This window comes from Ictalurus furcatus, chromosome 16, assembly GCF_023375685.1.
Source record: "Ictalurus furcatus strain D&B chromosome 16, Billie_1.0, whole genome shotgun sequence".
Classification (NCBI taxonomy): Eukaryota; Metazoa; Chordata; class Actinopteri; order Siluriformes; family Ictaluridae; genus Ictalurus; species Ictalurus furcatus.
Window position 1 is genome coordinate 2,678,652 of NC_071270.1, and position 71,587 is coordinate 2,750,238.

Sequence of the window (71,587 nt, forward strand, 5' to 3'; positions counted from 1 at the left end):
CGCATGTCTCGCTGCGGTTAATAATATATTTGTCAGATGCTGTGTATTAGGGTGGCGCGCAGCTCTCTCTGCCACTTGATTAGCGGCGACCAATAAGCGCTGCCAGAGATGATAAAGTACACATTGGCTTAAGAAGATGTGTGAAATGTCCCTTGCCATCTTTCTCTCTCTCTGACACAAACACACACATATACACACACACACACCGGTCTTGTTGTACTGTTCAGAGATGAAGGTTAAAGCGTCCGCTAAACAAACAGATCCGAGCAGGCCAGGATCGGGCATCAGGCCGGGCACGGCTCGGTGCGGAGGTGTCAGAGAGGTGGCACGGGCCGCTTGGCGTGTCACAGCGGGGTTAATTCCTGACCAAGCTGTCACAGATAATCATCGAGCCTTATTAAAACTGCTGTTTTAGCACAACAGAAAACAAAACCCGGATAAATGATGGACCTGGAGGACAAAAAAAAAAAAAAAAAAAAAAACCCAAACAAACGACAGTTGGCAAACTGGGTAGTGTAATAATTAGGTTGGTGCAAAGTGAGAGGATATGAGGTGGCGTAAATCTTTAAGCCCGTTCCAGAGCAAAGTGCTACATTATTGATTTCATTACATTAAACACGTCGATGATGGGAAATCCGTGCAGGGTGTGCCGAGAGACTCTCTGACAGCAGGTCACTTTCAGTTCATTTTCAGACGCTTTGCATGCCGAGGTCACGGCAAAATGATATTTAACAGCCCATGAGACACTGTGGCACACTGTCACACACGCTCACTCTGGGTATGACAACATCACGCCGGAGGCGAACCTAAACACGGAAATCAATCCCGATGAAGTTTTAGACCATCTCTGTGCTCAGGTGACGAGAAACAAAACAAACGGATAACGTGTAGCGTCTGCGGTTTATCTTCACGCTCGACGATTCTGATAAACATCTGATACATCGGTCGGGTATTGTCCGACAACAAACGAGATCAAAGGCTTCTAAAAATAGATTCTCGCTCAAAATATTTAGGATATAAAGTGCGCTGACGTCACGCTTGGCCTTGTAGACAGGGTGCAGCTGGAGAGAAGACGGTTTCCAGGGTCGGGGGTTTGTTTTGTCTTTCTCCAGTTTCTCACACAAGATGCGAGGCTTTAACACACACACACACACACACACATGAACATGTCCCACAACACTACACAAACACATTGGCGCTGTTGAATCTTTTGACAGACCTCACAGCTCTGCAGTGTGTAAGGACCTCTGTGGAGGTGATTGATCCGGTCGCAATGAAGCCTGAATGGAAAAGGTCAGGAGCCCCATGGATGTGTGTGCGTGTGTGCGTGTGCGTGTGTGTGTGTGTGTGTGGTTGGTGCTGGGCTGGTTCTGAGTGTAGATTTTATGGTAATTTCCTGACAAGTAAAATGTTTTAAACGGCAAATCTGTACTGTAATTTCACAGTTTAATAATACTACAACAATAACGTAAAAAAAAATAAAAAAAATTCAGTATTCAGTAATGTATAATATAATGTATAATTCCGTTATTACCGTAAACGCGCTGTAATCAATTTTACAGTAATAATCTTTCGAACAACTTTTCGCTGCATGTAAAAAAAAAAAAAAAAAAAAAATCCAGAAAACAAAACATTCATTTCATTTAGATTGAAACATTATTACCAAAAAAACCCCAAAACATCATTCAGCCATCATTAAATCAAACAAATGAAAACACGATTCTGTATTATTTAAATTAAGTCTGAAAATACGAGCATCCCCAGGGGAAAATACACAGACCTGGCAACCCTGCTTTCTACCTAAAATGAGCTCGTGTAGTAATTTCCATGCATGCAGTAAAGAACAACACCAACGCGTGAGATTTCGGTCAAACTATTTCACCACATCGTGCAGAAGATGAACTAAATGAACCTTCAAAACATGAGGTTTTTAATGATATTTTCTAGTTACTGTAGCATACAAGCTCCTATAGAAGGAGCGTTTAGGTTAAACACGCAGCTCTTCAGTTCTCTGAGGATTAATAGAGCATAAAGTATAGAGTAGTTCGTAATTGTTAGAGTGGTGGAAATCCCAACCAATCAAAAGTCTGGTAGTTAATAAAAACAAAGTTATTATGGTTATAAGCTTGAATCGATTGGGTTAATCCAAACCTCAATAACTCAAAAACCTGTAAAGCTGTCTTTCTGGAGTTTCACATGTTTTTTTCGTGTGTCAGAGTGGGTTTCGTAGTAGGGTTCTCTAGCTTCCTCAACAAAAAAAAGAAAAAGAAAAAAAGAAGCACTTACTGCACTTAATGATAAAGCACTTACTGATGAAGATGAATGAATGGATTTAAAAAAAGAAAAAAATTGTACTGAGAGGTTGTGTGTATTTGTGTGGTTTTTTTTTTGGTTTGTTTGTTTTTACAGATAAAGTTTACAGCAAAAAGATTAAACTCGTCCGACTTAGCCAATCAGATCCACCTTTAAGGTGAAATTTGGTATCATTCCTTCTCGGCTCTTCAAGTCTGAATCCGAATTTTATCGCAAAGCCGTAAAGGAAATCCTGAGGATGAAGATATGATTCAGTCTTGAACGTCAGTGTATAACTATGGAATATCTCACCGTGCTGTTTCACTCGATATTTTTCTATTCTATAATGATACACATACAAGAGACCTCTATGTTCAACAATGTTGGTTCGAACAAGTACCTGAGGATTCGAAAAAAGAGTCGCTTTTAAGTCACTTCATTTCTTTGTTAGCGAACGCGGACGCTAAAACGTGTCTTACAAGTCAGGTGTACATTTGTTTTTTTTCCAAACAAACAACAACAACAAAAAAACCGGGCGTGTATGTAAGCCGCATTTACTGTCCGAATCCGAGTGTCCTCTTGCCCTAACGCCATCCAAAGTAGGCAGCAAAATCAGACCAGGTAAACAAAGGTGCAAGGAGATTTAATCTCCTTGAGGTGTAGGCATAGTCAAAGCATTGCAAACATATGCATATAGGCAAAGTACACAAACAAGGTCAAAAAACAAGGAGACGCTATGGACAGTAATGAGATAAACACGGGGGAAAAAACAGCCCCGTTTGGAAAGCTACAGCGTTAAAAAAATGTGACGCCAAAATCAAATCAGTGCTCGTGTGGTTGAAAGATAAGAGCACGTACCGGTTGGCAGCTACAGACCCCGTGATTAAATCTGACTCCAGGCGGCCCACGGTGGTAAGACTTCCAAACCAACTCGGCTCCCGCACTCATTTGCAACGAGACACCCTGTTGTATTAGCAAATAAAACAATATTGATTTTGCCACTAACAGTTTGGTGGCCCGGCCATTGATCACGCTCGAGCATCGATCATTCCGAGGCTTCTGCTGCTAGGTCTTACTTATTAGAGACACTTTTATGGTACTCATGCCCCGATAACGCCGTCTGCTCTGACCTCTCGGAGGAGGGAGGTGAGAGAACAACAACGCCCAGGGTGCTAGCGCTTCATAAAAACAGCATGGAAATGAAGTGGCCTCGAAAGCATTGTTGTTCAGAGAGCGTAATGAGAGCTGTAGATTTGCCAGGGATGATGGTGTGGATCTGGTTTGTGGCACGATGGGCGTGTGATCTTCCAGCAAGTGTTTCTGGAATGTTTTGGTGTCAGGAGTTGGCTTTTTTTTTTTTTTTTAAAGGTTTGCAGAGAAGACTAGGGGTGGGTGAGATGACCGGAATATAAGCTCAAAACAGTGTCAGTCTGACAGACTGCATAAAACAGAGTGATTATTATTATTATTATTATTATTAACAGACAGGAAATAAAGTGCGATTCATTTTCCCTGTGATTCTCATACGTCGTGTCCAATCAGAACGACCGTGGGGTGTTTAATAAGGACCTTTCCATTTTGAGTGTTGGTTTGTTTCAGTGTGTTAATGGTGTATAAATGTGTTTCGAACACATCGAGACGTGCCTTCATCGTTCCCTTGTATGTCCGTTTCCCAAATCTCCAGGTTTTGTGTAGTATTTCCTGACTTAGCCCTGCCTGAATGATTTAGTATTTGTAATCGTCTGCGCTTTGCTTCGCTGTGAGAGATGGATTACGACGTTGTCTTTCGGAAATGGTTAAATAAAGACTCTTCCCATTGACACGGAGCCTGAATAAGGCTCCCTGTACCACCCGGCTCGTACTGGAGCGAAGCAGAACGTGGTTTTGGAGTTGTTCGGTTTCTTTTTTTTTTTTCTTTTCTCCGTAGCATATGCTGCCTGCAAAGGTTGAGCTGTGAGCCACTGAACTCCGGCAGCAGGTCAATCAAATGATCCCGTGTGTGTATATATTTATGTGTGTGTGTGGAGAAGTGAAGAGAGGAATGAAATCGATGTGGTGAAGTAATCACTGGGTGGAAGACGCAGGAGAGCCTCAGGCCAGCGCTCTTACCTGAGTTCTATTTCATGCATCAGCAGACGCAACACAAACAACGCGTGCCTATACACACACACACACACACACACACACGCATATGCAAACACATACTGAAAAGCTCACGAATTGTCTGTACATCTCAGCGGCGCTCGCAATGTTTGCTGCTCTTGTGACCTGTGCTTTTACCTGAGGAATCTCCCAGAACATTCTGCATCAGTGTGAAGCTACTGCTGCATTGATCTGCTACTAACACACACACACACACACACACACACACACACACATCTCTCACTCTCAATGACCAGGCCTGACCTCTCTAAATTCACCCCCACTCTAAACACCGCAGCAACTTCCTCGATGATGATGACATCACGGACAATCCATACATCACATTTACAGTATGGCGTGCAGAGACGAGACAGGAAGTCAAGGAGACGGCCGCGATAAACCTGTCAGAATAACGAGAGCCATTGAGAGAACCGGGCTGACATTAACCCCCACATATTCACCCCCACTTCCTCCCCGTGGACGTGCACAACCTCCATAATGTCCTCCTCATGAAATCAAAACGCAACGCTTTTATCCTTATCCGTCCCGTCGTTATGAAGCGTTTAAAGGCCTTTGGCTTGATTAGATAAATACAACAAAACACTACGTTTCACAATGACTCATCACGGCAGCAAATAAAACATTTCCTGAATAGACAATCTGTAGAGATTACTGCTCGATGCATGACCCTTCCATATTGTTAAATGTCTTGCTCTCACATGCTCGGGTTGAGGTATAGAATCTCAGGGCTTGGTGTCAGGCGGTGATCATGCCTCTCAAATGGGTTATTAACCCAAAGGAAAAAACTTTTCCTTGCAATAGGTTTGCTTAGAAAGGTTAAAAATCTGAGAAATCAGACTTTTCTCCTTTCAGGTGAGTGAAGAGGAACGAGGAAATAAAAAAAAAAACAAACAAAAAAAAAAACAGAACATGGAAAGTTGTCAGTGCTCAGGAAGTACATGAAAACTCAATGTCGTGCCAATGCTAGTTTCGTTGTTAGACTTCAAATCGGAAAAAAGACAGCACCGATTGTGATAATTGGACGATTTTACTTGTCGTAGATCGCTCTTCCATGAGACTCTGAGTGCCCTTCCAATAAATTTGTACTGACGCCAGCTCCGAGCTTTGCCTCCTATTATCATTCAACCATACAGTGCATGTCGATGGTCGACTTTACATAAACAGCTCATTATTCAAATCATCTGATTCTCCATGTACGAGTGACCCTGGCTGACAGTAGCTAGAGTGTGTCTCCAGCAGATGAGAGCTAATCCCCCTCCGTGTGCCTCACGGGACGTGAAGGAGGAGCACCCCAGTGGGTGGGGATGGTTCTCTGTGGGTGGCTATTTGTTAAACAATTGTAAAATGCAAATGCGTGCGGCGCTGTGCTAACAAAAGTCCGCAGAGGTCAAGTATCCTCATGGAAGGAAGCGGAGGCGGCTGAGAAATTGCGGGGAAAAAAAAAAAGTAGGCAAAAATCATCAACTGCTCTGCGTCGTCATCCGACAAGGTCTATGAGGGTTTTAAGTCTAATAACAAGCAGTGAGTACAGGAACTGTGGTTTGTGACCTTGTTAACAACATGCCGGACGAGTGTGTTGATGGACGGACGAGCGAAAACACTCCAAAATGGCCAGATCACTCTCGCCGAGGTCTTGCTTTGCTTCCTCCGTCGGAGTCTCCATTAGCGTGGCCTTGGGTATTGGTGGTTTAGGACTGGCGGCACTCAGAAAGTAGCAAAAGTGCTACAGCGAGTGTGTGGTGAATCAATCACATCAACGACACTGACAGGGATAAAAAAACCCCCCCGAAAACTCTGCACTCTGAAAGCCTGGAATGTTCTCCGAAAGCCATTAGAGACGCTCTTACAGCCATTTCTGAGAAAGTGTATGTTTGTGGATTCACAAACATCGCGATTTTATTAAAATACTTTCCATTAGATGTCTTAGGGCCCGTCATAACATTTACTCAAAAAATATGGCCGCTAGGTACTTTTGCATCCATTAGTGCTGGTGGTAACGTGGTGTGATTGTAACAATAACGTTGCGCATTCCAACCTAACAATTCTGTATTTATTAAAGAACGATGTTGTGCTTGATTCAAAATCGATATGTAGTTTTACTTACTGTTGTGGAACGTCTGCAGAACAAGTCCCTGTTATCGCTCACATTCGCCCACCAGTCTCCCGCTTTTTTTAAAAGGCAAAAAAACAAAAACGAAAAACTCAGCTTGTCATGTGACCAAGAAACCGGCACGTGAACGTTATAGCTACCTCTGATTATTACAAAAACGCTGAAACTGGAGACTCCTTTCATGAATGTTTTCCTCACAGAAAACTGTATACGTTGTAGACCAATCAGGATCGAGCATTCAGTAGTACTGTGGAATAAATCCATGTAGTGCTCTAAACACCGAGCCTCAGTGGCTAATTATGACAGGACATCCAGCTCAACTTCGAGAACACTGATCTTTTTAAAGAAAAAAAGAAATAGAAAAAACGAAGAAAGGCTTGAGCACCACTTCTTTAACGATTAAATGGATTGGCGAGCTCAAGCAAAGCCATGGTTTAGTCTTTCCGTTAACTTTAGCAGGTGTTCCTAGCTTTAGCTCAGGGTCACCCCGACCTGTGGCAACTCGCTCTTCATCCTCCTGTTCGTCTTATCCCTTCCTTTCCGAGTGTTTGCTGTGTTTGTGTTGTATTATCTTATCTCATCTCCCCACCGCTCCCTGAAGCACTGCTTGACTGAACCCTGCCATTGTTTTGTCCTTGCGACAGCACAAGAAAAGCCAACGGGAAAGAAAAGACAAGACTGTTCACGAAAAGACCTGTAGCGGAAAGTAGGACTCCAGTAAACTTGATTTGATAACCCTGCCAATCGTTCTGCCAATCATAGTCCTTGTTTGATCATTGCTTTGTGACAGGAAGTGAGAAAACCTGGGTGAAATGATCCAAACGGGCTGTGCGATAATAACTCGAACGACCCTTATTCTCACTTATTGATGATCTGTGACTCTCACCCTCTCTCATACGGATCTATGAATACCTCTTTCTTAATACAAGGATAAAGGAAGAGTTTCTGGTGTGGTGGCTCGGGGCGGGCGGGGGGAGTGGGGGCGGGGGATTTTTCTTTATAAAAGTCCAAGAAATTGTTTTCCCGCAGCGGTCGTGTGGACACACAAACCGACGTTTTGAGAAACAACGAAAGTCAACTCTCGACAGGAGGCAAAGTGATCAGGGGGTGGGGGCCTGTGGGGATGCTGGGGGGGGGGGGGGGGGCGTGGCAGTCGTCGGGAGAGCTCTAAAAATTGATGCGCCCTTTTGGCTTTGCTGCAGATGACCTTCAGACACTGAAAAAGAGAGAGAAATAGAACGAGAGAGACAGAGTGTCTCTCAGCCCAGCAGAGCCAAGGCCTTGACCTCCCGAAAAACCGCAGAGTTTAAACAGCTATTAGCTATTCCGCAGAGGACGGTACAAGTTGGCTGTTTACCAGGAACCCATGCTAGGACATTAAATCTAAAAGATGTCTTATGATTTTTAGGCCGTGCAGGTAGACACACAGCAGAATAAAGCACAATTAGCACATAGAATGGAACAAACAAAGAGGTATTTGGGGAAATCTAATCCTTTTTACACTGTTCCTCTCCGGATGTTGGAAATGAGTCCCTTTATCTAATACATGAGCTGGAATAATTAGTCCGTCCCCCCCCCCACCCCACACACACACACTCTCCACCGTGGCTTAGCTAGACGATAATTACCGCGGTCCTGGGTGAATTCTCATTAGGGTACATTGACCTTGAGGAAGAGCACGCACCATTGACATCTTAACTAAAGAGCGGAACCGGCTCTCTGATCCTGCAGACCGCCCAGAGCCAACTGGAGTGGAAAAGTTGGGGGAAGTTCAGGAAGCGTGGCGAGTTCTCTCCGACCCCCTTCGTCCTTCCACCATCCCTCCTTTCCTCCATCTCCCATCTTATCCATATCTTTCCTATCGCTCAACGCCAGCACGCATTAAAGTGGAAAATGCTTTTGAAACTGTCACTCCGTATCCAACCCGATGTCCCTCCTGTACAAATCTCAACCAAATCCCGTGCAGAATTCGGGACAAGCTTCAGTGGATTTAATGGACGCTGCGTCGTAAGAAAGACAAGCTATGCGCTCTAATCCCGCCTCTGATCCTGAAACTTTTAAACCAATTTGTTTGTCAAAATATTTACAAATTTACACTCCTCCAGTTCCAGCTGTTTAGCATTGCACCAGGGTTGCCAGGTCTGCATCAAAATGGGCAGAAAAACAAACCCAGAGCTAGCTGAAATTTAAAAATAAACCCTATATCAAGCGTAAAATTTCACGACTATTATTATAAAATGTAGTGAAAACGTTTCCAAAACACTCCAACACCATATATATATATATTTTTTAAACAGTTTAGCTAAATGTTAAACATCTGACAGTTCTGGGTATTAAGAAGAAAACAATAGCAAATTTGGAATTTGTACCACACATTTACCTTAGTTAATATATACATACACTCCTTAAAAAAAAAAAGGGTTCTTCTAGGGTTGATTGGATAATAGCTTCCAAAAATTGTTTTATTCGGGATGTGAAAGGGAAACATTTGTTGTCGGGCTCTACATAGAAGCTTTAAAAGTTCCCCCAGAGAGTCAGCCGACGAACCCTGTAAATTCTTGTACTAGCCGGGTAAGTGTGGTGCGACCTGTTCAAAGTCCAGAGTAATCAATTTTTGGATTATGAAACGGAGACGAGACGACGAAAGCAAGGCAGTTTAAGTAAATTGAAATAAAATGGCCGACAGGCTTGTAAGTATTAAGAAGAACGGGATCTGCAAAAATTTGGGACATTTTTCCTTTTGTAAATAAATTAGATTCATTTCCACTGGTTATATGGACTAGCAGAGTTTAACTCAAAAATATGTGGACACTAATTACCCCAACATATTTAACTTAAAGATAAACCGATTTCTTTAAGCCGAATACACTTAAATATAACAAAAAACTGAACTCAAACTTGTTATATTTGAGCGTATTTGGCTTCAAAATTTTGAGGTAACTAGTTTCCTCAAATCTTTTTGAGTTAAATGGACTCTCCGGTTTTACAGCGTACTTTAATACAGACAGTGTAACATGAACAGTTACCGTGTACTATAAAACTTACTGTGTTTCACCTACTCCTTATTTATTTACAGAAGAATACCGATTGCAGTGATTACTATTACAGTGAAATTGAACTGAAATCATATTTCAGTTTCCCACCATGTCACTCCTGATCGTTCCCATGTTTACAGACGAATGATTTCCTGTCCGTTTATTTTTAAAATCCTCCAACCTCTCAGACGTTCCAGTGAATACCTTTATACTTACCAAACCAAAACTTTAAACAGTATCGTGGATTTGGAGTTCACTTTCCTTGAATTTCGACTTGCCGATACAAATCCCTATCCACATAATGCTTCCAGTTTTCATTTTTGGACTCTTTGGGGGTATTTTTCCCATATTTTGTCCATTTAGCACGATCATGATGACTCGTTTAACCTAGCTAACAGAGCCGATACTGAGACTGCGATCACGAGGCACGGCCGCTAGTACATGCTGATCATGGGGTGAGTTTAGTAGAAGATTTGATTATAAGTAAATCATGTCTATTAATCTAATGTATGCAAAGCACCAAACTCCCAACCTGCAATAAAATTAGGAGGTCAAAAGTCTACACGGATTCCTGTGTATTTGCAGTGGTGAAGGGCTTCTCGGCAAACATGCAGGAGGACTACTTGTAGAGAGCAAAGGTCAAAGCTCTGCGCTGCCTCGTCTTTTAAGTAGCGGACTGAAATGACAGCACGGATAAACAAAGCCTCTTGTTATTCCAGTTATTTTAACGACACCCTTACCAAACACACATACAGTACCATCAGCTCTCTGAAAGATCCCATTCTCACATGCAGCAGGTTTTGTGAAAAGGAAAAAAAAGAAGAAGAAGAAGAAGAAAAAAACACCTCGTCTTGGTTAGACTGGTGCGTGTGAGCTTGGCGTCTCACGTCGGGCCGACAGAGCAGTGAGTCATACACAGCTGCGAACAAGCATCGCTCACGTTAGGGGAGTCGGAAGCTACAGAGCCAAGGCCACAAGCGTCAGAGGATTAAGAGTGAGCATAACTCTTTATTTGCCTGTTTGGGTTCTGTTTTCCTGCAGAAGAATGGCGTAATAGCTGACCAGAAAACAGGTTTACTGCTCTATCCTGTTAACGCATACATGGCGATCATTTACGCTGAGCAGTCAGGGAATGGCCCGTGGAGGAATAACAAGAAGCGGCGGTACATTGTGTGCAAACAGGGTGGGAATTAAAGTGGAGGATTGCACTCGAGGGAGGGTGTGTGTTTTGGGGAGTGGGGGGGGGAGGGGGGGTGATGAGAGAAACAAATGCAGCTTAGTTTTGCTGAGGAATCGAATGTCCTATTGAACAGTCCCGCAGGTAACCGCTGCTCAGAGGTGAATGGCGCTCTAAAGATATTTAAAAACTCTGGGGAAATTTCCTTTCTGTTTTCTGTTTTTTTTTTTTTTTTTTAACGTTTCTACCCAATGGAACTCCCGCTGAACCCGAACTAGGTCGCGAAAAGGATTTTCCTCAAAAATAATATATTCTATTTTAAGTACGTCGGCTATTTTAAGCAGGCACTTTATAGGAATGGTGAAAAGATGTAAATGATGCAATTTCATTCAAATCTAAAGCAAGTAATGGAAATCTACATACGTCCGGTTTTATATTTGCATTCGACTATGCGTGCACAAGATGGCGGACATGCATATGCTTCGATGATGTGGCTCGGTGATATAGAAGAATAAAATGTGCACGATTCATGTATGTGGCGCAGTATGAGTGTAAATAGTGAAAGGACAACGGTGCGATGTGAGATGATGTCTGCAGACTAGGGCGGTGTCTCAAATTGCACACTTACGCACCATTGTACTGTTTTGTGAGTATTCACACTAACTCTTTTCCTATTTCCTATTAGTGTTTGAATTAATAAATACTATAATACTGTACTTAATAAAGAAATAATCCTCTGGAATTAAACCTCTAATAAACATTTTTAGACATCCAAGTCTTTAGTGAGACATCTACTGTATAAACATGATGTTGCATGAAGACCTTTGTCATGGTGGCGGCGGCCATCTTGGACAATCACTGAACACAGGTGAGTATTTAACCAGAGGCGTTTACAGAACTGTTAAATCAGCACGTTCGGTACAACTTCAACGCGGCGGAAACTCCGCTAAACTTTGGTCAAAAAGGCAAGGCAAGGCTCAGAATAGCGAGAAGCGGATCGCAGCGAGAGCCCGGAGGCACTCGCGTTGCCGCCGTCTTGTAAAAAAAAGAGCAGCAACACGCAAAAGCTGGCCCAATTAAAAGTTAACAAGCACCACGAGTGCTTTGTCATCATTAAGCATGAGCAGTTTTACAGCACCTGCTCACGCCTGGCGTGTAATTATGCCCACTGTCTCCCGCCCAACGGCAATGAAAGGCCGGCTCGTGATGTAAGGTCACCGGAGGTCAGAGATCACCAAGGGGGGCAGTGGGAAAAAGCTGGTGGGTGTACGTGTGTGCATGCATGAAACACTCACTCACACATTCACACACACACACACACACATGAATAAGCCTGAGCAAACACAAACCAGCACTTAGGGTTAAATAAGCAGCAAATATGTACTTTAGACAAGGCTTTACATTATCATGACAGTGAGTTAACTTCTTCTTATGGTTAGTATATAAGCCAATTTTATTGTTAAAATAATGTTATTTTCATTTGTCGACGCAACAATATAGTAAATCAGTAAATCTGCTTTTAGAAATGCATTCCTCTGTTGGACTGCCATGTTTTGTTTTGGGGTTTTTTTTCAGATCGTCTTATAAAAAAAGAAAAAAAAAAAGAAAAAAAAAAAGAAAAAAAAGAATCCACTCCACATTTGTTGTCCTTACGTTTCATCTTAATTTGTACAATCTTCATCACCGGTCCACAAATGCTGACCAAACGTGCTGCCTACTAGAAATGGATTATCCGCAAGACGGATTCGTTTTTGAATGAATCGTGAATCGATTCATTCTTTTGGTTCAGTTGCTGAGACAAACCAAGGGCTTCGTTTAACGTTCACGTCAAACATCAGAACGGTGAAAAAATGTGATCTCGGTGACTTTATGGTTGTTTCTGCCAGTCTGGCTGGTTTGATCTCACGGGATTTTCGCACACAGCGTCCTGTGGGCGTCTTATCGATGAGAGGAGGTCGGAAAAGAATGGCCAGACTGCTTCGAGCTGACGGGAAGGCTACGGTAACTCAAATAAGCACTCTTTACAACAGTCGTGAGCAGAAAAGCATCTCGGAAAACACACAACACGTCGAACCTTGAGGTGGATGGGCTACGACAGAAGAAGATCACATCAGCTTGCATGCCTGTCAAACAAGAACAAGAATCCGAAGCTACAGTGGGCGCAGGATCACCGAAAGTGGACAGTCGAAGATTGGAAAAAAGACCTGGTGACGTAGCTTCCCATTGTAGCTTCAGATTTCTGTTCTCGGACACATCCGGGTTTAAAAAAAAAGACACACCTATGATAATAACAACACTGTACGGTGTTGTAATATATCATAAATCACTCAGAGACCCAGGATGAACTGTAAAACAGTTAAACAACCGACCGGAGCACATAACCGACCAGTTGAACCAGCTAAAGGTGATAATTAAACATTGGTGACACTCAGCTACCTGTTAGACAAGCTTCGTTATTCCATGAATATAAGAAACACAACAAGGGCTTAGAACAAATACCTCAAAACTAAAGCAAATCTTTGAAAAATGCATGAATGAGATGTAGCGTTTGGCCCCCGGTGTGCTCAGGTGTGTCTGACGTGTGTGTATGTGTCTCTACGTATTACACAACTGGCCCAGGCAATTACGGGAAGGCTCAGTACATTTAAATAAAAGCATCTGCTAATGAAATGAAAATAAACCTTATGCAGGATATCACCTCGTGCAGGATGGATGTGTTTCCAAAAACCACAGAGTCTCGAGTGTAAGATAAACGCCGAGGATAAGGGACAGGGAAGTCCGACAAAACAAAACAGCAAAAAAGTTTGAAGCAAAGCAAGAGGGTGTTTGCTCAAGCCCACATCTCTCCCGCTCTGCCTCGCTGTGATGTGCTGACGAGGCAGCTGGTTGCAGGAGGCACGGCGATAAAAGGAAGCGCTAATGAAAGGTCACGCCGGGTCAGCACGCTCGCATACCTTCGCTGGACCGGCCAAGAAGAGGTCGGCCAAACTGTTTCACTTTTTGACTGAAGGGCATCGAGGGTTCAGGGGGTCGTCTCAGAAGTCACGAGGTCGCGACCTTCCAGGTTCAGATTCCGAGCACAGCTAGGGGTCAGAGGTCAACACAGGCATGTGAGCAGCCTGGAGAAGGGGAGAGAACGGGGATGGAGCCGGAGGAGAGAAGAAAAAAAAAATCACTCCGTACCTCCTTTCGCTCACTTCTCTGCTTCTTCTTTGTCTTAAGGTTATCAGGTTGCTGGCCTTCTTCACACCCTAAATCGTCTCCTGGAAAAGAAATGGCCACTTCCCGATTCCTCTCGAGTTATGATGTATGAGGTTGTTTCTCTGAGATATCGGTGACGGATTGATGTTTTCGCTTTCTCTCCGGGAGCCTGGCTCATAAACGACAGCTCAAATCATCTCTGGTTGTGCATCTTTTCACGACACGAGGGCAGATCAAAAGCCGGACGCTATCTGTGTGTGCAACCTGAACTCGCTTAGTCATAACGCACATAAACACCGAACAGATCACATGTTCAGAGGCAGGGTTTAAATTTAAACAAGGAGCCCATTTCCATTTAAAGCCTTTATAATTTCACATTTCGTTCTTTCGTGATCATGTCGTTTTTCACAGTGACATTCAAGTATTATCGGGGGCGGCTAGCTGCGGTGCGGTTTCCTGCCGAAAAAGACCTTTCGCAGGCAATTTGTCTTCATCTAGCTACAGTCTCGTGCACAATATGCAGATTTTCCGGGCTGGTTGGTATAAATGTGCTAGCGGGGATTAAACCCTCGGTCTTTCATTACGACGTTTTAGGTTTTTTAAAATCCACTTTTTTTGGGGGGGGGGGATTTTTGGGAAAACGAATGCAACAGCACCACCACCGGTTGTAAAAACAAAACAACAACAACAAAAAAAAAACCCCACACAGAATGGAATGAAGAAGCAAAAAGCGAGGCTAGAGCTGATTTCTTTCTAGCCCAGACTGTAGATTCATCCCACCTATCAGTGACAGTCGTGTCAGGTGATCACACAGCGTGACACGCCCCTCGAGATCAGATCTCAATTCGGCTGATATTTGTAATCCGTAAAGCTACGTCCACACATACAGTCGCTGTTCTATGAAGTCGCCAGTAGGCGTTCCTACTAAAAGGAAATCCCGTACGGACCGATGGATGCATCATATCCTACGGGATGAAGGAGAAGCAGTGTTTTGCGGACGTCTATCCGTGACGAAAGCGCAAGCACTGGACTGTCTGGGTCCACGAAACCACAACCCCCCCCCCCCCCCACCACCACCACCTCGCCTCCCCCCACCATGCTATCCAATGAAAGTAAGTATTGTACGTTTTTCGCTTGAATGAAAGTGCATTATGGAACTGAAAGACTTAATATAAACAGAAATCAGCAAATCGCAGCTCTCTATCTGTCTATAATACGATAGAATAATAGAATACATTTCTCAACGTTTATAGTTTTGAGTTACTGATAGCGATCAGATTTTAGCCTCACATCTAGTGTAGTACTAAATAACGTAACATGAGAGTCAAACATGCACATTTCAGACATATAATCTGATATTAATATGAGTTTTAAATCTTAAAAGCTTTGCTCTAGGTGAATTCCATCCTCAACGAAATCTGATCTGATTCATCAAAGAATCGGATTAAGGTTAAACCAAGTTACTCGGGATATTATGATGTGGCATCATTCATTAATATATATCCACACAAAAAAATTATGATAAATCACTGTTTTCACCAATAAGTGCCGTTGCTCGTAGCGAACATCAATTCAACCGGCTGTGTTCCAACTCAAGGCTGTGGACTGATGTGAAAAGCGAAGGCCAACAGCTCCAGCAATTTACGAATAACTGAACAAGGGCACGGAAAATCAATGACGCCCGGCCTATCCACATCACCAGTGGATTTGGAGCTTTATTGCAGCTCACATAGATCATCCTCAGGGTCTTTCTTCTTCTTCTTCTTCTGCATCTTCTTCTTCTTTTTTTCCTCCTCTCGTTGACCTCTCCGGACACTTTGCACCTTTGGTCGTTTTTCTCCTTCTTCCACCATCATCTACAGTGTTAGTAATCAGCAGGAAGTCTACTTTAAATCTCATTCCATGCAAATACCTTCTGATTTGCATTTGAAAAGGGGGGAAGATAAGATTCAATGCCCCCCCCCCCCCCCCAAAAAAAAAATTATGAATGGAAAATCACTGAATGAGAGAGAACATCGTGATCTAGATAATCATCATCATCATCATCATCATTATAATCATCATCATCATCATCATCATCACTCAGTGGCTGAGTTGTGCTATAGTATTATGAGAGCAGTATTTTTATTTTAGGCCACACATGGGCACTATGAAACTTAGGCAGTGACAGCAGCGCCATCATGTGGATAGAAGCGCAAAAGGCAGATTGTAAAAAAAAAAAAAAAAAAAAAAAATGGATCCAATAGTATGGATAAAATATTTATGGCATTTAAAGTATTAAAGTATTTTATTCACATTTATGGAAAGTGTGTCCAGTGTTAAGGTTTCAACAGTCGGAGGTAAAGCATTACTAATGTTTTCGGACACCTTCAGGACAGAGGAGGTTATGCCTTGCGGTCTCTCAGTAACATGACAAGCTGCATTTTTGACTTATTAACTTTAAGACAGAGGTAAAAAGACAGGCTGGTGAGGGAACTGGCTGTTTATAGCTGCTATAACGTAAGTGAGGAGAGGAACGTGGACGTTTAGTGGACGTTAAAGTAAATGTGAATAGATGGGGGGGAAAAAAAAGTACGATTTATTTATTTATTTCAGGCTGATTACAGCCATCACATCACCTTGTTGTGTTTTATTCTTCACATACCGGTTAATAATATAAATATTACAAAACTTGCTTTGATTTGTAAAGGAATTCCCTCTCTCTCTCTCTCTCGGAGTGGATTTGCATGCACTGCCACAGGCTTACACTAACGATATTATTATCCAAATCTAACTCAATCCTGAGAGCCACAGAAAGAGAGAGAGAGCGAGAGAGAGAGAGAGTCAGACAGACAGAGAAAAATATAGAGAGATTATTTCCCCCATCCATCAGAACAACTGCAAGCTGCTGTCCGTTCTCTTTCTGAGTGACAGAACAGCAGAGTGAGGCTGAAACCGTGCAGAAGCTGATGCGCAAATCGATACCACGGAGATGCCGAATGAATGTTCTGATTTCTGTTCTGCGTAATTTAAAGCAAGTGTCCAAAAACGTAAAGAGAGTCTGGTAGCCTGCTCACAGCAATTCAGACATAAAGCTGGCTGAACAACGTAGACAATTAGAGCTAGACAGTAAAGAGAATCATTTTGTCAGGTTTTATTTGTCTTTGAAAAAGTGGCTTAGTGGTTGTGGGTTCGAATCACGCCTCTGTCCTATGTGCATGGAGCATGCTATGGGGGTTTCCTCCGGCATTTCCAAATTGTCTGTAGTGTGTGAATGCGCATGTGATTGTGTCCTGCGATGGGTTGGCAAACCCACCCAGGGTGTCCCCCGCCTTGTGTCCCGAGTCCCCTGGGATAGTCTCCAGGCCCTCCGTGACCCTGAGTAGCACCACTTTCAGCACTCGTGTGAGCACCTTCTGACTAATCATAACGTCACTTATTTACTCGTTTCATACAGATCCTGTAATAAAAAATAAAAATAAAATAAAAACTCTATAGAAAAGTCTTTTTTTAACCTGAGCTTAATCCGGGTTGAGCAAATGGGTTCAGCGTTTGCTGTGCCTCAGACGAGGGAATTAAGATTTCCTTGAGAGAGAAGGAGAGAGGGATGGACAGATGGAGAGTACTGTACTAAACAGACATGGCCTGGCAGTTAAAAGATAGAATGGTGCGTCGTTGTACGTCTTCCACGTTATACTGAAGTCATTGGGAGTATAGGTCAAGAGGTCTGAAGGCTAAAGTGTCCGTAGTGTATGAATGGGTGTGTGAGTGTGTATGTGATTGTGCCGTGATGGATTGGCACCCTGTCCAGGGTGTACCCCGCCTTGTGCCCGATGCTCCCTGGGATAGGCTCCAGGTTTCCCCGTGATCCTGAAAAGGATAAGCGGTATAGAAGATGGATGGATGGATGGATGGATGGAAGACACACCTACCTAGATGATCACCTTGTAGGTGTACAGTTCGAGACTAAAGCTCATCTTGGTCATGGCACAGTGTGCATTAAGCATCTAATCCAGAGATTCTGTGCCACTAGTCAGAGTTTACCCGCATCGAATAGTCTTATTTACAGGGATGAACGACTCATCAATGGTTAAGATTTAAAAAGTAACTCTGTTCTGCCATGAACTTTATAAGCAAAATATGTAAATAAATTGTAGTTGAATGTCTAGTCCTTCATCAGTGTCCGCTTCTGATCAGAAAACTACAGTTAGTACTGAAGAATCAAAACTGTATACATTTGCTGCACTAGTGCAGGATGGCCACTGTCGTGAATCTTCCTCCCTCCAATACAAAACCTCGTCTATTGGATTATGGAAGGGATTTTCAGCTTCCTGTTAAGCCGCAGAGTGTCGGAGAGTCGCCCTGTGAGAGCTCGAACGCTGCTGTACTCCTGTGAGGTAGAAAAGAAAGGACAAGTGGCTTCAAAATGAACCTTTTCTGCTTCAGCCTGGTAAGACATGCAGCTAAATGGCTCTTCTTATACGGCATGCTAGTTCTGGATATGATCTCTTTTGATTGGTCTGGTTCTGGAGGAATGACTGTCTACACACAGTGTACAGGCTACCTGCTGGTCTAGCTTTTATACGACTTCCGTTTCTAATCTTCCTACCTGCAGAGAGGTGACACAATTTGCACAGAGGTGTGAAAAGCTAAAATAAGAACGCACGGCTCAGTAAGCAGTGCCTGAGAGATCACAGATAACAGCGCTGGATTAGGAAGGCGTAAATCTGCCTCCTATCCAAGTCCTATCCTCTGTCGGTGTTTCCTTGACGTTCGTGCTGCTAATATCTAAGTGGAGACTAAAGCTAGCACCGTGCAAACTTCATGACTGAATGGATCTCTGGAGCAGAATTGCTGAGGTGGTTTCTGACACTCTGTGGCACGTCGTTATCTATCAAAGTGGATGAAAGGATGTCACAGAGCAGTTTGAAATTGAGTCACTTTCTTCCTGTGAAGGTAGTTTGGGGCCACGACGTACAAAACATCAGACTCGGACAGGAGGCGTGGTCTAAATTTTGAACGCAGAATTTTTCATCAGAAGAGATGTGAGACATTTAGGCACGCATTTTGCTCAGTGCTAAGACGCGATACGTTTTCATTATCGGCTAGCCTTGGAGCTCGCGTCGGCCTGAACTGACACGAACCCCTAACGACGTCCTTGAAGCTGAAGATCTCGTTCGTTTTCTAGTAAACACCCTGTACTTCACTGTAAAAATACTGCAAACGTCTGTGCCGATTAGATTAAAGACTGAATCGTCATTAAAACTGTTATCTCTGCAAGATATCCGTGACTGTCATGGCATCTGTTGATCATCTTTATTTATTTATTTATTTATTTTAAGGAGGGATCTACGGACAGCCTGTACGAGGCTCCGCAGACGAGCCCTAGTCCAACACCGTGGAGCCCCAAGTGGAGCGGCTCGGAGCCCTGCGTCGTTCCAGTGAGCTCTTCTTATAAACCCCACAATCGCACAGCAGATTAATCGTTTCAGTCCACAAGTGCATTCCTGAGGCACATTGCAGCGGTCCTTGTTTTGAAGAGACGACATTAATCAGCATAAGTGTCCACCATCTGGACGATGCGCCATTAATCTGTCGCACGATCATCAGGAAAATGACCAAATCCTAGAATTATTTGCCCGGTGTATCACCTCAACTAGTTTCGTGATTTTCATTATATTAAAATGAGAAAAAAAACCTAAAATGGAACTGGGTCAGATTAGCAGAAAGCCAGGGTAGCTCGGGTGAGACGGAAGTCCATCACAGAAAACAAACAAACAAACAAACAAACAGTTACTATTTAACGACACATTTACATTAAATTAATTTCGTCTACATTAAAACGGTTACTCAAAACAAATGAATGAATGAATGAATGAGTCTCGATTTATTATTCCCCATCCTCCAGGAGCTTCTCCTGACTCCCACCAAACAGAGTGAGACGGATGTGAGGAAAGCAAAGAGAAGGTAAGTGATCGTATCTTTTCCTGTGACAGCTAAATCACACCGACATCGAGCTAAAATGCCGTATTTACAGAGAGCTCAGCTTACAGGAAGCTCCGCCAGGAGCAAACTGTTTAAGCAGAGGTTTTCAGCCTGTGTGTGTGTGTGTGTGTGTGTGTGTGTGTGTGTTACGGTTGTAACCTAAGTATTCAATATCTAAGCTCGAAGAACAGATTACATCTTTATTTCCCAGGCTACCCCAGAACATTTTCCTATGTTTGTGATCATGATTGATATTAGACCCAGATTTTTCCCCATTCGTGCTTTTGTGAATGAGGGAACGAAAGCACTGGATTAATGGTCGGGATTAAATGTGCTGATCTGCCAAAAGAAAGGCAGGTCAAAGTAAACTGTTTGAGAAATTGACGGAAAAGCGATAATCTGGAGCTTTGTCTTGTGCTACATGCATTGCAGCACAAACGGCCTTGCAACATGGGCAAGAGACTATCATTTTGAACACTATCTCTCTCTCTCTCTCTCTCTCTCTCTCTCTCTGTCTGTCTCTCTCTACATTACAACACAGTTTTTCATGACCTGAAGTTCCACGTATGAATCAGGAAGAGTGCAGGAATTACATCACGAGCGACTCTGTGCATCAGAAGCGGAGCAGTTTGTAGACAGCAACAGGAACACACTTGCTCAAACACAGTGTAGAAATTTCCGGGTGATTCTACAAATTCTAAATAAAATAAAATAAAATAAAATAAACGGATTGGATGTTTAACACCTCTCTAGAAGATGTTTGAGAGATATTATACAGAAACCGTCTGTTGTAGTGTTCTCCAAAGAACCTTTAAAAGTTTCCTTAGAAGGACAAAATCGACGAAACCTTCACGCTTAGGGTGCTATATGCTAACAACAGTGTTGTGAAAAAGTATTTACCCCATGCTGATTTCTTCTGTTTTTGCGTATAGCTCATACTCAATTGTTTCCGTGAAAATCTGTGAAAATATCTTCATAATGGGGTTCAGCTGGACTAGACACAACCAGGCCTGATTACTGCAAACCCTGTTCGATCAAATCAACACTTAAATAGAACTTTCCCAACAGCATGATGTTGGTCAAAAGATCTTACTCAGTAACACATCATGGCAAAACTGAAATAAATTCCAGAAATGATGACGAAGAAGGTTGTTGAAAGACATCAGTCTGGGAAGGGTTACAAAGCTATTTCAAAGGCTCTGGGACTCCAAAGAACCACAGCGAGTGCCGTCATCTCCAAATGGAAGAACTCGGCACGGTTGTGAACCTTCCCAGAAGTGGCCGACCTTCCAAAATTCCTCCAAGAGCACGGCGATGACTCATCCAGGAAGTCACAAAAGAGCCAAGGATAACATCAAAGGACGTACAGGCCTCTCTTGCATCAATAAAAGGTCACTGTTCATGACTCCGCTATCAGAAAGACTCTGGGCAAAAATGGCATCCAGGGAAGAGTGGTGAGGTGAAAACCACTGCTAACCCAGAAGAACATTAAAGCTTGAGTGTTCTTGCCTAAACACAGCTTGATGAATATGCCCTCTGATGTATTTTCAGCAAGGGATTATATAAATATATTTTTCCCTATTTTCTCCCAATTTGGTCATTTGGTCATTCTCCCAATAAGGTCTTTCCTATAACATGATCTATCAACTGGGAAGGGTTACGGCTAGCACGTGCTATCAACCCACTTCCACATTCATGAGCTCAAACATGCCCATGATTGGCAAGTGTCGCTGTGATTGACAGCGGAAAGAGAGTATGCCCCTCCCACCCAGACAGCATGGCCGATTTTGCTCTCTTGGATTCCCACAGATGGTTGTGGCATCGTCGCCCAAAGACAAGATGCATGCTTTTCTGTTTTGTTCCATTCTATTCCATTCCACTCGACTGACACGAAACACTGCATGTAACGGACTTTCCTGCGCTCTTTGTTAATTCAACTACGACATTCCAATGAACCTTTACTGTATCTAACACTTCTTTTGTGTATGTTTTGTGTATGTAACAGATCACGCACATCAGAGTTAACACGCATCAGTGGTACGTCAGATTTGCCTTTTTAATCACACTGCACCCTGCCGTTTTTAATTAAAAGTTTAAAGTGCACTCACTACAGCTTTGAATTTAGTTACACCAATTTCCCACTGATCCATCGGTCCTTTATCACTCTAATTTTGGCCTTCCAAATTAAGCCCACACTCCCAAATGGCTCAAATGGCTGTCCCACTCGTACCCTGCTTGGCTGACTCAGTTGCTGCCACTTGATTTATCTCACACATTATGTTTTACTAACATAATGACTATTTTGGTCTCTGTTCTTATTCACAGACAAAACAGCACCCAGTAACGTCTACTGTCCGTGCACTGGGAAGACAGATGATCTAGTTCACCATCATGCTGAAGGTAAGTGATGCAGCAGGATGTTTATGAGTACGTGTATTTAAATGAAGGTGACGTGTCGATAGACTGGAAAACCTCGCACATCAACGATGACGCGAATGCCCGTGCCGCTTGGGTGAAAGATTACAAAATGGCTGCCAGGTGCATTATGGAACCATTAGCCCACCTTGTAGAAATTCTTGCAATTATAAGACCATGTTGCAATGTTTGAACTCGTTTCGCATGGAATGCTGCTGGCGATCTTTCTCCCACTGATTATTTACAATCTCTGCATTCTGAACAGATGCAAGTGAAGCTCCATACATGATGAACCCCTTGGCTCAAGAAGAAAGAACTGAGAGAAATGAGAGGGATTACGACGTTCAGGTACATCAGCAAATCTCAATGCCGGATGGATAATTTCTGTATCTTCCTGTAAAGGAAAAAAAAAGAAAAAAAAAACTGTTTACAGAGCTGCATTTACATTGATAAGAAAAGCCACAAGCCCACCTAATCTCACACAAAATCTCTCTTTTTCTTGCTCATCTAGAACATCACTGCATCAAATTTTGGACACTCTTTATCAGTCATGGTAACAGTAACACTCTGTCAAACGTTAGACCAATGAAAGGGTCGATTAGTGAACGTGTCACTGAGTGCTGATTTAAATCTCCATGTGCTTAATGCGTCTGATTGTCTTGAGCCTAATTCCTCTGTGCTAGCGATCCTTCAGTGTCAGATAAGTCGACTCTGCTTTGAGGAGCCATAAAGCAAACCCGTCCCACAAACCCAACCATTTGCTTCTTACTAAATTCATGACATGAAGTTTAAAAGAAATTATTCATTTCACACCATTACAAATTTTTTTCTTTAATCTTCCAGGGTGTGAATTTTAAGGCCTGGAACCCTAATTGTGAACCCTGAGAAAGAAAACAACATGGCCTCATTGGTGAGCTCATAGCGCAAAAACATTGCAAGTTTTGGATAGGCGGTTGTATTTGTGAACTTCTATTCGATAATTATCTGCTCCGTGTGATCTGTACAATTCTATATTTCTTTCTTCGATTGGTTAAACCTGTTACACACCAAAGCACCTGATAGCCAAGAAAAACATTGCAAGGAATGCATTCATTTGACATTTGAGATGAGATAGTAATGGTTTTGCTGACCTTTTACAAATATTCCTATAGTACACTTACTGAGCAAAACATTATTTGGCACGTATATAATCAGCCACTTATGTGTGTCCTATACCAAACCGTCCATGAATAAGTTTTTGGAATTGTTATCAGATATTTTAAGAAGGTTCAAAGCTAAAAATCCACGCCCATCTACGTCGCTGGTGTGTCCTGAAGCAGTACAATCACTTAGCCCAACTGATTATTATTAGTAATGCAGAACAGATTGTCATGAATGGCCTGTTTAATCTCTCTAACACGTGCCAGGCATGGTCATGAAGCCAGGAGCTGGAGGGCAGCCCACTATCCACTTTAACATGCCCGCTGATGTCTGCTACAAATAGGTTTTTATGTGGCACAAGGGGCCAATCAGTCTGCATTTGCATTTGCAGATTACCCCAAATGTGCAAGGATAATGAAAGCTGCTCGATTTGGGTGCCAAGATTTTTGACTGGTTCTTTAAAATGCAGAGCAAAATCAGAAACAAATACAAAGCATCCAAACTGGCCACTCATGTCTACAGCAATTAAGCCAGTGGCTATAAACTCACAGCCAATATAACAGCGTCACACGTTGTGTACCGTATTTCCTGTCTGTCGGTTTTGAGCTGATAATGGCGTCAGCATTTAGGGACTTTTTGTCGAGTGACTTGCCCATTCACGTTTAAATCTTAATATGAGGCAAGTCGGCTAATGCGTTTCACTTTAAGCACATTTGCAATTCAAATGCAAAAGCCTCAAACCACATAGTAGCCAGTAATTTCCCATTAGTTGGTGACATTCTGTTTCGTCGTTCTCTAATGAGGGCACAGCAAAACACTACTCTACAAGTGTTGCCGAATCTTTACAGGGGAAAGTAACGTACGCTCCGAAAAGTCACCAGAAGTCACCCGTTGATGTAGTTTAAGACTAATTTGATCGTTTTTCTTAAGACTTTTTTATTCTGGAAAGAAAAAGAAGAATTTGGTCATGGGATCACAAGCTAACTATTTGTGTATTTACAAAATACTGAAATTTCTATCAAGAAAAAAGACGAACGGTTATGGAAGGAATAACCTGCTAGGATCACTGTAAATATTGCCAAGAAGTGAATTTATGGGGAAGAAAGAAGCGTGTGATTGAGACAAACAATTGTGATCAGTGATTGGTTGTGGGGAACAATATTGATCAGTCATTGGTTGTGGTGAACCATGGTGGTCAATGATTGGTTGGGGGGAACCGTGGTGGTCAATGATTGGTTGGGGGGAACCGTGGTGGTCAGTGATTAGTTATAGGGAACCGTGGTGGTCAGTGATTGGTTGGGGGGAAGCGTGGTGGTCAATAATTAGTTGTGGGGAACCGTGGTGGTCAATGATTGGTTGGGGGGAACCGTGGTGGTCAATGATTGGTTGGGGGGAACAGTGGTGATCAGTGATTGGTGGTGGGGAACAGTGGTGATCAGTGATTGATCCTTGGGCTCACTGGCTCATGCAAATGCACCTCAGTCAGGCTTTACACACTGGTGGTGAGTAAACTGAACCTGCTCACTCAACACATATAACCAGAAGCTGTGGTGTGAGCTGGAGCGCCATACTGAGTGCCGGACAGTCCCTAATATCTGCTCAAAAAAGTCACTAGTTTGTCACCTAGCTCTTTTTTTATTTTTTTAAATAAAGTCACTAAAGGGATCTAGCCACAAATCAATAAATTGGCAACACATTATCTTCACCTCATCCCTGATGCCTCCACTTAATTTGACCAGACAAGAAAATGTGTGCTTTACCTTCTAATCCTTGCTGTTTAATACCAGCTCCCTTCATTTGATGGACAACTAAGAGCCTCCTACTCTTCTGAATCTCTGAATTTTCAGTAGTTTCTTTCAGGCACAACAGATGATCAAATAACAGGATTCCTGGAACTCACCAATCTGCTAAAACTGGCGCCCAAGAATTCTACAAACACAGAAACATGTCCACCGAAACGGATTAAAACGAGGCTGAGGGGACTCCGAGTTAAATACTCACTGATACTACTGTAGTACTGACCTTCCTTTTGGCCTGCAGGTTGGTGAGGACAAGGCACACGGAACTCTCCAGAAGACCCACAAGCTGGTGAAGAGCAATGTCGAGGAGAGCAGAAATCCTCCAGACATCAGTGGTAAGGCCTATTAATGTGTAAAGTGTCAAAAAATATACTATATGGCATGAAATCAGAGCATATGTTTGACATACATCTAATATAAACGCTTCCATCCGGCCACGACGGTGTTTAATGAAGACATCACAGTCGTAACCTGCATAGGACTCTCTAAAAAGTCTGAGAAGAAGCTTGGGAAAGAGTCTAAACTGCAGTCTGAGCCAGGAAACGAAAAGTACATAGCAGAAATGGAAGGCTTGTGGAGCCCCGGACATTTCCACCACCACTGGAGCTCCATGGACGCCTGTTCGTCCTGGGAATCGTCCTATCACACCTGCCACAGACCCACAGCCGATCCATGGCTGAATAACGTTAACTTCACTCTGCCCCGAGGAACCGATAGGCACCGGTACGAGGAGCTGATCCATGATTTGGATCTCCTCAAGATGGAGTATCCACCCCTGAGAGTCATCCGCTCATTCACTGACCTGGACATGACCGACAACATAGTGAGTCCCTGGTCTTGATGATGTCACCTAGTCATGCTAATACGTCTGAGGCTAACATGTCATGAACGTGATCGTATGAAACGGTTCTCGATTAGTTCGCAAAAATAATAAAGTGCGCGTCAGAAGATAATGTAGATGGAGCAATGAATGCATTTCGATTCAATATAAACATAAACATGGCATGACTCTGATGCTGTCAGTTAAAACAACGCAAAGCAACAGACATTTTCTTGGTCCTAACTTTTTCCTGTGCATGACTTGTGTGAACAGGTTCCTGAAACACATTTGCACTAACCAGTACATTTACATAGTAAGCATCTCACACACTCTCTAAACTCTCTGCGGCTTTTTTCTCCTGAAGCTCAGCGTTGAGCTCTTTGACCAGATGTAAGTGGCATATGCGCGACACATCCTGTGTACTCATGAGGAAGTGTGGGCCCGGCCCTGTGTCTATGTGTACAGAGAGTGTTTGAGAAGTGTGAGTGCGTGTCGTGTGTTTGGTCATGCATAGGAAAATTTGTTTCTAAAGACAAATAACGCGTCTTCGAGAGTCATGCTTCAGAGGAGAGCTTCAAATGCCTCAGAGAAAACAAGGAATAAGCCAAAGGTAAAAAGGAAGATTCTTTGTATAAATAATATCGTGTCAGTGCTAATAGACAGTGTATGATACAGAACGTTGTAAACCAGATTGCGAATGGAATGATGCGAAAGTTTTTTTTTTTTTTTTTTGGTCATGATATTGAACTACTTTGCATGAAGCTGAGTGATGATTATAAAATCATTTTAAATGACCATTTTTATGGCCTGCAACATAAATAGCAAATAATGTTAAAAGTAAAACTGAGTACTGAGCATTGCAGGTGAAAATTTTTTTAAAAAAAATGTGAAAATGATTTCTCCAAAACAGAACAGGTTTGGGGGAGAAAAAAAACCAAACAAACCAGAAAGAAACCCCACAAATGTCCAACATGATGTTTTCGCTTTTTCTGTTTTTTTTTTCTTTTCTTTTTTAACAAGGTTTCCCCAAAAACAGAGGACTGTAAATAGACAAATATCCATTTTATTTATTTATTTATTTTACATAGTGTCCTTCAAAAAAAGACAAATGTCTAAAAATATGTTATCGTTTTTTTTGTACAAGGTATTTCTTTTCTTCCAAAATAAGCAGGTTGAAAAATTTAAAAAAAAAGAAAAAAAAGACGAAAGTTTCTTTTTAGTCGTAACTCAATTTTGACCACAGTTTGCTACATAATTTTATTTGAAAAATACTGCTGTACTTATGCAATAGTCTTACATTGCACTTCTGTCTTCATCAGCGCTCTTACAGCTTTGGCAGGTTCGACACGTCCAAAAACCAGCCCAAGCCGGAGGAACATGAGAGCACTTCGGTAAATGCTTCAATCTTCATTGCTGCTTATAGAAAAAGAAAGAAAGAAAAAAAAAAAAGATGTAAAGAAATAATAATCATATACGTTATGAAACTGTGGTTTATTCTGACACGTGGCATTGCAACTTTGACACTTTCTAAACTTACAGGGACAGGGTGCTGATGGCGAATCGGCCGAGGGCGATCATATCAAAGGGGGGTTAGGGAAGAAGATGAAAGCCATCTCACTGACCATGCGCAAGAAGATGGGGAAGAAATACACCAGAGTTCTGTCGGAGGAAACGGTGAGCGCTGAAGATGAAAGCAAATGAGTGTTTTGCGTTTTTTTTCTGCAGCGTCTGCTTTTTTGGCACACTTCTTGTAAACCTATCACTGGAAAACATCTCAACTTTCTAACCACCGATGTGACAAAACAGCCGTCAGTGTTACCTGTCAGGAAGTGCACTGAGGACTTTTTGATTTTTTATTAAAAAAACAAAAAACACACACATACACACACACACACACACAAAACAGTAATGTAGAAGAAGAAAAAAAACAAAACGTGTGTGTTTCTTAAATAGACTGGCAATACAACTATTTACAACTATTACCAGCAACTCAGAAGCAAGGAATGAAATACTTGGGGGTGTGCTGTTATAGGAAAATAATCAATAACTTTGTTAAAGTGCCAAAGTTTCCACCTTGAAGAGGAAATTTCAACTTAAAAACAACATGTCCAGAAGTGCTTTATTCCCCTTATACCATAGCATATATATATATATATATATATATATATATACACACACACACACACACACACACACATATGCTATGGTATAAGGGGTATAAAGCACTTCTGGACATGACATATACCCCTTATACCATAGTAGTTACCAAACAATGACTATTTTCCTTTCTGAAGATCCACAAGTATGACACGTACTTTTATCCATTTATAGTTGCATTTAACATCGTCAAACATCCGCAAAATATCGTAACAGCGTATTAGAACGAGCGCACTGATATAAACCTGTGATTTTGAAGCTGAGCTACCGTCATTGTGATTCATACACAGCTTTTGTGGATTAAACACCAGCAAGAACACCCCAATCCTGAGCTGATTGGACACGTGGGAATTGGTGTACATGTAGTATAAAGACAGCAAAAAATAGTTTGTTGTTTGTAATATCAGCGTGGTAAGGTTGCGGTGTGTTTTGCACAGGGCGAAGGCGTAGATGGAGACCAGGAAGCTGAAGGAGTGGCTAAAGCGAGTGAAGCTCCAGCCAAAGTCTGCACAAAGTCCAGTACCTCAGTGGAAAGTCTCTTCAGTCTCCACAGCGGCCAAAGCTCCTCCAGCAGTAAGCTTCACACACACCGATATCCACCGTATTCACTTGATATAGGCCTACTTTGTTAGAAAATGTGCGATTTGTTTGCCTTATTTCTCACACTGCGGTGCAGAGCGAAAAACTGAAGGGCGAATTTAAATGTTAAATGCATTTTCGCACCCGAATGTGACATAAATAGTCTCTAATAGCTTATATGTACAAATTTTGTCTTTATAACAGCCTCCACCCACTTTCATATCCTCTAAACAGCTTTTGGATTCTATCAGTATCCTACACTATTTTGCCTTTCTGTAGAACACACCCAAATTTCTGTTTCGTTATTTTTGTAAAAATATGACCTTACCCACTTTTTGGCCATTTAAAACTATATGGCGAGAGGAGGGGGGGGAGGGGGGGGGACTTTTGCTCCAAATTGTATTTGCGGCATAAGCAGTGTTTATTACACTGCTTCTGTTTAAATGACTATGAACTCTCGAGAAGACTACCAATGGGCCAGCTGTAGCTCAGTGCTAGTAAGTCGAAACCCTTAGGTCAAAGGCTTTAAGTCTCAGTTGCTCGGCTTTATACTTGGACTCCATTCTGCCTCCGAAAAAGAATCTTTATTGGGTTATTTATTGTCATTTTATTGGGTGTTAGGTGGCATCACCAGTGGCTCTGAGGGATCATGTAATAGAGACAGTTTGAGGCTGGAGGAGGAAGTCCCAGACACCATCCAGTTCTGTGGCAAAGCAAAAGTTCACACCGATTTCATCCCAAGCCCATATGACACAGAGTCTCTAAAACTCAAGGTAGGCAGCTCATTAATTTACTCTAATGACTGTAATTTATTTTTAAATATCTTCTATATCATATACGTGATGGAAGCAATACTGATGAAAAAACTGTAGATCTTCCAATTGGTTTGGTATCGGTCACGTGAATGTGATAATAATATAAAATCTGTCCAGACCAGCTCATGAGCTTTAACCAGTGATGGTAACTCAGCATCATGTCACAGTCTTTATAACTTCTAAATATTCTGTTGTCCTCAGGCCGGAGACTTGATCGATATCATCAGTAAACCGCCCATGGGCATATGGACAGGCATGCTGAATGGCAAAGTGGGCAGCTTTAAGTTCATCTACGTGGACGTCCTGACTGAGGAGCCTGCTCCAGTGCACATCATCAGAAACCGCAGGAAGAGCCGAAGACCTCGACCCAAAACGCTCCAGGAGTTCCTCGAGAGACTGAACCTGGAGGTGGTGCTTTATTTCTTTGGCTGTATTCCAAACGCTAGTGTTTGATCCATGAAAATTCTGAGAGTACGTAAACACTGCATTAGACACTAAGCTCACGAGACAGAAAATGATTTAGATCCCTAATGATACAGCAGGAGAGGAAAGACGACACGAGGAAGAACCCTTGAGAGGAACCAGACGCAAATGGGAACCTAAAGGGAACTTGAGATCAACTTCATATCACTACAGTATACAGGTGTAGAAGAGTAACGACAAACAGTACAGTGTATTGACAGGATGTATGCGCAGATTATGAATAAGAGTCCAGGGATGAGCAACAGGAAAGTCTTTATGATTACAGCAGCAGTTCTTAGGTTGAAATGTACACTATATCAAGGTGAGCTTTTCCACTGAAGCAAGGGCGACACCTGGGCATGAAGTCTGACCCTTGCTTCATTTGAAAGGTAACAGCTCCAGTCCTGTCAGGTAAGGATGACCCCAGAGTCTGTTCGTTTTAGCTCACTCCTGTACGCTTCCAATTCAGCTAGGTGCCATTATTTACTCACACACACACTGAACCATCCACTTCTATTTGTCCTTTTTCTGCTCACTTGTTCTATCAATGTTGCCCTTCACATGTTCTGTCCATCCCTCAGATTATGACAAACAACTAAGTTTATGCCTAGGATCTAGGACGTTTATCAATGTATGTTATTGTTGCCTACTCACTAATTTCAGATCAGTCTAACGAGTCACTCAACATGAAACCCAGTATGACTTGACGCTTCATTTACTACTTAACTGTTTGGAAAGTTTCAAAATAGCTGTCATTTTATGTTTCGTCGGCTATTTCTCAATGTTAAAACTAAAACTAAATGTTGATTGGACAATTTCGCATCCCCATGGTAACAGACAGCCATAATGTAAAATATGAAATATTGATATATCCTGCAACAAGGCAATTCAACAGGATAAAAAAGTTAAATAATAAAAATAATAATAAAAAATAAAAAAAGTTTAAAAAGAAATATTACCCTGACGCAGTCTCCGGACCTGACGTGAAGAAGTGACATCTGTTGAGAAGTTAAGAAGGATGGGCTATGATAGGAAGTCGTTGACGCACCTTGGTGCTAAAATTCATTTCTTCGTCTACTTTACTCTACATTTAGTCCAAAGGGTATGCAAATTTTCCGCTTGACTGGTTTTTTTTTTTTCCGGTGATTAAAAAAAAAAGTTTCCATTTGAAAAAAAAAAAATTTTTTAAAAAATCGGTTCACCTGTGGTTTTAAAACCAACAGCCAATAGAAAAAAATTTCAGATGCACCAGATGGTGTGAAATCTAAACCAGAAAATTTGCATTTTGATAAAGAGCGTTCGTCTGAGCTTCCACTCAGTTTCACAGGTTTTCAGTGACAATCAAGATAAATGTGAAAAACATCATTAATAAGGGAAGTTACGCTTCATTGGGGTTTCAGCGTCAGATCAAGACACGTGATAACGGCTGTGAAAAGATATAAAACCGTGTCTGATGTGATGTGACCTAAAAACTGAAATCTTTCCCGTCCATCTTTTCCCTGCAGGAATTCATGTCCTCGCTGTTGCTAAACGGTTATCAGACAGTAGAAGATCTGAAGGATCTGAAAGAGCAGCACCTGATTGAGTTGAACGTGACCGATCCCGAGCACAGACACAAACTGCTGGCAGCTACCGAGTGTTTACACGACGTGGAGTGTGAGTGACACAAGCACACAGTCAGCTCATTAAGCAGTACACACTGAAAGAAAGTGTGACTTAAAAACAAACTAAAAAATTCCTGCCTTTGTTGAAAATTTCACAGAAATTGTCAGAAGACTTTTTTTTTTTTTTTTTTTATTACTCCCAACACTTTATGTTCTTCTTTTCCTGTGCTAATCGACAGCATTGAGCTACGGTCATTTGATGAGCTAGTTAAAAAGCTAACCATATCTGAGAGATTATGTTGTGAGAGATATCTTCTAAGCCAAAATGAAATAAATATACACATATATCCTCATCAAAGACGAGGAAGATATGTGCTGTGCGATGTAACAAGCGATCGAACTGCATTAGCTGAAAGGCCAATGATAACAGATCACAAAGCTTAATGAGTCCACAAGTTAACATCAGCTACACTTCAGTTAGCCTCCTACACGACACGATAAGCACACATCTGTTAGCACTCTATGCTATATAAAAGTTACCTTTCAGTTTGTCTATTACAGAACACAACTTGTTAGTCTAACTATTCGTTAGCCGACCACAGGACACAATAACTACACATCAGTCAGCATAAAACATGCTTCTGAATGTCCATGGAATGAAATTAAATATTAGATGCTATGAGTGTACCTGTACCTTCACCTTCAGCATCGCTTCACCTTCATGCGTTCACTGAGAGCAGGCTACTGGTTGAGAGGCAAGAATTTGGCCAATAGTCGCTGCAAGGCTTTTATAATCGACCAAGTGGTGTGCGAGAAGGTGGGAATTACAGAGAGGGGGTTAAAGTAATGCGCACACATGATGCAGTGTTAGACCATAAGCACGTCATAATGAAACTAAAGAGGAATCCCGGACATTTTCTCAAACTTAGAAATCCCGACCGGACACTATTTTAAGGTCCGAAAAAGAGGACATATGGTCACCCTAACTAAAGCACAATAACTACCCCTCAGTTAGCCTAAAGCAGAATAATAGCACTTCAGTTAGCCGAAAACTAAATAATAGCATTTCAGTTAACCTAAAGCAAAAATAACTACCCCTCAGTTAGCCTAAAGCACAATAACTACCCTTCAGTTAGCCTAAAGCACAATAACTACCCTTCAGTTAGCCTAAAGCACAGTAACTACCCTTCAGTTAGCCTAAAGCACAGTAATTACCCTTCAGTTAGCCTAAAGCACAGTAACTACCCTTCAGTTAGCCTAAAGCACAGTAACTACCCTTCAGTTAGCCTAAAGCACAATAACTACCCTTCAGTTAGCCTAAAGCAACGTAATAGCACTTCAGTTAGCCTAAAGCACAATAACTACCCTTCAGTTAGCCTAAAGCACAATAACTACCCTTCAGTTAGCCTAAAGCACAATAACTACCCTTCAGTTAGCCTAAAGCACAGTAACTACCCTTCAGTTAGCCTAAAGCACAGTAATTACCCTTCAGTTAGCCTAAAGCACAGTAACTACCCTTCAGTTAGCCTAAAGCACAGTAACTACCCTTCAGTTAGCCTAAAGCACAATAACTACCCTTCAGTTAGCCTAAAGCAACGTAATAGCACTTCAGTTAGCCTAAAGCACAGTAACTACCCTTCAGTTAGCCTAAAGCACAGTAACTACCCTTCAGTTAGCCTAAAGCACAATAACTACCCTTCAGTTAGCCTAAAGCACAGTAACTACCCTTCAGTTAGCCTAAAGCACAGTAATAGCACTTCAGTTAGCCTAAAGCACAGTAACTACCCTTCAGTTAGCCTAAAGCACAATAACTACCCTTCAGTTAGCCTAAAGCACAATAACTACCCTTCAGTTAGCCTAAAGCACAATAACTACCCTTCAGTTAGCCTAAAGCACAGTAACTACCCTTCAGTTAGCCTAAAGCACAATAACTACCCTTCAGTTAGCCTAAAGCACAGTAACTACCCTTCAGTTAGCCTAAAGCACAATAACTACCCTTCAGTTAGCCTAAAGCACAGTAACTACCCTTCAGTTAGCCTAAAGCACAATAACTACCCTTCAGTTAGCCTAAAGCACAGTAACTACCCTTCAGTTAGCCTAAAGCACAATAACTACCCTTCAGTTAGCCTAAAGCACAGTAACTACCCTTCAGTTAGCCTAAAGCACAGTAATAGCACTTCAGTTAGCCTAAAGCACAGTAACTACCCTTCAGTTAGCCTAAAGCACAATAACTACCCTTCAGTTAGCCTAAAGCAAAGTAATAGTACTTCAGTTAGCCTAAAGGACAATAATTACCCTTCAGTCAGCCTAAAGCACAGTAACTACCCTTCAGTTAGCCTAAAACAAATGAATAGCACTTCAGTTAGCCTAAAGCAAAAATAACTACCCCTCAGTTAGCCTAAAGCAAAGTAATAGCACTTCAGTTAGTAGAAAATACAATCATTTGACTTCAGTAGCCTAGACCATAATGACTACACAACAAATTAGCTCACCTACAATACTACGATAGCTGAGGAGTTTAGTGTACATCCTGTGCATATTAAATCGTGCTTTAAAAACGAAGAGATTATTTATACAGCTGTAACTCTGCTCAGATTAGATTCCTCCTCCTGTGTAAATCACCTTGGATAACAGCAACCGCTAAATAAACTAACAAACAAATATAAACACCCAGCACCCCTGTCAACGTGAAGAAAAACATTCTCTGAGGGACACACGCAGAGTTAAACCTGTGGCTTGACAAGCCAATTAAACACAATAAGTTCAACTCTAATAAGTTAAATGTAGCTGTTATCGGGTTTAAAGTTAGCATGTTAACCAGGAATCCCCCTTCTGTAATATGTTTTAAACCTGGGTTCCAGAGAAGTAAACAACACCAGTGTTGAGTTAATGAGAACAAGCAGGTCATGATGCAAGAGCTCAGTTACTGACAGGAAATGAGTGCAGTGGTGAGTTTTCTGTGGTTTAGCGCTTGAACCAGCCCAACCGTAAACACACTGCAAAACTAGCTTTTTTTTCCCCCCCCTTTCTTTCTCCAAAACATGCTGTGTTGTGACAAATTATCTGTCGTGTACTGAAATGAATAGTCTGAAAGAAAGGGTGCTAAACCATACCTTTATCTTTTGTACCTTTAATATGTATTATTGCACACCTACAAAAGTGGACCTACACTATACACACCTCTCTAGAGGAACGATATTAAAGCGTACTAAAGGTCCCGTTAGTACAAGGTCTCAAACCCTTTCTATTTTTCTCTTTTAGCCAACAATCTGAGAGAAGGAGAAGACGATGAGGCGCCCAAATCTCCGATCGCGACGGCGAAAGCCGAGCCGGACGACTGCCCCAGAGACTCGGGCTGCTACATCGCCTCGGACTGCTCCGACAACAGCAAAGAGGACGCAGAGAGCCACCTCTCTGCATCTCTGTCCCCATCACCGGCTGAGGTCTAACCACAATGTGTTCCTACACTTAGAGAATCTGACCTACATCACACAAACACCACGGCCCTCGTGCAAGTGGGTCGGCGATCGATCTGTGTTAATGTCAGGACCGTAGTCATTTTCAGTGTGCATCTGAAGCCTTGGTTTTGTTTTTGTTTTTGAACCGTCAGTCAATCGTGCCATGATGCGTAGAAATCCGATTATTCGTGTGGTGTACAAGTGTGTGTGCTGTTTCAAATGATCCATATAGATCGCTCTTTTTAACCTTCAACTGTCAGTGTAAATCAGAAAGAAATAAAAACGAAAGCACTGTAAATAGAATGTAAATAATATGTAAAAGAAATATATAATGTATTTAGTAGTGAAAGTAATAGACCTCAACCTAAATATACTCGATATATTTTCTGCAATAAAAGCACCATGTTTTAATTATTGCTTTGGGTGGTTTTTATTTATTTATTTATTTATTTATTTATTTATTATTTTTTTAATAGTTTCCATAAATTGCACACATGCTCTTTTCTGTGGAATGACTAAATCATGCTGCTACTTTCATTCTCAACAAGTTACACACTGCAGCTTTAATCTCGATCTCAATTCTCAATCACCATTCCACGGTAAAGTGTGTGTGTGTGTGTGTGTGTGAGAGAGAGAATGTTATATGTAAGTGATGTTAAATAAACCTGATATATGTTCTACATGTATTGCTTTGTTTTAGGGTGGGCTTCCTTTCAAACCACTTCCGCAAAGCGGGCGTGCCTTTTGCTGCGTTATGGATTAACCGAGTTCGGGATTAAAGTGGCAGTATGTAACTTTTTTTTTTTGTCGTTAAACGTGAAAGTAACAGCATGACTGAGTCAGTAAAATGAATGCCCCACCATACTGAACGAAATATGACTACTAACACAGAATCCCATTTCTTAAATACAAAGAAAACACTGTAACCGAACATGTAAAATATGAGTGCTGTATTAGTATGAATTCATGATAATATCTCCGTCTCAGTGAACCACCTACGCGACATCATACCATAATCAGAGCTTTCGATCGGGACGTCGTAGTCTTCCAGGAAGATCACGAAGATGTACACAACACCGCAGTTTACCTTTATTTATTTTGTCCAGTGGCTCATTTTTGTTGCTGCTGCCGTTTTTTTTTTAATAAAAAAATTCACTTCCTACGAATGAAATACATTCAAATCTGCACGTCATAGAGGCATTTCATTTCTCTGAGAACCACAGTATTTCAACCACTGCAGCTTAGACGGCACAAAATACTACAGTCAGGATAAAATATGTATATAAACAAAAACGATCTACTCACGGTACTGACCTACTTCGGAATACGAATAATTCTCCTTCCTCCAAAGATCACAGAATCGACCGATTTGCAAAAACTGGTGAACAATAATAATAATAAGCCACTCGCAGTATGGTAATTCGTTCAGTAAATGGTACATTCCATCATATTCCATCAACTATACACACTACTGCTGCAGCAACTTTTTCATCTTATAGCCGCTTTAATACAGAGCATAAGGCATCAGAGTGAAGGTCCTTTATATAAATAATCCATACAAATCCCATCACACCGAGCTGTGCAATTCAGAGCTCCACAAGCTCCACTTGAAGACCAAAATCACAGACGCTGGTCGTCGGCGGCGGCGGCGGCGGCACAGCAGTTCAGTCCAAAAGAAACAACGCACTTTCCCAGAGTCCAGGAAAAATATTTCCAGACGCGCTCCAAATGATATCCGGCTCAGCGGGAAATGGTGTCGCGCGCGTATCCTTCGTATCCGTGCTCCGTGTAGAGAGGCAGCTCGTCTGTGCTACTGACTCCGTTGTTTATTTCTACAAGAAAAGCATTTTCGCGTTAGCACGGAAAGAAGCACGGTGTCGTTAGCACCGTAAGAAATTCCCTCAAATACAGGTACGATACTAGATTAAGGAACACACATCGATCAGAACCGAGTGATTTATTTTTACCCTGTTTCAGCGGTCTACTGAAAACGTGGCTCGTGTGTCTTTTCGCGTCTCTCACCTGAGAAGATGAGTTTCTCCTTCATGATGCTGACGTCGCGGCTGGATCTGCGCACCACGGCGCTGAGCATGATCTGCTCCGGGTTGTAGCTGCGCATCCCGCTCATCCTCCACCTGCGGTATGTATACATAGGAGGTTCTTGAACTGAACACGGTATTTAACAGTGTTCTTAATTATGACGCTCGTCTCTGTGGTACAGGTTTGTTATTAATTAAATTATTACTATTAAAAATTCAGAGCGTTATCGTGCCACTTCCGCTTACTAGTAGTAAACTTTGCTCACTCTTAACCAACCTGACGCAGACATAAACCTGGTTTAGCGTTCTTTCATGGACAAACTATAAGCATAACTAACCACAGGCTAATGATAAATGATGAAATAAAAGCGTTTCAGGACCAAGAACGTGTTGTACGGCAGGCAGCAAAACAAATACGACGCCAAAGGAGTGGACTTTGGGATGACCAAAAAAATAAATGAGAAGCTACAATTTAATGCAAAGAATTCCAGCCTCGGGTGTAATCCTGTTTTACCTGATGAAGTGATAGCTGAGAGATTTGCAGAAAGCAGCGGAGCGAAGAGGCATGCAGTGGAGAGAAGGCAGACAGGAAAACGACAGAGAAAAAAGGAAAAAAAAAAAGAGAAGCGATGAAGAGGACAATGGCATCAGATCAGAAGCAGAGAGCGTTCAGACAGCTTAAGGTGTGTATGTGTGTGTGTGTGTGTGTGTGTGTGTGTGTGTGTTGGGGGGGTTATTTAAACGTGTACCATTTCAAATTTCAGAAATACACTCACCTCTGAAATATAAATATTCCTATGACGACTGCTGCGGATATTACATCAGCCATGACCCATATCAAGCAGTATTCGTCTGGACTCTGCGGAAAAAGGAGAGAGCAGGTGTTATTGTTGTGTTTCTCCACTAGATGGCGATCTAACTGTAGAAATCTTTCAAAGCATTATAACTCAATACAGGGGAAAAAAGAAAAAAAAAAAGAGGAAATAGAACTTAAAACTATTAAGTTAATTGCAAGACATACAGGCTCCGCAGTCGTAGAGACAAATCCCATGATATCATACTGTGATTATATAGTGTGTCTTGAAATTTATTAACCCGTTGACGTTAAAGGTTTATCGAATTGTGAATGCCACAAATAATCCCATTACGCTTACCTGGAGCATCTGGGATTGGTCAGGATGAAATGGCTTGTTCACGTCAGTATTCCAAAAAGGGACGATAATATTGTGATAACGATTTGAAAATGATCCATCGCTCACCATTAACCAGATGGGCCGAGGCACTTTGCGGAGGATGTGAGGGGCGTCGGACGAGACGGAATGAACGCCGCTGCACCACAACACCGAGTAGAGCCACGGCTCGTTCACCGGGTACACGTTCACGCTCACGTTGCTGCCTCTGAAGCGTCTGATTGTACGCACGGACACACACAGATGTAGAAAAATGCTGAACAAATATCAAATCAACGAACAGATGTCAATTAAAGGTGCATCAGGTAAGATGAAAGCGATAGTTCACACAAAAATTTAAAGGAGTCATGGATTACTCACAGTCATGGAGCTCTGAACCCATAAGACTTTCGTTCATCTTCAGAACACAAACGAAGACATTTTAAATGAAACCTGGGAGATTTCTGTCCCTCCATGTACAGTCCAAGTAACCAAAACGTCCATAAAGGCATCGTAATCCATGTCACTCCAGTGGTTTAATCCCAATTTTCTGAAGCGATGCTTTGTGCGTGCAAAAAAAAATTGCGTCAGTTCATGTACAGTGTGCCTCTTCCTCTGCTGTAAACAGCGCAGGGCTTCCGGGTCGCGAGAACGTCCTGATCAAGATCGTCTTGTGTTCCGAAGATGAACGAAGGTCTTATACCGATGACAGAATTTTCATTTTTAAGTGAACTATCCCTTTTTTTTTTTCGACATTTGAAGGATTCCTGCCTGTGTTCACGAAGCTCCGCCCCCAGGATCTTAAGTGGCCCATATAGTGTCTATAAAATGACAGACACTAGGCACATCCAAACAAACACACAAACAAACACACATTCTGGACCGGAAGTCAGTTCTCCAAACTGGTTTTTCCCAGGAACTTAAACTTTTATTAAAGCCACAGATTAAAACATTGTTTTTATCAGGTTCTACATATCATCCAGGTTATTTGTACAAACAATAAATATATATATTTTTAAAAAATATCGGCGTAGGTACATTTCTGTGGCGCAGGAAGTATTATCAAACCACTGAAGCTTGCTATTTAGCTTCGATAAGGTTCATTTGCTAGGATAGTACTGCAACGAAGCAAGACACCTCATTGAGGAACTCTGTAGTTCTTGCTCTGAATGAATCGTATGGAAAAACTGTGGGCCCGTACGTGTGTGTACCTGATTTCTGGTTCTGTTGCTTGGCTGTAGTGTAAGCTCACTGTACGGATTCCCCTTTCTTTAAACTCCTCTGCAGAAAGCTTCTCGTCCGTCTGCTCCGGCCTGGGCACAGCGGATCGCACCTTCTTCCTGTACCAGTCTTTCATCCACATCACCTACAACACACAGCTATATAAACTTCTGACCACTGACTCACACCGCTACACCGCACCGACACCCCGACACTCATTATCCGCGTTCCAAACGTGTGCGTCAGCAACATTTCCAAAACAGACCGTGACTCGATGTTCTCCTGGATGAAAACGTCCTGAAGCGTTTACAGTAAACCTTTCCACGATGGAGGTACAACAAACACGATCGTGAATAGTTTTTCCAAGATTCTCCCCGCCCCCCCAAACCTATGGAAGTCATATGGAACACAGTTCTGGAGAGTTGCTCTGTATAATTTTCGCTAATTAAGCATACCGAAGTACTTGAGACGGCATCAATCCCATACACAGGACTGACCAATGGTGGATCAGAGATCAGATATAACAAACAAAATTTGTTTGTTGTTGCTATTATTATTATTATTATTATGATGATGAGGAGGCCACGTGTCACCTGTTCAGACTGGATGCCGGAGCGCTGCACGGCCTTTAGGGCATCGCTGATCCAGAGCTCGTGTCGTGGGTGTTGAGGTGGAGGACTGCGCAGGCTCAACATCACCGTGCGGTTCGTCTTTACCGCCAGACGCAGCAGGTCCACCAGACTACACACCGTCTGATTGGCTGCTCGGCCTCGCTCCTTCACAGACATGAACTGGGCCGTCCAGTACGGGTCATCCTGAGGGACAAAAGACACCACTGACTGTTGTTTATGAGCTCTTTTCTAAAATAATTATTAGTTCTAATCCTCGTGATAAAGAGAGCATAGTGTACGCTAAGCATGCTGCAGATTAGTGCTGCTGCTACTGTGTGTGTGTGTGTGTGTGTGTGTGTGTGTGTACCCTGAGAAACCACAGGCCAGCGTTTAGAGAGCGTATCTCAGGCCAGGTGAAGAGTGAGGCGTCTTCGTGTTGCCGCCGAGGAAAGACCCGGTCCACGTCTGTGGTGCGGTGCAGCGTATGGTCACGCATCAGGAAGGCCACTCCGTCTGCACTGAGGACGGAAAAGACACACGTCTGTTTTAGTGGAAAAAAACGAGCGAAACGGTGACTAACAGCGACTGCGGCCCCACTTTAAGTAGTTCCAGTTCCTGTTAAGAGTAGGGTTTTTTTGTTTTTTTTTTTTGAAGGAAGATTTTCAGGAAGTACCTTTTCAGAAGCTTTTTAAGAAACCTTTTCCAAGAACCCAGGTATGTTTTCACTCTAGAACTTTAGACACGTTGTTTCAGGAGCGCTGGGACTTGAGGCATGTTTCCACCACAAGGGACGAGACGTTACCGAGACGTAGTTTCACCGACCTTTCCAATCCGAAACGCGGGAGGTGTAATCACGCACTGAACCGAATCAAATGACTCAGCCGAGGTGAGTGATCAAGCCCTGGGCTTTTCAGACGATTCATGCTATTTTTTCCCTTTTATGTTAGATGTAAAGGTTAGGATGATGAATTAACAGGTACCTGATGGTGACGTCAGCCTCGAAGCCGCTGACTTTCTGCTGCAAGGCTTTGTTGAAGGACATGATGGTGTTTTCCGGAGCGAGCTATAAAGCAGATGACGATGCAAGCGTCAAATATATATATATATAAAAAAAAGGACGAATAAACTAAAAAAAAATAAATAAAAATTAAAAAAAAAAACCTTCATGTAAACATTACCGAGATGCATTTGGTTCCCTCGGTCATATAATTTATCATATTAATCAATTTCAATTCAACAAAACCATCGCACGCATAATTCTTATTTTAAAAATCAACCCTGAAATCTTTAAACAATTTATAAAAATGAAATCTGTTTCTACGGATTAATCTTACTGGGGTCTTCTATGTGGCACTGATTTTGCAGTAATGAAGGCAAAATGGAGATGGGGTTTATGGGAAGCCTGACATACACCAGAGTCGGAGTAAAAACATTACACCGTAAGTGATAATAAAGATGAATAAAGCTGCATTTAAGCACCATCGGAGCTCCTCGGCGGCTGATGATGGTGGGCTGTGGCTTCAGGTTCGATCGGTCCATGATGCAGGGGGAGGAGATGGTGAGGGGAGTCAGATAGAGAGCCAGGAGAACACACACATACAGCAGGAGCAGCAATACCTGAAATCCTACACACACACACACACACACATGCAGATATTATTGAGGTGGATTGGGTGTATCAGGCGCACCATGAGAGTGTGTGTGACACCGGTGTTCATTTGCACAATCCACTGCATTTGCACACTCACTCGTTCTTTCTCCACGCACGACCTGACCTGCGACAATCCACCCCAACGCCGTCATGGCAGCCACGGCCCCAATGTGCAGGAAGGGTCCAGTCGACTAGATGCAAACATAAAACCAACCACATGGAACACTGGAACCAAGCTGGGCATTGGAGCCATGTTGAAATGTCAAGTAGTAGTAGAAGTAGTAGTATGACAAGGAGACTGGACTTGTCTATGGAACAATACGGAGCATGAAATCTCTAAGACGGTGCATTACTGACGTTTTACCGAGTGAGTGAACGTGTTCTGACCTGCAGCGAGATGAGGATGATGTCCCATTCGTCCCGCCATAAGTCATCGATGGACACCACGCCTGTGATGGTGATGAGCAGGACGGCCAGCACGCCAATCTGCATGTATAAAGTAACGGTAAACATCCGCTAAGTTGATATTTTTTTACAAATGAACAGAGCTTCTGTAGTAAAGCTCGTTCACGAGGACGATCTGGTAGCCATACAACATTCAACAGGCAGCAATACATCGCTTATTTCACCACACATTCAAAAACAAAACAAAAAAAAAACAACCCGGGTAAAACGTCGGACACTCGACGGTCGCAGCTTTGCTCTCGTAGTGGAAGAGGGGAGGGGCTACCAGGCGCCGACGCCGGACGAGAAAAACATTTCAAGATGGCCGACGACACTCTGGTGGACAAGACATCTTACAGACGGAAAAAAGCTAACGGCATAAAAAGTAAAATGAAGCAATTCTTTATCGTTGACTCGGCTAGAGCTAGCGATGTCGCGGTTTTTGCCATCGACTGGGAAACTTCCGGTTGGTAAAAAAAAAACGTCCGTGTTCCATTTGAGACGACACTACGATTCTAAAATTCATACACTAGACGGTAGAGTACATAGCTCATACTGTATAGTACGTCATTTGGGACACAACTTCTGTTTTTGTGATGATGTAAACATAACCATTGCGAGAACTGAGAGAATCAGCACCTGCTAGACCCCCCATCCTAAAGTACAGCAGGTACTGAAACCTATACAAGCGGAATCTTTGCTTTCTGGTGGTGCAGCGAAAAATCCCGTGATACGAGTACAGGAAAAGCCAGGAAGCAAACTTGTCTGCCGTGTTTACCTTATGAACCCAGTAGAGATTGAGCTGCTGTCCCAGAGCGATATGGCAAAGGCCTAATATCTGAAAGTGGATCAGACAAGAAAAAAAAAAAAATCAGTACGTGGTGGATTATATGACAAAAACATCACATCACACATACTTAAAGAAATTTCTACAATACACAATGTATCACGACATACAAGCGTGCTGACAAACCCACGACAAAACAGTAGGGGTGCGTTAAAAACACTGCAAAAAATAAACATTACCATCAAATCGGTGGCTTCCAATCAATTTGTAATCGCATTAAACATATTTTAAACTTGTCCATATGATATAATTCTAACATATATAATGTGATATCTCTGAAAAGCGACAGAAGTGATACAATTTATTCCATTTATAATGATACGACGTCATGATCTTACCCAGCCGCGATCCGTACAGCATAATCGAACGGTTTCAGGATACGAGGGTTGATAATAAATAACCGAGAGTGAAACTAGTACATGAGAAAGCATGTGTGTGTGCGAGTGTGTGTTAAATGCTCACCATTAAAAATGCAGTGTAAGAGAATCCCACGAGCGTGGTGGCGAGAATGGGGACGGTACCATCGCTCCACTCCCCTGACCGGTTATATAACAGCCTGCAAGAGAGATGTGACTCAGTGTGACGGCCTCGTAGACGCCACAACCCGAGACTAACTGCCAGCGTCACTTATTACACGCTCGGTTTGCTTTAATTGACCTTTACGGCTACAGCGCGTCTCGTGTTTGAGCAGGCCATTCCGACGGAGGCGTGTTCTTTTTTTTTTTTCTTTTCTTCCTGGATTACATGACAGAATTACCGAAACACCAGCCATGCTGCCATTTCAGACACTTTTTGAGTACAAATTATTATTTCATTTTTTTCTGGGAAAAAGCATGAAACTTTTAATAACACGAGTTATAATAAACGGTTAATAACACGAGCGCCTTACCAGTTAAACTCGTTGTAGTCGTTGTGAGCCTCCCACCAGAAGTAAGACCAGACGAGGAGGAGGAGAAACGAGGAGCACAGGATGAGGAACCAGGAGCACTCCCACTGTGGAAAAAAAAAAAAAAAAAGGAAGAAAAGCAATGTGAACGTTTTGAAAAAAATGGATTAGGAGTTAAGGTTTTGTGCTAATGATTAGGGAAGCCACTTGTGAAGCACAAAGTAATTTTACGAAGCCTCTTAGGTTCATAACATAACATAACATAACATAACATAACGTCACATGGCAAACGAATGAAACTGCAACATGACACCATGCCATTCAGTGCAATGATAACGATCTCGAACTACTGCATCGGTCCACTGGTGGAGAGACGCATCATCAACATATCGCACTGGTCCGTGGTTTCCAAACCCATAAGCCCTTCACTATATGGTCAGATTCATTTCAGGTCAGCCAACAGTGTTGATGGAGATGCCTCAGCCACCAAGAAGTCCAGTCCTTCTAGTTGTTACTGTGTATGCCTAGAAATACCCTAAAAATATCATTCAAACAAGAACGAAGCTATTAAAAAACATATTTCAGACATTTGACCTTGCTGTGACCTTGACCTGGTTTGAGAGCAATATGTACTGTATACGTATGCTGCAACACTGCTATAATATAAACGCACAGGCTACTATATATAGCTTCAATGAGATGTGATTGTACTCAGGGGGTGTGGCCTGTTACCTTGTAGACCATAGCGACGGTCTAATGAAGGACAGAAGAACATTCGTCTTGAATCGTGGGAAATATGGAGGAACCCGTGGTAAGGGTGATGAAAATCAGGAACTCTCGCAATATAAGAAAACAAACAACCTGGGACGGGGGAAAATACGGATGCGCAAGCCGGGAACGGATTTTGGGATCCGAGTGAACCTCGAGCGTGAACCTTTGAAGATGTCCTCGAAGTGGAGAGAAAATAACAAATGACAGACCGACGCTTAATTAAATTCCTTCTCCGCAGAAACCCCAGCGGCCAGCGGTAAAGAGCAACAAACGACTGGGGAAATAACACGCAGCAGGTGGTAACCTTCGAGTGATTAAAGAGAGAGCGAGAGTCGCGCTAGATCGCCGTTGGAGACGAGGGGCGGGGCTTCGGCGTGTAGGCTGACCTGGCGGCGAAACCACAGCTCCAGATCAGCGGATGTAATATAATCCGCGCAGAGGAGATGAGAAAAGGCGATCTATCCGTACGGCTCTCAGTCTGGTCAACAGGCTCACAGCAGAGAACCTGAAAGACCTCTTAATCCCATGATGAGCAACAGACCTAATGATGATGTCCAGACATCTGGAACCACTCGATATTCCTTTATACTTGTTTTACGGCTCTTCCTCGTGTACTAGTCCACACAGTTGAAATCAAAGTGCCGTATTTGGTTGCGAATACGCACGTGCGCGCACACACACACACACACACATCATACTATTACGTGACATTTTATTACCGTGATTATCCTGTCAGACGTCGGGATACGCACTCTGTCAACAAAGACGTTATGGGAAGTTCTGGAGAAAGCACGATTATATTCTATGTGCAAAAGTTCACCATTTTTATGGCATGTAACTCCGTTTACAAGTGAACTTTGACAATAACTCACGCCATCATGACCGGTACTAATGAACCGTGTGGTTTATATTCTGCTTACTGTGAGATTTAAACTAACAAGCTTCATTAACATTTCAGGATTGGAAGACTAAAGCCCTCTTCGGATTGGATTAGTTTTACATGTGGAGGTGGGAAGATCTCTGGGATTTTAATCCCGTCGGGAATAAATGAGCACGGGAAATAACCCCAGATAGGATATGTACTGTCTGAACTGACATGCTGCGAAAGATTCGGTTATATCCTCTGGGAAAAGACGTCTGGCACTTGAGCGGCGACAAACCCTACGACAAGGGTTTATAAAAGTCGAAACGGTCCATCTGTATTAAAATTAGGTGTACGTAGTACACGTGGGATTTTTACCACGAATACCACGTGTACTCTACAGTGTGAGCAGACATCGCTCATCGGGTTTTCACGTATTTCGTTTATTTTTAAATACAAGTCTAATCGGTTAGCTCGATATTTAACTTCTAGACAGCCCACGAAAGAGAAGGCAAGACGTGCTTCACAGCTGCTGATTAACAATCCGTGCTCTTATAAATCGAAGTATGGAAGGTGATCGATGATAATTCACTTAGGTATCAAAGCGAAATGAGCTGAATAAAGTCTGACACTCTCTTAATCCACGTCTGGACAATCGACTCGGGACGAGCTGCAGACGCCTCATAAACTGGAGGACAAATCTCCCAAACCATAAAAAGACCGTGTGGAAAGTTTAAATAAGGTCATTGCCCTAACAACGCAAAACAAACGCGCTTCAGTGGAGGCGCAGCATGACGTTTACAACGCCGCTCGCGTTTGTGTGGGACGTTACGGGGTGTCAAGACTGAGACACATCCCAGACCTCACTGCCTGAATCATTTGCTGCATAGAGCTTACTCGGGCTAATCTGGCAATCCAATCAGCTTCTTTAGAACCTCACGTGAACTCACGTTAATCAGGACCACCGATACTTACCAAGCAGCAGGAGTACTGTTTCTAAATCATAGTACACTTCATTTCATAAGTAGAGAATAAAACACCTCGCAGCGTGCTCTTATAGGAAAATAATCAATGGTGCCAGCCGCCTCATATAGTTCATGTAGTGTGTCTTTCATACAAGTCCCTGTGTAAGTTGTCACTATGGAAAGGATAACGTACTCGAACGAGGGCATTAATAAAAACCTGTGATTTGCAGCTATACGGTCCGAGCTGCTGTTGCAGAAAATGAATCAACATCTACTGACCAATCAGAATCGAGAATTCTGTAGTATAAATACTGATATTGAGTAGACTGCTGATAACAAAAAAAAAAAAAACCCCTCTGCTATCAGCTGGACACGGAGCAGACACAGCTGCAGCACGCCATCGTTCCTGTGCAACGTCACCGTGTCTGTTCACGTTTCCCCTGTGATCAGCAGTTCAGTATTTCGCCCACTGAACACATTCCATAAACAGTCTAATTTGCATTCACCCGCATGAGCTATTGTGTTGAGACGGCCACAGCAGCCGGGATCGGGGATTTAAAAAAAAAAAAAAAGCACACGGTGAAACTTTCATTTCATTACCTCACACTGCTACGTTGCTTCTTCTGCTCAAAAACATGGAGTTTAGAACTGTTAGATAAAATACCTCCTCTGTGAGAAATCTTTCGGGTGTGGTCTGCTATGAATTAAACAGGTTCTGACAGCGTGTTCCTGACGTGTTTTGTTTATTTATACGCAGTGGTAGCTCAGCTGTTAACGTTCGTACCGGTGACCTTAACGTTGAGGGTTTAAATCCCAGGAGCCGTGTGATTACACCTTCAGACCTCAGCCACATGCTCGGATTGTAACACTTGCGAGTCGCTTCAGATAAATCAAACGAATATAAAAAAAAAAAAAATGTAATGCTTCACGGGCGGCTTTAGTCAAAGCCATTTAAGCTCCTCTATCAGACGAAGCCAGACTGTTTATGGTGATGAGGCACTTGCTTTCCAGCCAGATGTCATGAATATTAAAGGCAGCAATTAGCACCGATTCCACATCTGGTGCAGCAGAGACGCCAAACCGGTACCCGAGGACGGGTTGCTCATTTTTGTTTGACAATCTTCCTCTTATCTAATGTTCTTAGTAGTGTCTGTGTTCCTTAATTGTTTGCAACTTTAACCTCGTAGTCAAGGAAAGAAGCAAACTACTATTGTTAAGAGAGCATTCTTTCGATATAGCGGATATAGTAGTGGCACTCGAGTACGGAGAACGTGGAGCCGGAGTCTAAATAACCGATTCAGTCGTTATATAAATAACCAGGCTAAATCATTTGGAGTATCGCATGCGTCCATCATTCCTTTCCTCTTTTTGTAAGCTGGTCCGAAGACATCTTATTTCAGCAGCGCTGCACCTCGGTCCCTTAGCTCAAGTTTAGCGGCTCACGTTTACAAAAACAAAACAAAACACTGCAACCCAAACCGCACGGCATGTTTGATTCACTTCCCGAGTCGATTCGGAGTCGAGTCACTTTCTCGATTGAGTTCGGTTTTTAAGCAGACAGAGACCACCTCGCTCGGACGTTCTCGGACAGGACGCTTCGGTCCATGCCAGAGTTCTGACTTGCCTAAAATGGCGTGCTGAGGAGAGCACATCAGGAGTACTATAAAACGGATTAAACACTGAATCCGTCAAAAGAACTCTTAAGGATTCTTACAGGTTCTCGATTGAACCTTTTTCAAGAGAATACGGACAAATACGTCTCAGTTGATCGACCACATTTGAAGTAAAAAGTGGACTAGGAGGGTTTTTTTTTTTGTTTGTTTTTTTAAACTAACTGGATGGATGGATTCTTAAAACCCAACAACCTTCTCTGACTGACTAAACATTAGTATTGGCACCTGCACTCGTTTTACCAGGCCAGAGCGAAGGGGGTGGAAAATCTAACCCGGCGCGCTCCTGTGTGCGTTGCATACAGACAGGAATGACCTACAGCATGCCCTTCGGGAGAACCTGAAACCTCGGCTTGGGTTTCTCTCGGCCGTCTCACACACACACACGAGAAAGCGCAATGGCGAATTTCCTTGGTTCAGGAAAACCGTTTTCAGTATACAAAATCCCACGACATGGTACAAGCGCCAGTGTATTGGTACTATTGCTACATTTTCCAAACCATATTTTATTCATGTTTTATGCAATATTTCATTTGAGGTCTAAAAAGACTGTTTAATTTGTGCCATCAAAGGCGTCTACTCCAGGTGTGTTCTCTTGTACAATGCAGATGAGATGGAGCGTGGGTGATTGTCTGGACATCAGAGGAGATTATTTGCATGTACTGTAGCGTGACGAAGGCGCTTCCTACCTTGGAGCTGTCATCGTGAGAGCGCTGGTAGCGTTTCCAGCGGCACCCGTAGATCCCGGTCAGGCAGGACAAGCACAGCTGTCTCTCATAGACCTGTAAGGGTTGGTGTTTCACCATGCTCCTTCACACTCGGCCCGCCACCGATCCGCTCACATCCCACTGGGTGTCGGGAAGCCTGCGGACAAACGCACACCATCACAGTGCGTACCACTACTAAGCAACGGACGTCCCATCGGGCTAGACGTTCTCTTTAATCCTGTTCAGATTTTACAGCACTGAAATTGTAACATTACCCAAAACGTCACATGATCTCAATTATTAAATATATTTAAGGACAGAGAACAGATGGGATGACGTATTGACCGTCCTAAAACAGACATTCAGGATCATCGTTATATTTCACTCTCATGTCAAAACAGCTTGAACAAGTTTGCACACCCCAGGACAAAATGAGAAAGATATTGTGTAATGATATTTAGAAAAAACTCTAAAAGTACAGATTTTCAGATGCAAAAATATGAGTCCTAATTGCACTGAACACCAAATTCACAGCCGTGGATGACTTAATTTAGACGACATTGAGAAAGACAGCATGAAAGTTTAATGTTGGCTGGTGGAGGTCAGTTCGTCAACGCATATTACTGTATAAATAGCAACGGTGGCGTCTATCAGATGCCGAAGAACGAGAGGAGGCGACGCCTACGGGCGAGACGTGAGGACAGAGACCAGAGGTGCATTTGAAGAGATCGGTCCTGAATTTCAGTCGGTCAATCCATCCTTTCCCTTCGCTCGAAAACCTCACGGCTTTACGCAAAATCTCCACAAGCTCCCTGAAGGTGTGGCTGAAATGAGGGGTTCCATTCACACCTATCCAATTACACGTTTGATGGAAATGCAATAGTTCCGACATCAGCCGAACAAAAACATTTCAAACTGTTCTACACCGTCTTGGTTTTAAACAGGAGGAACCAATTCACTGACTATTATCCGAACTGAATACCGTGTAGGCAGTATAGTTTGATGGATTAAAGGGTTGCCAGGTGAAAAAAAAGGACTCAATAGACTTTCAACGCCAGCCCAGAAACAACCCAAAAAATCAATAAAACATGTCTATAAAACTGTTATTTACAAGCTTACCATCAAATCGGAGAACAAATAAATGCCTTGGCTACGAAAAAAAACTAAATAAAACGAAAAATATTGTACTCAAACATCGTTCATGCCTAAAGCTGAAGTATGGTAAAATTGGTGAACCTTGAAATCCCAATGGTTCATCCAACAAGCTTGCTTGAGGCGGTGCTGGAGACGGGGAATCCCTGAGAGGAAAAGGCGAAAGGAAGTCGACGAGGGTGTGTTCAAAACAGTATTCTTGCAGAATCTTCAGCCAGAACGACTTAGAAATACAAATCAAAAGCACAAAGCTGAGAACCTGAGGCTTAAGAACTTTGCACAACAGAGGGTATGGATTCATAACCTTATGGTTGCCAGTGCAGGACGACCTCGGTCTAGATTCCCAAACTGCTCGCCGTTAAAACTTTCAGATTTAATAAAAAGTTCACTTCATCGAAGAACGGGCGGCAAATGATGAACCAGTTTAAAGGGCTTTGTGACTATTATTACTCTACGATCCCTGAGGAAACGCTCGTTATTAGTGCTGTCCTTCCAAAAATGTCACCAGATGCATCTCTATTCGTGATGTAAGCAGCAGATGTTGCGCTCATTTCTGAGGTGGTTCTGGGAGAAAAGGGTAAATTGCAGTAATTAAGCAGCCATCATTGGCTAGGTCCCTTATTGATGACCTCTTCATGCATTGGTGCCTTCTCGCACTGACAGGAGGTCACAGCAGGCGCTCATTAGCATGGTAAATACACTCTCGCAATCTCTCTCTCTCTCGCTCTCTCACACACACACACACACACACACACACAAGCAGCCGGTGTGAAGGTCTCACTTAGTCACTTCCTGTCATTAGGCCAGATTAAAGGGCTGCGAGATCCAGCGCTGTCATTAGAGTCGCACAGCGTCCCGATCAGCAGCGCACCGAGATCACGACGCTCCAGTGGAAAAAGTATGTACATGCTCGAAATGATTTCGAACACTTAAAGGTTCTTTGGTTGTACCTCTTGGGGAACTAAAAATTCAAACCCTACGATAAAGTATTTTCCTGTCGGAGAGGTTTCAAATTATTGGGAACTCTTCGACTATCCACGGAAACCTTAAAGAACGCTTCGTTTAAGTCATCAGTCATGGTTTTCTTCTTAATACCTTGATCCGGGTACTTGCGACGCAGAAAAAAAAAAAAAAGGGGGTTCCTATTGCGTTCTTTGGATAATTACGGGTTCTGAAATGTCTAAAAGGGTCCTACTTGGAATACTTTCGGATAGGGAAACACTCTGCTAGATGCTAGATACGATGTGTTCGTCGTAACTCGAACGTCAGGAGTGTGGGGTGGGGGGGGGGGTACAAAAACCATTCACGCCTCCATGTTCATCTTTTGTTAAAAACAAGCCAGCCAGCTAACTGTGATGAGTGCTGTCCCCTATCTGAAGACCCCTTAAGGATTCTAAATTGTCCCACCCTGTGCTTCCTCTGTGATGACCTTTGACCCTTCACATGCTCTCGAGCCTTCAGTCGGTAATAAACTGGGACGATATTAATAATCGACGCGCATTTCCCCGTGCTGCATCCGTGAGGACGTCTCAGTCTGAATAGTGTTTTTTATGCACAAAATAATAACCCAGCACTGACAGAACGATGAGTTAACTGCAGCTTGACATCGTTGGAGAACGATGAATTATTCATCTCGTGACGGCTGAAATCTCCGTTGTCTTGGGAACTTCAAAATGGCTGGAAGAACTTTCTCCACTGGCGGCTTTGGCTCTCTCTCGTCCGTCTTTCTCACCGCTTAAATATGTCTTAGCAACGCACATGACGCGTCAGAAAGGCGCCCGACGAGGAATGATTTTCCTCGTTGTTAACGTATGCGTATTTATTTGAATGACTTCCCGTCTACGATGTTTTCGGGTCGTTCCCGCTGATGCTAACTTGACATCTATAAGGGCTTTCATGAGGACAATATTCCCAGCTACCATATGGGCCTTAAGAGATAAACAAAATCCATTCGACTCAATTCTTACTTTTGACATCTCAATTCGACATCTTTCACATACAACAGTGTGTGAATTGGAACAAAAGAAAAAAATAAAAAAAAAAACAGACACAGGACTCGCTTCGAGCGCAATTATAAGACTTGTTAATAATAGAATAATGAATTGGCGCGTGTAGACGGCGGGATGAGAATATTAATGAGTCATTAGAGCGCCGGAGGTGCTGAATAGCTGAGAACGGTTTTGCTATTTTTTTTTTTTGGAGCTCTTCAGGTGTGACTCAGCTCCCTCTGGCACACGACACAATATCTCTCGCCATCTGTTTCTCAAATCTTTCATAAACAGGCTTTCTGGAGTACAAAATTAGCCACAAGACCCAAAGGACGGTTTTATTTGGGAAAGCGACGAGACAATACACGGTCGCATGTATAACGTCACACGCTATAAAAATTTCCCAACGCCACACACGTGCACGGGGTGAACGTTACAGATGAGACCAGACGACGGGATTAGCGTTTTCTGCTTGTGTCTTCTCGTTGGTTAGCGCACGGGATGGCGTTTATGTTTTCGCGGCTAGTTGAACTTCCACCCGACTACGGGATGAATACCCAGAACATTCTCGCGGCACTACTCTAAGGGTATGACCTAAGTTCGGGAACCGAATACAGTTCCGTAAAAACCCCGTCCGCTGAACGACAAGCGCTCAGGTTGGGTCTGATAACGAACGTCATGTGGAAACACCCAGGAAAAAGGCGTGCAGAACAAAGGTTTATCTACCATATGTTAATGCAGCTGGGTGTGACTCTTTAAGGACGTTAAGGACATCCTTGAATCACCCTCGAACCTAGACGTGCCCAGTCGCATAAACGTTTGCTAAAATTGCTGTAATTAGCGCTTCACCTGGATTAAATACGGCTAGGTTATTGTGTGCACGTAAACATGGCTAAACAGCTCTTTAGGTGTCTCTCAGCTCTCCATGCACTACAGTACAATATCCCTTCATATTTGCTTCCAAAATCTTTAATGAAGAAGATTTTTTATTTTTATTAAAAGAACTTATCATCCCAGTGAAAGGTGAGCTATGTTTAGAACCCACCAATAACCGAAATAACTCTCACAGCCCCTTAACGAAAAGCAAAAGGTGTGTGTGGAGTCGTTTTCATGATTAGTGTGAACAAAAGAAGCCCTGCTTATTGTTGTTGCTGCTATCTCTCCAGGACATGGCTTCCTGTTCGGGGCTCACACCTTGAGAACAAATGGTCCTGTCTGGGTAAGATAATGTTGGCCATCTGCCCCGAACAAACACATGGACTGATTTGTTAGTTAGATGGGAGCGATTTGCATCGGGCGAGAACATTCAGGTGTTGTACTAGGTCATAAATCGCCGTCCTTAAGACGTTCAGATGGGGAAGGGTTCTATGTAGAACAGATGGGGTTTCGTTGGGAGAATCTCTGCCGAACTATTCAATGACCCCCTCGAGGAACCCTGCTGCTGAGACTCGGTCGGAATTTCTGATGCCTGACCACGAAAGACCGAAGAGAAGCGCCCTCAAGAAGGTCAACCCCGGGGTTCAGCAAGTGACGTCGAACCAACATGGCCGCTCACAGCATGAGCGGTAAATAAATCGGCACGGAGTTACAGCGGATCTAAAAAGTCTACACAAACCGTTACGCAAAATGATTCTTATTGTTTATCACTTTAATTAATAGGTTACAATTTGACAATAATTTTAGATCCGCTGTATCTTCCCAGTTAGCCGACTAGATCGTTGCTAACGGAAGACGGACACGGAGGCGTGATTTATACGTAAAAACGTAGACTTGCGTATAAAACGAGACCGGGTCGCAGATGAACATGTAGTTTTGACAACAACAAAAAAAAAATTGATAGTATTACGATATCAGGAGTCGCAATAAAAGGTTAAAGAACTATCAGGATGTGAACAATTAAGGTTCTAGCACAGCGCTGTTGAATTCTCCAATCTGATTGGTCAGAAGGTGTTGATGAATAGAAACACTTGTTTTAATGCATACGGTTTCTATAGTAACAAGTCACGCAGGGACTTGCATGGAGGAACGGATGAAAGATGCGCGTAACCGTTGATATGGTGGCGTGATTTTGTTAACGAGACCTTTGTTGAGCATTTATGGAAGGAGTCTCCAGCGTCAGCGCCGGTGGAAAACCATGACCGAAAACGTAGCAGTGAGCACTTCTTATTTGGACAACGTTACAAAACGATAGCGCGGTTATATCCGAAACGTTTGTAAGCCATGATATGATTTTTATCATGGTGGAAGAATTTCAAATCAGCTGTCACTTTGGATAAAACAAATTAAAAAAAAGTGTAAACATCAAGATCAAAGGGAGTCATTTCTCTAAACTCGCCCTTCATAACAGCCCTGGTGTTCAGAGACGCATTGTCGTGTGTGTGTGTGTGTGTGTGTGCGATCAGCAGCTGTGTGCTCTCTCTGCGCTTGTGTACGGTTGGCTGTTCCAGCTCGTTTCCATGACACTGGCCTCTCGGCGAGCTTTTACAAAATTCACAAAAGCAGTGGCATTTCAGCCACTGTTTCAGGCAGATCTGTTTTCAGAGCCTCTTTATGCTTAGATTTTCAGACAGGTCAGCTGCACTCCTGCACCGCGGTCCTCTCTCTCTCTCTCTCTCTCTCTCTCTCTCTCTCTCTCTCTCTCTCTGGGCGTAGTGTCCGTTTACATTTATTCATCGGGCAGGTGCTTTTATCTAACGAGACTTACGAGTCAAGCAGAATCCAATCCAGGTGTCGAGATGCATCACTGTCGCTTCTTAAACAAGTGCTAGAAGATCGAGTTTCCACCGGCTGAGTAACTGAGATGAATCATCGTGAGAAGTAGATGTGATTATTGTCTTACAGAGAAGGAAGGTTTACCACGATCGGCCATTTTTATTGTTAACGCGAAGCAAAAAAAAAAAAAAAAAAGAAAAGAAAGAAAACGGCCGGCGTAATAAAAGAAGAGCTTTTACGATGTGTGTGATTTTGAGTTGGAGTTATGGGAAAGGTATTTCTGTGTTTTGGAAAAGCAAGAGAAAGATAAACCAAGTGGTTAAACTGCTTCGTGCTTTGACAGGTTGACATCGCGAACCTTTGGTGTAGACGTTCTCCATGTCTAATCATCTCCCTGGCTCAGCAAAGCGACTCATTGTTCGGTCCTGACGGGAAACGACAAGCCCTTGGGACAGATCCCGACAATCTCCTGACGACCGAGGGCTAGCGAGGCTAATCGGGCTTTCTGCAGGACACGCCGGAGATCAGCACGGGTCGAGAGATATCGCAGAAGTCGGACCACCAGCGCCTCACCAGGAAACAGGATCTGCTTGAAAATTCTGGAAAAAGCCACTGAAATGCGACACTTGTCGTCAGTCCAGGAAGGGACGCTTATTTCTTTCCCATTTAAAAACGATCTGCACCTACTTTAGGACTCCCGAGTCAAGAAGCCGTCATTGTGTAGGACACCGGAGGCATGGTTGACACAGCACTAGCATAAGCAATGGAGCTTGAATATAGTTGTTCCTTCTTCAAGACCATTGTGTCATTAGGGTGTCACTCATTTGCATTTGTGCCCCGATAAAGACGTTCAAAATCCTCCACCTTTCAGAACTATCACACAGTTCGACGGTCGCCACCAAAACCTGGATGAGTAGCACGAACAAAGACATTGACAAAAGACTTAATGATAAATATTCGGTTTTATATCTTATCCAATACAGTGACACTTTGATCGGGACTTTCCATCATAAAACTTCCCAGACGGACAAACACCGCCACGCGCAATCCCGCATTGCCATCGAGTCTAACTAGCAAGATTTTATTCGCTATAATCGTCTTAGCGAACGGGTTTGAAGCCGAGACCAAAAAAAAAAAACCCCAAAAAACCCCATTATCCATAAGGATTTATTAATATCAGCACTACGACTTAAATAAATAATGGATGTGCTTTCTATTCCCGTGCTCGTGAATGATTATAGGCAACCCGAAATAACCGACTTGACTAATAACACCTTATATAACATACCGCAGTGCTATAGCATTCCTGATTCTGATTGGTCTAAAGGATTCTCTTTGTGCAACAACAGGTCTGACAGTAGTGCAGCTGCAAATCACAGGATTATATGAGCACGTCATTGTTTCCATGGTAACGACGTACGCAGAGACTTGAACGGCGGATGCGGCACGTAATTTAAGTATTACTTAACGAAGAGAGTAACGTATAAGCTCTCCGTAAGAACGTCCACGTCAGAGGAATAAGAAATTATATAATATATACCCCCCCGACATCTTTTCTCAGGGCCGTGTTAATTTAGAAATTCTTTAAAAATCATTTTAAAAGTTCAGGAATTGGTTGATTTGAGGGAAAGAAGTGATCAGGTTACATTGCTGTGATTAAAACAATCCCCCATGCTCTCTGGTGGTCTATCCCCATGGCAAATGATGCATCGTAAACATGGTATATTGTGCACCTAATTCTTTGTTATGACAGCAAACCCACCTGCTCTGCAAGTGAAAGAAAGAAAAGACCTCCCACACGGTCAGATGTTTTAAGAGCTCGCAATTACAGTCTCAGCCCCATCACCTTCATTGGAGGAATTTAAGATTTTGTAGAGAAGTACCGAAACAGCAGCAGGTTTGCTCTCGGAATCACTCGCGAGAGGTTTACCTATTGACCCAAAGCTTTTCTCGGGGGAGAAACTGATTACCGTAAATAATCAAAGAGGACGTAGGTGGGACTAGAGGAGATTTTTAAAAAAGATCCTCAGCTACGAAAGTTAAACACCACGTAATCTCGATATTTAGAGTTTGAAAAACACCCCCTCATCAGTATTTACGTGTAAACGTGTCAGATTTACGCAAACGGCTGTACTGACGTCACGATTTCCCCTCGTCTTTCGCCTTAAATCATATCTTTCTGTGCGCTTTTAAACAAACAAAAACCATAACTTTCCCACTTTCTTAGCAAACCTAAACACCATAATATGATACATCTAGGATATTGTGTCTTCAGGTATCACGATATGTTGCCCATCCGGCAATTATGATCCCGTCGAGCACCCTTGAGTGTCGGGAGAGCAAAACGCCCACGGGCTCATTATCCAGACGGCCGTCTGTGTCCGAGCTTTGCTGATAAAAGCGTCTCACATCCTTCCACCTGAGAGTCCCGTCTCGGACGTTCACAACACTACCGCCTCGCTCTTTTTTCCCTGCTCGACGGGAAACTTCCAGAGGCGTCACCGCAGCACTTCCTACAACAACTGTCTGCAGGTCAGACTTTCTTAACAAGAAAAAAAAACCAAAACCTGCCGAATATGATCCTTAGTATAAAATATAATAATAAAGAATACTGTACAGCGCAGCTAACGCACCATATATAACTTCATATGGGCCGGCCATGTCGTTTATTGATGATCTTCTACCTTGCAGTTAAACAGTATACGCAATTACTCATAGTACTACTGATATTGCAAAGGCCTGCGATATGCAAATGAGCTCTCCATCAAATTATAACCATTTAAGAGCTTCTAAAAAAAAAAAAAAAACAACCCATAATGGCACTGTAATCCAAGTGTAAAGAGAATATTTTTACGTTTAGCGTTTTCCTCCCATAGAAAGCCGTTATCGCGAATAAAGCATACTGTGTATTACTCAAGTATGCACTAAATTTGGTCCTCCAATATCACTGTCGTAGTCCAGGAAGCCACATTAAGCGTTTTCTTTATAGCGGTTTTCTATGGGGGGAAAAACGTGAAACTTTGCATGTTGCGTTCAGATTCCGGGCTCATCCGCTTGCCTGTACATAGTATGCAATGTCAATAAGGTGTACACTGAATTTGGTCTTCTAATATCACTGTCGTAATACACTAAGCCAGGGGTTCCCAAACTTTTCCAGGGTAAGGCCCCTCAAATGGCGTTAACATTTGACCGAGGCCCTGATTTTTGCAAGAGGTCTTTAAAACACATTAAAAATTCTTCTGAATATATTCCCCCTTATTTTTTTTATTAATAATTACATCTTACATCTTTACATTACATTAGGAATTATATAAATGTATATATAACTTACGTATGTATTTTTCACACCAAATTGTTGAGGCCCCCCGGGCGCCCCCTGGCGGCCCCCACTTTGAAAACCACTGCACTAAGCAACGTTAAGCATTTTCTTTATAACGGCTTTTTATGGGAGGAAAACGCTTGACGTAAAAATATCGCCTTCAGACTTGTTTTAGAGGTGGATAGTGTTCATAACATGAGAAACATGAGAGGAATTTTTCTCCCTGGTCTTTGGTTTAGTCCATTAACCCATGTAGCGTTTTCGAACGTCTCAGCTGTTAACCGTGCGAGCGGCCATGTTGATGTGACGTCACTCGGTAAAACATAGAAGGAACTGATAGTTAATTAAGAAGACTATTCTGAAACTTTTGAGGGGTGAATTCTGTAGTTTTTAACCCGGTTGCAACTTCACTTCGAATGCAGCTTTAGCTGGTTCATACAGTGGCTATAAAATGACTGACAGGAGGTGCATCCAAAAACATAAACAAGCGTTCCGGACCGGAACTACTGCACCTTTAAATAGCCCATGTGAAGACAATTCTGACAAAACGTAAAAATTTGACATGTAGGTAAAGTTAAACAAACAAACAAACACAACAACAACCCATGAACAAATTCTAAACCGAATACACATGAGAAAGGGACAAAGAGAGAGTTAATCCGAGTGTAAACACTCACCTCTACAGCTGCTTTAATCCTCCTTCTGTCCTCACAAGGTGAACGGCGCAGGTAAGTTTGCTTTTAGTTCACACTTCTCCTCTAACGGTATTCATCTTCACCCAAAAGTCTAATGCAGTCACTTTCTTTTGATTTCTGTCCTTCTAAGTGGTGTATAAAAAAAACACAAGAAATACAGAATAACACTTTATATCCGCTTCTTCAGACTGACTCGCTTGTTGTGCTGAATATTTCCCTATCTCTCTTTCTTTTATAAATAAATCTTCAGTGCTGTTTTCAGTAAACAACCCGTGTTCGCTGATCCTATTTTGTTTTTTTTCTTTTTTCTTTTAATGACCGAACAACATTAAAAATCCGATGTTTTTGTGCGTATTTCCCGGAGGAGGAGGGATAATGGTGTGATTCAGCTCAGAGCGCTCAGGCGAATGATTTATCTGGAAACGCGTGGGCGTGGCCTTTTGGGGATATGGGCGGGGCGTGTTGTGTTGTGGGCGTGGTTTATGTCCTCTGAAAGGCAGCAAAGGGATGGGGTTCATAACTTTTTGTTGTGAAAGGGTTCAACTGTGATGCCACAGGTACCATTTTGTCCAAGTAACTTCAGCATTAAATCCTCCATTTAAATAATAATAATAATAATAATAATAAAAAAAATTATTGTTAATTCTTTGGCACTTAATAAACATTATATCACAGCCCTCTGGAATTCTTCGATTCTGACTGATCGGAAGGTGTTGATTAATTTTCTAGGAGTTACGCAGGTTAAAGTCCCCGTAAAGCGTAGCGTTATTCGATGTGTGACATAATTTATAGCTCTTCCCCCTTTTTAAACAGTGTCGATTACCCCAGTGGTTTTCAGAGTGGGGGCCCCCTTGGGGGCCGCCAGGGGGCGCCCAGGGGGCCTCAACAATTTGGTGTGAAAAATAAATAAATACATGATTTTCTCTTTCTCACTCTCAGACAACCACACACACACACACACACACACACACACACACACACAATCAATTCCTAATCTAATGTAATGTAAAGATGCAAGATGTAATTATTAATAAAAAAAAAGGGGGGATATATTCAGAAGCCTGTATTTTTAATGTGTTTTAAAGACATCTTGCAAAAAGGGGGGGCCTCGGTCAAATGTTAATGCCATTTGGGGGGCCTTGCCCTGGAAAAGTTTGGAAACCACTGGCTTACCCCACTGCCAGGAAACCTAGAATTGTTGGGGGCGGTCTCATTTCAGATTCTAGAGAGCATTTGATTGGACAGAAAATCTGATGAGAAGCTAAAGTGCAGAATGATGTCATCAAAATAGCTGCTCCCTATTGGTGGTAGAGAGAGAGACTGTAAATTTCGAATGCATATATCTTCTAAATGTGAATTTAGTTGTTTTTTTTTTTTGTTTCGGCATGCACGAGCTTATACTGTAGAAAAGCCTCAGCGCAGGGTAGCCAGGTCTGTTTGAAACATCTAAACATTTCTCTCTCATATTCTGTACTTTACATTGCTTGAAAAATGTACAAACTCACATATTTACATCACATATTTAGCCATTTCTCATATTTTCCTTTTGCAGTCAAGAGTTTCGCACGGAGATTCTACTATATAGTAAAAAAAAAAAAAAAGATAATCATGAATATAATTAGACAACAGCAAAGGTAGTGCACTATATACATCAAAAGGACCTAATTTGGGACGGAGACACTAACAGCACTTAAAAGAAAAAGTCGCTTGAGTGTATGTAGTTTGAAAAGTATTTAATGCTTGGAATCTTGGAAGGCTGGTTTCTCTGTCTCAGGTGTGTAATCTATTCTAGGACGGTGGTTAAGGATTAACCCCCTGACCTGGAAGACTGTTATAGGCCTACGTCATTTCATCCTTCTAATCCCTCATGACCTAAAACTGCAGCAACATGCTGTCCATCTACAGACATGGCAGCTGAGAGCCTGTGGCATTGTCTGAGTGTGTAGAGTGGTTAGCGGTGGCTCAATTGCAAGCAGTGGTTCATGTCCTTGATGTGAATAATGGGAGCTGATTCACCTCATTACATTAAGAGTTCAATTAGACTGCACAGTCTTGCTAATGTAGGTAGGTAATACTTCATACCAAAATAGAAATCCTTAGGTGTGTGAGTCAAAGAGTAATATAATGGCACAGAGATAACTACAGATCTTAAATGTACCACATTACCAGGGAAATGAGCCCTGTTCAAGAAATGGCAAAGGAAATAAAAGCACAGCTTGGAAGCTTCAAGATGTAAGAGTCTGAATGGCTCAGTACTTCTTATATATAGCGCCATGGTTGTCCCAGCAGGTTGTGATTCCAGGGTTTATTTCTTGTTTAAAATCGTATGACCGTGGTGGCAATTACTATAACTAGGATCAAGGTCGTAATGATAGTTGTAGGCATAATTGACTGGCCATTTGAAATGAAAGGGTTTATTTTAAAGCTCAGTGACTTAAAACAAGCATAAATGCTGTTAATTTGTTCAGCCATTTTAATAAAACTAGAAAGTGCTGTTAAGATGGTAGCCAGTGTTTTAAATTCAAATCTGGATGAGGGAAACATTCAGGAATTAAAAGCTCTGATGGCTTGGATATAATAATTAATATAATGGTGAATTTTTTGCCCTTTTGCTCTTGAAATGAAATGTGCGCTGTGAGCATAAGGAGGTCCTTCAAAATCCTCTTACTCTGGAGGGGGTCACTAATCACATGCCTGTATATAGGTACGTTCTACACAAAGAGATAACACTTCATTGTATTTCCCTTTGCTGGATTTTATTGTTTATACACTTACTAAGGTTTTAAAATTGTTCATGGTAACTTAGTGGTTTGCACATTTGCCTTGTATCTCTGGGGTTGGGGTTTCGAATCCCGCCTCTGCATTGTGTGTGCAGAGGGTTCGCCCTGTGCCTCAGGGGTTTCCTCCGGGTACTCCGGTTTCCTTCGCAAGTCCAACGACATGCTTTGTATGGCTGATTGGCATTTCCAAATTGTCTGTAGCGTGTGAATGTGTGTGTGACAAGCATTAGTCTTTAGTCTTTCATGTGGCTGATATCGTAACGCCGTTGACTGTTTGCGATTTTTTTTAAAGAGAAGCTGACAAACGAATATAAAAAATATGGCGGAAAAAACCCAAAAGATTTCAAATTGATCAAATATATACTTCAAGTGGAGAACAGAATAATGACTAAAAATTGAACCAGTATAAAAGTAGTTCATCATCTACTCTGTGTACGTGGACTAAAAGAGCCTCGAGTGTAGTTTGCTGTTAACTAGCACCACCTGGTGGCCAAACCTGGAACAACAAGCCACCAATTTAAGCCACAGTCTTACAATACAGGCTGAAATTGGTATGTTCCGATCCAAATTAATTTAGAGATGACGTTTTATATGCTTTGCGAGTGTATTGAATAAATACAATCATTTTGACCGTTAGACGTATCAAATGTCCTAATAAATGCTAGCTAATGTCCACTATAGGTCGTATCACCGTCATTCTTTATTAAAGGAGTGGTTTTGATCACCTACAGAGGAAAATAATCACTTCAGAACAATAAAAAAAACATCTGCTAAATGAATAAATGTGATACAAAATGAATTCAAGCTAATTAAACGAGGCTAGAACTGGACCGCTGCTAACAATTTTTTGCTAGCATAACGGCTTCTGAACTAACGACAGGAATTCGGTTCACAGTGAGTCGGTTCAGAGTCGACTCTTTCGACCGTCAAACGGCTCATTGGTATTTCCCCCCTCTAAATCAGACAAAGTTCAAGATATTATTATTATTATTATTATTATTATTATTATTATTATTATTATTATTATTATTAAATTGTTTAATGAAATAAAGCAATTACTATGCAAGTCTACTTAATCTACAGTCAAGTAGGATTATGAAGTCAATATAACACCTCCTTTGAGCGTAAATCCATGATGTGGAAGATGACACAGCTTTTACAAGAGGGCTGTGTGCTGTCCCACTTGGGAAGTGAGTGTTTAGTGGACAGCCGGATGTACACTCATTTAGCATCAACACTAACAAATATTTATCGTCTCGAACCATTGACATGTTGGCATACAAGTGGTATCTGTCACTTGTTGGAACTTTTAAACATTGTGTTCATTTATTAACACTTCATTACACATCTCCTACCTTGTTCATCACCGTGTAGGTGTGCACTTAAAGACTAAATTGAATCTTTATTCCCCCCCATGTACAGTGTGTCTTAATCGTCCTCTTTGTACGGCACAGTGTAAAGATGTCATTTTAAAAACACAGGCTGTCTATTATTTTTTTTTCTGGGACTGTGGTACATTTTCCATATCTTTAGTCTTATTTATAGATGTGAAATTTGAGCCTGTGGCTCACGAATAAGTTCATGGAGGACAACATTTCTATAGAAATGATAATAAATGGCACAGTGGTTAGCTTTATGAGGCCCATTGCTTTAAAGGCATTTAACAGAAATGAATGTGTCGTGAATGAATGCAGATCTAAATAAAGTCTAAATGGGTGGGAAATTAATTCTGACTGGATATAATCTACAACAGTTGGGATTTCATAGACTTGGAAGGGTGTAACATTTCTTTGTATATGATTACGATTCATTAATTTAATATACCAACAATTAAAACGGCTCACTAACCTTAGCTAAATTAGTTTACTTAGCTAACAAAAAACAGAGGACCTGTGTCTAAAAGTTCTCTCATGACACTTATATGTGTGTGTGTGTGTGTGTGTGTCTCCTTTTTCCAACTTTCAGCACGTTGTACTTCACCTACATTTTCGTTTCACACTGATCCTTGGAGACCGTGCGCTATACAAAACGGTGCTTTGTGTGTGTAACGTGCTGCAGTTTTCACACGTGGTGACACAGATTTGTGTGTGAACGCTGACCTTTTGCTGCTCGCTAAAAAATACCTTCATGCAATACATGACATTTCTTCTCTGAACTACGAAATCAAATTTTTGCCCTCAGGCACTGACAAACAGAAGCTTGCTGCTGACAATGTAATGAAACAAAAAAGTTTGAAGCATACAGAAAAAAAAGAAAAGAAAAAAAAGAGTCAGATGTCTGATATAAATCAGTAAAACATGGTTAGGTCAGGAATTTAGAGGCAAATTCCCCTGCGATGGAGGGCTGGGGCTGGTCTCGGCCTGCTACAGACGTGGCAGTGTGGAGGGAGGAGGAGGAAGAGGAGGAGGCGAGAGGGAGGAGATAAAGCCTCCAGTTCAGCAGATAACACACACACACACACACACACACACACACATTCCTTTAACTTTGTCATCCGTTAGAACATGTCCAGCAGTCTTCATTCATACAGACAATCCTTGTGCTTTAGGACATGGCCTATTATTATTAATACTAATGCTAAAGATAAAAGTAATAATATGATGAACGATGAGCAGGGAATAAAATATGGCACACTGTGTTGTTATAGGAAAGTAATCTAAGCTAATCACGAGACACCATTTTCCAATAATAGCATGCCTTATAGTGTTTTATTCCTTTTACACCACAGCAATTTTCCACAACCAATTCTTTTAATTGACGATTGACCCATTATACGTTTTATCCATTTATATTTACAATAAGTTCCTTTCTGTTATCACTTACGTTATAACGACTTTAAATATAAGACACCGTGAGATAAAATGTTCCCTCACCAGCCTGTCTTTTATTCTCTTTTATTCAGCTTGACATTTTATCCAAAAAAAAAGAAATAAAATAAAAAAAATTCATAAAGTTACCCGATAAGATTATAGCAGCAGACGTCTGCTCACATCTATCACAATCTTTTGTGACTCCAATTTCAGAACGCTCTGAAGTGAGGTTTATTCAGGCCATGCAGCAGTCCCGGTCAGGTTCCCACAGCATTAGGACCTGGAGGAGTGAACTCATTTTCCACAGTAACTGGAGCATGGGGGCGGAGGGCTTCTGTGTCTGTCCTCCTGGAGAACGCAATCACAGCTGCTCATTTCAACTCCCCTTTCCAGAAGTTTCCTCGCATTGCAGGACAGATTTCCGACCGTGAAGGCCGACACGCACGACGACGGTCTCCTATAAGGTAAGAGAAACGTATGAGCTGAATGATTTAGCAGAGATCATGCAACAGGACAGCAGTGCAATAGTTCTTCCTTAAATGGTCTGGAAAGAGTTGGAGCTTTTTTTTTTTTACTCAGGATATTGAGTAGACCGCTGATGAATCTATAAAACTCACTCTAAAAGCTAGAGAGTTTGCTATGTTTGTTTCTGAGAATGTTGGGTACAATACATTGTAGCACTCTTATTGACTGTTCATTTCAATACCAGTTGGGATCATGGAAGTTTGTAGAAAATTAGAAGTGGGATGTGTTTCCGTTATCTCCAAATCCTCAAATCCAGTCTAAACTTCCTGTGATTGGAGTACACTTATCCTGCACCAAACCCTGATCAATCCTTTCAGATCTGTGCATAAATGTGTCTTATATGGACGTCCTGCATCTTGATATTGCAGTCTTACTCTCACAAATCCCTGTCCTTTAGTCCTTTTAGAGAAATCTGTGCACATAGCTCCCTCAGCAATCACAGCAATCCAGTTAGCTGAGCTTTCATCTCTGGTGTGTGTGTGTGTGTGTGTGTTTGTGTGTGCGTGCGTGAAAAAGGGTCCGTTAGAAAGATAAAAGATAACAAGATAACAAAAAAAATTTGTAGTACATCTGCTCTTGTTTTGTCTGGAGTTATAGGCGCTGACGTGGCAGCTATGTAAGTATCTTCACTTGATGTCGTCTCAGGCTCTCTAGATGGAGCTCAGCAAGCCTGTAATTACACGACTATGGGTATTTCAAATCGAGCTCTGCTAAGCTCAGGCCATGGTGGTCAACTGTTAAAACTACCATAACAAAGCAGACCACTCTAAGGCCTTAAACAGCAACCCTTTAAATAAAGTGGTCCAAAAGAATAGCAAGATTAGAGCCATTAAATATAGCAAAACGTGTTGTTGGCATTTCACTGGACATCTTAAGGAGAGCTTCTCTGTGATGTGTCCCAAAACCTGTCCGAATTTCCTGAATAAAGTTATTCTTATTTAAACATGAAGAAGAACAAAGGACAACCTCATAAATGGGAAGATAGGTAAGAAGATCCAGTGGACAGGTTGGTGATTTTTGATTGGTGGTTAAACTAGTCGATCATTTTGTGCTGTATATTGAGCAAAATATGGGACCATCAGATCTTTAAGAAGGTATGAGGGAAAGAGAAAATCGTAACTGTTTAAGAATCTGGGGGGGAAAGGAAATGTAAAAAGAGAATTTTGTTGCAGAAGCATGAAACGCAACCCATTCTTCATGCCCTTGGTCTACGTGTGACTCTCATGTAAGTGGTTTATACAGACAAAACACATACATACATAAACACATCATATACTGTACAGTAAGTCATTTCTGAGTACTTAATCTTAAGACACAGTTCATTGTGTTAGGGACCGTTAGAGTATTTTTCACTTGAATGAAAAATAAAATGAATAGCCTTAAATACTTTAGCTATAAAACAAAGCGTGAAGCAAATTGGGAGCAGTTTGTTTTGACAAGCCATGGACCACAAAAAGAACCATAAATAAGCCATACTCAGACCACCCCTAAAAGTGATCCCACCTTTAAAGACCTCTAAAAGCAGTCGATTTTGATGGGTCAGACTTCATTTGTTGTGTTCACATATACACAACAAAAATGCTGAGTCATCAATCCAAGTCCACTTGGAATGCTAAAACAGGCCACATTTGGAAAATTTCAGGCATGCACTGAAACTCAGTTGGGTAATGTATAACTTGAGGAGTTGTTGCACCAAGGATTTTCATAAAGCAATGTTTAAGTCAAATTTCAGCAGAGTTTACAGTATATCTGGTTTGTTTCCCCCGCAGGGAAACACAATCACGTCTTGAAAACCATGTGGGTGAAATTCCTGGTGGGCCTCTGCCTGTTGGCCGGCGTCAGAGCAGACAAGAAGCTCAGCAGCCATGCAACCATCCTGGCAGACAACAGCGCCAACCTGGCCTTCGACCTGTACCACAACATGGCCAAAGAGAAAGACATGGAGAATATCTTGATTTCCCCTGTGGTGGTGGCTTCCTCGCTGGGTCTGGTGGCTCTTGGTGGAAAGGCCTCCACGGCATCGCAGGTGAAGACAGTCCTCAGTGGGAATAAAGTGAAGGATGAGAATCTCCACTCGGGCCTGGCTGAGCTTCTGAGCGAGGTTAGCAACCCTAAAGAGCGTAATGTCACCTGGAAGATAACCAACCGGCTGTACGGCCCCAGCTCGGTCAGCTTTTCTGAGGACTTTGTGAAGAACAGCAAGAAGCACTACAAGTACGAGCACGCCAAGATCAACTTCCGTGACAAGAAGAGCGCCGTCAATGCCATCAACGAATGGGCTTCCAAGTCTACTGATGGCAAGCTACCTGAGGTCACCAAAGATGTTGAGAAGACGGATGGCGCCATGATCATCAATGCGATCTTCTACAAACGTAAGTATTTGTTTACATCGGATTTAACAAATGTCAACGCAGAATTCGACTAATTCTTATCTCATACAATCCCAATAGCTCATTGGGATGAACAATTCCATCACCAGATGGTTGACAACCGTGCCTTCCTCGTCCATCGCTCATACACAGTGTCCGTACCCATGATGCATCGCACAGGTAAAACCTATAACCCACCAAGACATACCTGTTAATATATGTACCTGAATGCATACACAATGAAACACCTCATCTTGTCCTTTCTCTATAAGGTATCTACGGCTTTTACGATGACACCGCCAACAGCTTCTTCGTCCTGGAGATGCCACTGGCTCATAAGAAATCATCCGTAATCTTCATCATGCCCTACCATGTGGAGTCTCTGGAGAGGCTGGAAAAAATGCTGACGCGTAAACAGCTGGACATCTGGCAGTCTAAGATGGAGCAGAAAGCCGTGGCCGTCTCTTTGCCGAAGATCAGCATGGAGGTCAGCCACAATTTGCAGGTAAGAATGCGCTCAACAGCTCCAACCACCAGCACACCTGCTCCAGCAGTGAGGGTTCTTTGGCTGTCCTTCACTAGGAACTCTTAAGGGTTCTGTGTATATTCCTAAGATAGAGGATTTCCCTTTCATCAGTGAAAGCTTACGAAATAAGTACTTTACAAGAAAAAAGCAGCTATCTTCAGTTATATTTGGTTTAATGTCTAACCCTATGATCGAGGACTTCCCTTTCATAGAGGTCCAAAGAACCCTTGAAGAAAGCCTTTTTCTATGGGTGTAGATTCTATCTCTGGTAAACCATGTTGTTTATATTGAGATAAAGATATATATTGAGATTATTGAGATTTTTTTTTTTTTTACACTTACAATCTTTTGCAGAAATATCTCGGAGAACTTGGTGTAACCGAAGCCGTGGATAAAACCAAGGCTGATTTATCCAACATCTCAGGAAAGAAAGACCTTTACCTGGCCAACGTCTTTCACGCCTCCGCCTTTGAGTGGGACGTTGCTGGCAACCCTGCAGACACCAGCATCTTCGGCACGGACAAGGTGAAGAACCCCAAACTGTTCTACGTGGACCATCCGTTCATCTTCCTGGTGAAAGATAAGAGCACAGGCTCCATCCTCTTCATCGGCAGGCTGGTCCGGCCCAAAGGCGAGAAGATGAGAGACGAATTATAACTGACTTCAGTGCAACTTTGAATTGAATTATATGGATAGCATGGGTGCATGTGTATGTGTGTGACTGTGTGTGTGAGAGTGAGAGAATGTGAGCGTGTGTGTGTATGTGTGTGGCATTAACTTTTGACTGAACCAGCAGAGGACTGTTACCTCAAGAGGACATTCCAAAAGATCTGTGGACCACCACCAGTGTGTTTGAGGCATGTTCTGTCCTAAACACACACCATGTTAGACACAAAGCAGTGTGTACTCCGACAAAGCAATCCGACTCAGACGAAAGTGTGCGTTAGAGTGTGTGTGTTTTATTGAACCTTTCCATTCGAGGTTTTACAAAATGTAAGGAAATCAGTCAAAGAAAATGCAAAACCTTCCACTAAATACGTTTGTGAATATTCTGAAAACAAGTCTGACAAGATGACGTCATCAAAACAGTTCTGATGCTTTTCCAATATTGTTTGACCGCCCTTGTTGTCTTCCCCTTGAGTCTACATCACTTGCAGCTTACACAAACTCGAATTTGGTAGCAAAAACAATGTAGTCAAAGTGATTTCTTTGGAGGTCTGTGTGGTTTATTTTCTTCACATTATGTGCAAATTTTCCTGTTGATTAGCTAGCTAGCATCTATATTATCTACATTTGAATTTTTTTTAAAGCTAGCATCCTCATTGCCTAGCTTGCTAGCTAACTAGCAGGATGTACATCTTGTTATGATTATTCTGCTTTACATTTATAAACAAAAACATTCCAAAACATTCCTTCTGGGAAGGAAATTGCATCAGACTGCAATGCCTTTTGGGTAACGCCTCACTTACCCGTGAGTCTCCCTCGGGTCTTCAAGAGCTAGCAAACTTCACTTGACCTAATAAAGAAGTGGATCAGCTCTCAAAATGGCAGAGGGGATTCCCTCAATGGGAAGTCGATAAGGGTGTGAGAAATACAATATTGTCACACACATTCGATATGTCATCTGATTTATTGCCTTTTCCTGCATCTACTCTTTATTTATACAACATTTCCATGTCTGTCAAAGCGGGAAGGCTTATTTTTCTTCAGGATAAAGATTGTCAAACGCAGGGATGCACGGTCACATGCTAATATTATGCATGATTTCCGAGGTACATCCTTTAACAGCATTCTCTCAGGGTTTTAGCTTTTCTTGTACATGCCTGAACGGCCTTGCTGAGTTACAATATATGAAAGATGATCTGGGTTTGTGAAATATCTCGTAATATCTGAAGGATTTTACAAAGTGCACACAGAGTACATTCCTGTCGACCCTCAGATACACCCCCGTGTCTGGCCTGGTTGCAGTCCGCACTGAAAATGCTCCTCTGCACTAGAAAACCTGTGATTGACTGAATTTGTTGATCGGCCTAGCTATGAAATTGTTTTCCGATAAATTGTGTGTTCCAATTCCCCCCCTCCAATAAAATCTGCACCACTGAAACGCTTTTATTTGATTTATATCTACATCTTTCCTGCATATAAAAGAAAAGCTGGTGTGATGCCAGTTAGCTGATGCATCACACAAACAAGAACGACACGATACATCAACTTCAAACATAACTTTATTCTAACACAGCAATCAAAAAATGACTTCAACATCTACAAAACAAATACAGAAAAGTTACCCTTTGACCGGTACAATTAAGAAGGGCTGGAAAAATTGTCCTGTCCTGTCCTGATTTTTTTTTTTTTTTATAATGATAACCCAACCTAAACCACGATTAGTACAATTAGTTATCCTCTATTAAAAGCTACATTGTTCCAGGCACATATAAAATGTCATTAATAAAATATACATGCATTACAAGTATCCAGATTTATACTGCATTATTTAAGTTACGGACAAACCCGAAGGCTAAAAATAGGCTCCCATAAGGGAGCTGACATCATTTCCTGTCATGCATCCTCAATCAGAGAACAACAGAGAACCTGAAACAACAGACATGCAGGGGGGAAAATGTCATATACAGAATATTTCAATCTGGGAAACTACTTATGTGTAGCTTATGTGTATGTGTGTTTCAGAAAGAGGCATATAAAAGAAGCAGCTAAAGACATACAAAAACTGTTTTATATCCTCGTCTATAACTTTTAATATGGCTTAATATGTGATTTATAATGCACAGAGTGGAAACAGTGTGATAGTAATGCATTAATTTGTTCATTAAAAAAAAAAAAGGAAATAGCAATAATATCTTTATGTTAGGGTTCTTTGGAATTAGATAAATCACTTAAATTACCAAAACGGATGTTAGATTCCAAGCTATTTGATGTATATAAGAGTTAAGTATGAGTATTACTACTTACATTACAGATTCGATTCCTTTGAAGTATTTGTTCAAGTGAATCGGATCTTTGCGAATCTGAATCGTTTGATTCACAAGCACAAAGCGGTGTACTTCAACATAGCACATGACATTTTAACACGTGATTGTCATTATTGACCCATATAACAACCTTGATATATTACGACACTTTAAAATAAAAATAATTAAAGAGAAAATAAGGAACTTCGAGAAGAAATATCTTCGATTCAGTCATGCTTGAGAATAGATTTGCCTTAAGAGAATCGACTCCTTTTAGAAACGACTCTTCAATCGCTAACTGGAGAGTCATGAAGAGAAGTCTGGTGACACCTAGTGGACATTATCTTAAACAACAACTCACTGTCAATACAGCCGTTTTTCAGGCAAACGTGAAATTATTTGCAGATTTGGTGCTTCTAATGGTAAATAATATTTAAACCGTGCGATTTACACAGCATCTAATCAATGCAAGGCATGGATTATAATTTAAGAGTCAAGAGTTCATTCATTCATTCGTTCATTCATTCATTCATTCATTCATTCATTCCTTAAGGCCTATTACTTTATTACTATGTATTCACATGTGTATGTGGCATTAGTCACTCACTTACAACATGAGTTCTCAAACACTTTGCAACCAGGAGTCCATTTCAGAGGAACAAACTGTTCTCTGAGCTTTTCATGGTTTAATGGCTTAACCAAAAGAAG

At 42.1% G+C, this 71,587-nt stretch overlaps 3 protein-coding genes and 1 long non-coding RNA gene across 9 annotated transcripts; 2 read left to right on the plus strand and 2 right to left on the minus strand.

Moving 5' to 3' along the window:
- Positions 1-21,723: 21,723 nt before the first annotated feature.
- On the minus strand, positions 21,724-31,641 carry LOC128620158 (uncharacterized). 2 transcript variants are annotated; one of them, XR_008388097.1, is made up of 5 exons: positions 27,654-27,763; positions 27,414-27,529; positions 25,520-25,638; positions 25,258-25,426; positions 21,724-22,751 (listed from the first exon to the last, which is right to left on the minus strand). It is a non-coding gene; the product is annotated as an uncharacterized LOC128620158 (long non-coding RNA). The 2 variants fall into 2 exon arrangements; XR_008388096.1 differs by lacking the exon at positions 21,724-22,751 and adding an exon at positions 31,089-31,641 and having other exon boundaries at positions 24,988-25,426; positions 27,654-27,797.
- Positions 26,512-36,366, plus strand: samsn1b (SAM domain, SH3 domain and nuclear localisation signals 1b). The gene is made up of 8 exons (XM_053644867.1): positions 26,512-26,726; positions 27,436-27,507; positions 27,656-27,790; positions 28,711-28,846; positions 29,474-29,625; positions 29,869-30,075; positions 31,635-31,785; positions 34,995-36,366. Exons 1-8 carry the CDS (start codon positions 26,673-26,675, stop codon positions 35,180-35,182), a joined length of 1,095 nt encoding a protein of 364 aa, XP_053500842.1. The 5' UTR covers positions 26,512-26,672; the 3' UTR covers positions 35,183-36,366.
- A 306-nt stretch (positions 36,367-36,672) lies between these two features.
- On the minus strand, positions 36,673-59,397 carry gdpd5a (glycerophosphodiester phosphodiesterase domain containing 5a). Of its 5 annotated transcripts, XM_053644864.1 has the most exons (19): positions 58,883-59,397; positions 55,574-55,791; positions 55,245-55,498; positions 49,017-49,191; positions 44,063-44,166; positions 43,636-43,729; positions 43,105-43,164; positions 42,270-42,368; positions 41,980-42,073; positions 41,711-41,856; positions 41,212-41,294; positions 40,599-40,749; positions 40,214-40,435; positions 39,611-39,765; positions 38,490-38,637; positions 38,007-38,089; positions 37,745-37,759; positions 37,214-37,326; positions 36,673-37,023 (listed from the first exon to the last, which is right to left on the minus strand). In XM_053644864.1, exons 4-19 carry the CDS (start codon positions 49,131-49,133, stop codon positions 36,932-36,934), a joined length of 1,776 nt encoding a protein of 591 aa, XP_053500839.1. In that variant the 5' UTR covers positions 49,134-49,191; positions 55,245-55,498; positions 55,574-55,791; positions 58,883-59,397; the 3' UTR covers positions 36,673-36,931. The 5 variants fall into 5 exon arrangements, with proteins under 5 accessions (XP_053500839.1, XP_053500838.1, XP_053500837.1 ...); XM_053644863.1 differs by having other exon boundaries at positions 55,245-55,791; XM_053644862.1 differs by lacking the exons at positions 55,245-55,498; positions 55,574-55,791 and having other exon boundaries at positions 58,883-59,396.
- Positions 59,398-64,810: 5,413 nt separating this feature from the next.
- serpinh1a (serpin peptidase inhibitor, clade H (heat shock protein 47), member 1a) lies at positions 64,811-70,380 on the plus strand. The gene is made up of 5 exons (XM_053646027.1): positions 64,811-64,954; positions 66,785-67,387; positions 67,466-67,564; positions 67,657-67,889; positions 68,265-70,380. The coding sequence occupies exons 2-5, from the start codon at positions 66,811-66,813 to the stop codon at positions 68,565-68,567; spliced, it is 1,212 nt and encodes a 403-aa protein (XP_053502002.1). The 5' UTR covers positions 64,811-64,954; positions 66,785-66,810; the 3' UTR covers positions 68,568-70,380.
- Positions 70,381-71,587: the final 1,207 nt, after the last annotated feature.

What these genes read in the sequence shown, in the direction of transcription:
- gdpd5a (XM_053644864.1), bottom strand. Translation starts at nt 49,133, where the DNA reads ATGGTGAAACACCAACCCTTACAGGTCTATGAGAGACAGCTGTGCTTG. An exon ending in CTCACGATGACAGCTCCAAG is followed by an intron (nt 44,167 to 49,016) that starts GTAGGAAGCGCC and finishes TTTTTTCCACAG; the next exon opens with TGGGAGTGCTCCTGGTTCCT. An exon ending in GCAACAGAACCAGAAATCAG is followed by an intron (nt 38,638 to 39,610) that starts GTACACACACGT and finishes GCGTACAATCAG; the next exon opens with ACGCTTCAGAGGCAGCAACG.
- samsn1b (XM_053644867.1), top strand. Translation starts at nt 26,673, where the DNA reads ATGCTTCAGAGGAGAGCTTCAAATGCCTCAGAGAAAACAAGGAATAAG. An exon ending in AAACAAGGAATAAGCCAAAG is followed by an intron (nt 26,727 to 27,435) that starts GTAAAAAGGAAG and finishes TGTCTTCATCAG; the next exon opens with CGCTCTTACAGCTTTGGCAG. An exon ending in GAGTTCTGTCGGAGGAAACG is followed by an intron (nt 27,791 to 28,710) that starts GTGAGCGCTGAA and finishes TGTTTTGCACAG; the next exon opens with GGCGAAGGCGTAGATGGAGA.
- serpinh1a (XM_053646027.1), top strand. Translation starts at nt 66,811, where the DNA reads ATGTGGGTGAAATTCCTGGTGGGCCTCTGCCTGTTGGCCGGCGTCAGA. An exon ending in CAATGCGATCTTCTACAAAC is followed by an intron (nt 67,388 to 67,465) that starts GTAAGTATTTGT and finishes CAATCCCAATAG; the next exon opens with CTCATTGGGATGAACAATTC. An exon ending in AGGTCAGCCACAATTTGCAG is followed by an intron (nt 67,890 to 68,264) that starts GTAAGAATGCGC and finishes AATCTTTTGCAG; the next exon opens with AAATATCTCGGAGAACTTGG.